The sequence below is a fragment of the Perognathus longimembris genome, chromosome 9 (genome assembly GCF_023159225.1).
Source record: "Perognathus longimembris pacificus isolate PPM17 chromosome 9, ASM2315922v1, whole genome shotgun sequence".
Classification (NCBI taxonomy): Eukaryota; Metazoa; Chordata; class Mammalia; order Rodentia; family Heteromyidae; genus Perognathus; species Perognathus longimembris.
Window position 1 is genome coordinate 19491966 of NC_063169.1, and position 72089 is coordinate 19564054.

Consider the following 72089-nt stretch of genomic DNA (forward strand, 5'->3'; position numbering starts at 1 on the left):
CTTGCTGGCTAAAAACAGCAGGCTAAATAGCTCAAAGTCAGTTTGTTGGTAGAGAAATCTAGATGATGATCATTTTCAATAGCCTCCCTTCACCTGTGCAATGTTTGCCATGGCATTTAATACCTGGAACTATGGAGGTATAAACAAAGCAACCTGGGACTGCAAAGTACAAAGTTGAAAAGATATAATCTGTGTCCACTACGATTTCACAACCTTGTTTGCAAGTAAGTGGTAAAAAGTTTCATAATAAATAAATAAGAACCAACTCTGAGTTATTGTACAAATTATTAAGGAGAGCAATGCCACCTGGTTCAAGAAGGGGCAGAGGCCAAGGCCTGCATTCAGAAAGTCCTCACACAAGAGATGGCTTGTGTTGGAGCCTTGGAGAAGGTTTTGTCATCAAGCCAACCAAAGAGAAACCGGGAGAGGGATATGCAGAGATGAAAAACATGGCTTGCCAGGAGAAAAATAAAACAATCCAATCAATTTCACTTGTGCAGAAATCAGCTCTTAGAAACTACTTACAAACTCCAGCAGAGCAGAAGGTTTCTTATCCATTCCCAGCAAGTTTGTGTCCCCACATGGGGCTCTCCTCTTTCATTTGCCCAGATGATACATTTGGGGTGGCATGGTGAAATCATCCAGCAATGATTTGAACCCCCTCAGCCTTCCTTCATTTAGTCACAGCTCCTTCATCTCATTTTGCTGCTCCTCTGCTTGGAATTCTGTTGAGCAGGGTGCTTGTGGCTTTAAAACATGCAAAATGGTTGCCAAAAGAAGTAATTTTGCCATGTAGCAAATGTTCATATTCTGCAATGCTAATTTGTGTCCTTTCTATAGTTACTCAGGTTCTGTGTAATGAATGAAGTATTAGTGAAAACTATTGGTTGATGCTATTAAGGAAAAACATTGAAAAATATTGGAAAAATAAGATATTATAATACAGGTGTTACCACTTGGAAGTGACTATTATTTTCCTTCAATATTTGAATATGTGCCAAAATGAAAGCACTTAGAAAAGCACAACTGTTTAAAACTTAATATAAATAGTTTTCTATATTTTTAAATATTGGTAATAGATACAAGGATGTGTGCTGTTTGAAACATTCACCACTTTACTATAGTTATGCATCAATTTTGTACTATATGTCAATAAAAAGTGAAGTATTTCATCATTTGCAAGGGAAAATTTAATGCTCACAACCTACTTTCCCATCCTAAAGCTAAATGAAATATCAAATGAATAGTATGAAATTCTTCACATAGAAGTAGGTTGTTTCAACTCCTTAAGAAATTCAACCAAATGTAGATATTCTGGCTACATACAGTTCTCTCTCTCTCTCTCTCTCTCTCTCTCTCTCTCTCTCTCTCTCTCTCTTTCTCTCTCTCTCTCACACACACTCACATACTCACTCACAAATCTGTGAGTAAAGTATGAAATTCTAACTTTAGCTCAAAATACAGCAACTTGTTTTTACTTTTGTGTTTTTCCCTGTGCAAGAGAACTGCAGCCCTAGGGGCTGAGAGATAGTTAATGTGGAGTTTGACTATACAGAATGAGGCTCTATCCGCCAAGAGTAGAATGAACTGACTGATTTTATGGACTACTACAGGTGGGAAAATTACCTTGGTGCTTTTTCTACTTGTGCCTATTTTTTTCTTTTCATGACACTTTTGATGTTCTGAAAGTTGCTTTGCTCACATCCTCTGCTACTGATGTCAAACCACACTCTCAATCTTCACATGCCAAAAGAGGAGGCAAACCTTATTTCAATCCCCGGAAGACTTAGCTCCTGTCAAAGATATTCATTTAACACTCACAGTTGGCCTATGGCAACTTGAAGATGTTGCCTCTAAGAGTAGGGCTGGTAGGGGGTGGGGTGGAAGGAAAAGCCTGGTTTTCTGAAGAAGTCATATATTTTCCATATTCCAAAGACAAGTAATAAATGAAGATCACAATTTCAACTACTGTTAGCAAAGCTCTAGCTCAGCTTCTGCAAGAGATCACTGGGTTGGGAAGGGAGAGTTAACCCTACTATTAACATCCACACAATTAGTGAACAAAAGAGATGCTTCCAAACAATACAAAAGTTTATTTTTAAAGCTATTGAAGATGCATGTTACCAAATGCTATTACTTTATTCTCTACCAATCACAGCTGATAGATTTAATAAAGAGAACTATAACCACCACTAACTGCAAGCATTCAGTTTTCGTAATGTGTCAACCACTCTAAAGAATGCCCAAAACATTGCCATTCCCAAATATGCAGTATTAAATACTAATTAATCTATATGAAATAGGCATATATAACTCCAAGTCACTTACAAAAAAGAAATCAAATGTTTTAGTAAAGAGTTGAAAGCTAGCTAAATTTCAGACCGATGACAAACCATCATCCTATGAACTCTGACCACACATTCATATCAATTTTCAGGCCTATTGTTTATTCTACATACCCGTCCCCACCCAAATATTCTTTGTGATGTTCTTCTTTGTGCCATTGTAAAACCCAACCCAGATTAGAGTGCACTGCACAAACTTAGTTCATTGAGTTCTGTGTTCTTTCCTTAGGCTATTTTTAAAAACTGCATATTTTACACAATAAATCCTAATTCAGCCAATACCAGTTCATTCAAATAGCATCTGAATTTTAAAATTGGCTCCTTTTCAGACAATTAGTCTGGGTGCCAATTTCCCAGTCAAATAAAATCATTTTCCCATTAACATTTTTGGTTATATAATCTGCTCTACAAATATAATACTATTAAAACTCAATGTGCAAATTAAGTCCCTAGAATATCTCAGTTGCTAATTTGGTCAGATAAACTCCAAGCATACATTTCGCTGTCATTTAAATTGGAGATTTTTCTGCTGGCTGATTGCTTTCCAAGGGTGAGAATGTGGCTGAAGAGCCTCGTGAATGTCTCTGATTTTCCACACTTCGTACACATGGAAGCTGTCTCTGGGCTGGGAGTCTCTCCTCTGTCTGTAGAGCATATTGTACTTGCAAGCCCTGCCTTTCCTCCTTGCAGGCTGCCAGACACATTTGCCCAAAAAGAGTCACTCAGTCTTTGATTTTTTTGCATGTAAGTTTGGCCTGTCTAATGTTGTTTGCACAGCCATGCCACATTGTTAGAAGTTGTGATTCAATGTGTCCTTGGAGCCTTTCTCTTGCCAACCCTGCCTACTCCTACTCACAATGCTTTCTTCAGCTCCCTGTGGAGCAGCTGACTCAGGCCCTTACAGCAAACCACCCCCCTGCAAATGTGCCCAGTTCTCAGGCTTGCTGCTGTGCTGATCTTTGCTTCACAGTTACAGGCCCAGCTGGGCACACTTTTAGTCATTCTGCCTTCTCATTTATGTCACATATGTCTTGCAGGTGATGTGGGAAGCTGTCTGCGACATCTGTGACAGATCCAGACCTCCCAACCATATGGAAGGTTGGACAGTACCAAACATTTGATTGGTTCCAGAGTTTAGTGCCACGTTTGACTGCCAACCTCCCAAAAGGCACACCGGGCCGTCTTGAGTAGGTTTCTATTTCTTTGTTTCCCAAAGCTGCAATTCAGAACAGGTTGATTTCCAGCAACATCAGTAATAGGCATTATGATCACTTACAGGCTGAGGATGAGGGTACTGGGGTCAGACCGACTGGAGTATATATCTTGGTTGATAAATTCTGGCTGTACTCCTTTGGGGCTTTGCTCACAGACAAATTAACTTCTTAAGATCCCATAATATTATGGTAATCCTTTCTACTTTATGGAAATAATAATAATACATGTAAACTAGCTAAATACATATAAAATGTACAAAGGTAATAATTCTAGCTGTTGGAATACATGTGATAAAATGAAGTTCATTGCATGTGAGTGTGGTGTACATGGTTTCTGAAAGGTCTATGCTGATTTATTTTTTTCTTTAAATTTGTCTTGGAGAATGTGAAATACCAATCTCCAAATCCTGTCTGATTTCCTAGATGGAGAAAAATATTTTAGTCCATTTCATACTTCCGCCTTCAAATACTATTAACATGAATGCTGCTTTCATTCTACATGGAATGCAGGCACCCACTCTTGAATTCCCCTATTGAGTAAGAGATCTTGAAGCTATTTGGACTTTTGCCCAGTGCTGTGTCCATCATTCTTTTGTTTAGTTCTGAATACTACAGTCTAGGATTCGTTATCTAGACTTCTTTCTGGTTTCCTATTTGACTTCTGAGACTACTTAATCCATTATCTTTCTGTTTGTTTCACAGATTGACTGGTCACTCTCTATCCTCACAACATCCTCAAATGGGTGAGATAAAGGATCCTAGCAGGAAGGTAGCTTGTCTTCTTTCTCTGAAAGGATTCCTCTTCAGACAGTTGAACATTCTACCAAAAGACTTCAGCTAAAGGAGACCTTGCCTCTTCAGCTGAGAAACTAACTCCTCCAATACTGAAAATAAGTCATTGCCTTTTATAAAAAGTGAAGCATGTTTATGAGGTAGCCTATTAGGTAGCTTATGATAAATGCATTACATTTTACATGTCTGATATTCAACTTCTTTTTAAACAACTCTATTGCTTTCCTCAGATTTTTACGTTTTCCATCATAAGTATTCGCAGTTCAGTCATTCTTCATTTCTTCTTAACACAGAGTCAGCTACCTACCTTTAAGAATGACCGTTTTCAGTTTTGACTTACTTATAAGCCATTTATAAATTATACTTTCTTTTGTAGAAAGAACTTTTTTAAAAAAAAAAAAAAGCATAGCAACGATGCAGAAGTTGGAGAATTTTTTCACTTCATTATAAAATAGTTTACCAAAGTTGGTGGACTCATTCTTCTTACTGACCTAAATTTTATTCCCAAGATCCCTTTCAGGAGACACACACACACACACACACACACACACACACACACACACACACAGAGTGAGAGAGAGAGAGTAAGAGAAAGCACTATGTTTTAGGATGCTGGCTTTCGCATTGCCTTCACAAATGTGTTATTCACACAAATTCATTTTTGCTTATGAACTCCCTATGTGGGGATGACACATGGAGTTACACACTGATAGATTCCCATCTCTCTTACTTTTCTCACTACAGCTCTTAAATGATAACTCAATACTTTTTTAATCCTCCATCATTTTTTCAACTGTATTCTTTCATAGTGTCTCTGAACATGGAATAATCCTAACGTTTCTCTGAACCTTTTGACTCTACTGACAAAAAATGTAAGGTGATTATATTTGCCTATGTATGTATGTCAGTATTTAAAATGGAAAGATAAAAATATTCTCACGAAGTTGATATCACTTTCACTGTATGCACAAGCTCTTGCACAAAACAGAAGAATTTATCACCCTACTTCCACACTTTTATGAGAGATTACGACAGTGATAACATGGCAAATGTTTTTCAGATTTCTGATGTAAAAAGCATAGTATTATTTCCATCACTGACACTATGGTTACATTGGTCTTATTACTGATAGTAAGTAAACTGAAGGTGAGTCGTCTTTTTGAAAAGACTGTCAAAACTAAATGCACGTAATTGCTTCACTTAAACATTATTCAATTTTAATGAGACCAATAGTTTTATGGACTTTTTAACAATTTAGATTTCTAAAAGTATGGTTTATTGTGGTGTATATGGATATATAAACTTGCAGATAAGGTGATTTGTGCAAATAGATGAATGTATGCGTTATATGCATATTGTGCTCATATAAATGCATGCTATATGTATATATGTGCACATATACCTATACATATCCACTTGTTTGTACATATCATTTGGTTAGAAATATTTATGAAAACTCCCTACCTGTGCTTAGAAACACCAAGTTAGCCCCATAAAGGTTGCAATGAATCTTTGCTCTGGTAAGATAAATGTGTTGGCCATTGAACTTGAAATTCAGGTAAACAATTGGTATAAGGATAATAATGACTTTTGCTGGCTTTATAGGCATTCTTCAATTCTCTGTGTTCTTCCATTAAGTAAATCACATGTCAAATATGTGTACTGGCATCTTGTCATCAATGTCCATTGCCACTGTGACAACATACGCATATTTTCAGAAGGCAGGGTACCTCAAAAATAATATCAATCAACATCCTACCAACACAACTCTACCTTTAGGTTGCTTTCATAGGATTTCGTTACAACTCTTTGTTGTCCCTAAATTTATCTATTCCAAAACGAATGAGTCATTTTAAAGCTCATAGTTCACAGTTTTCCTCCATTTGATTCTATACACCTCAGAAATAATGGAAATAAACATAGTGATTAAACTTATAAGGAAAGTAGTTCCTTGGACAATGACCTAATTTCTACTAGCAATGGTATATGGCAACTAATATTTCCAAACAAACAAACAAACAAACCCTTCTAATTCTCAGCCAGGTATACTCTCAGCTACTCTGGAGAGAGACGCAGGAGGATAGTGAGTTCAGTTCAAAGTCAAGATGGACAAAGGTAGCAGGACTGGATCACTACTCTAGCATGTATAAATCTCTAGGTTCTGTCCCTAGTACTGAAAAAATAAATAAAACTCTGATTTCCCAAGAAATATGTATGAAAACCTCCAACTACCCAAGAAATACAGATTAGGGAGAAGATGTCATCAGAAAGCAAAGGTGCAAAGTGATTTCTAAGAACAAAAATCATAGAACACAAAATCAATGATCATTTGTACACAGTAAATTCAGAATAATCAACATTCTAAAGTTATTATGTTGAACTATTACAACATTGTTCTGTGAGGTTTCCCTGTCTCCAGTTGCATGCAGTTCTTCCTTCCTGTACCACTCCTACTCAAGCATAATAAGCAGTCATATGTGTTCTCATGTACATAAAATCCAAATTTTCAAGCTGGCATTCCTGGCCCTGTACCATCCCTGTTTTCTAATGTGCCTCTAGCCCACTCATTTTCCACTGGCTTCTTGTACTCTTTCTTCAATAACTAGCCAATCTTTCTAAAATCTTAAATGGTGGCATGTCTGCCTCTTGCTAATACCTGTCCCTACCACTACTAAAATTCATCAATGTATACCTCCTCCTTTCTGAGTAAACTTTTCATAGAAGTTAAGCATATATTAAGAGAAATTCAAAAAATTATACCAATGAAACTATTTGAAAATGAATAGACCAGTGCATCCACTATAGTGATCAAGAAATAAACACTATCAGGAATTCTGAGGTGGCTTCCATTATGCTGACTTCCATCACCAAGAATCTTTCTTTAATTTTGAACTGTTTGCAAATAGATTTAGATTCTTTTTTTAGCTGTCTTATTTTCTTTAATACTATGTTTGTAGAAATTATTCATTTTTTTTTAAATTTGGAGTTTGGCACCCAGAATAGATCAATTGCAGAAAATTTACTAATATTTCCTGCATCTTACATTGCTATAGAAATTTCTTACATCTTTTATTTTTCCAAAGAAGTGTATTTAATCTCCAAACACATATCTGGAATTAACTGTTTTGCCTTATAGTATTTTGAAATTTGAATTTCCAATATTGAAGGTATATTATGTATGTCCAAATTTATAGTTTTTACATTTTTAGTCTATTTCTTAATCATCATAGAATTTCCTTTCAAGTATCATATTCTTTCCTTAATTCTCCTGCCTTTGTTTGAATGGTCACTATAGATTTTTAATATGTGTCTTTGAATTTGTGTTCACTAAGGTAGGGTGTGTCTCCAAAAATGTAATTACTTGAATTTAATCCCATCTTTACTTACATTTAACCCCATCTGACATTTATGTTTTTGTTCTTTATATTTAATGAAATGACATATATTCAAGTTTTAAATGTTTCCAATTAATTATTCTGTATTTCTATTTGTTCTTGCTGGTTTCTTCTTATATTGAACTATTTTTTCTTTCTCCATGTATTACCTGCTTAGTTATACTTTTAATTTAATTTTTATTATCTTTAAGTATTTGTACAAAAGGACTTCAGTTCACCGTGTCAGTTTATGACAAAAATGCACCTTGATTAATGTTGCCCCATCTACCATTGTCCCCACTTATATATTTTAAGCAGTTAGCAGAGACTATCCATGTATATAGCATATATATATATACACATACATGCTATAAACTTATAGTTCTCTGGTCTCTACAAATTGAAAGATTCTTACAGTAGGGTAGGTTTAGTGACCACATACCTTTGTGTGCTAAAATTATAATTTATTGTATTTTAAATATGATCAGTATTTTAAAATAATGTCATTTCACAATTGTCCTTATCTTTTAATCTTTTGTGCTTTTTTTTTTTGCTTTCCTATAAAACCATTTACTTTCTGCCTACTGAATCTTATTATTATTTTAATGTAGGTATTCTTTTCTTTTTTTTTTTGCCAGTCTTGGGGCTTCCACTCTGGGCCTGAGCACTGAAATAAATTAAATTTAGCCTCTAGACTTCCTTTTTGCTTGTTTTATTTTTTGGTGCTAGTCCTGAGGCTTGAATTCAGGGTATGGAATCTGTCCCCAAGCTTCCTTTTCTTTTCTTTTCTTTTTTTTTTTTTTTTTCCAGTCCTGGGCCTTGGACTCAGGGCCTGAGCACTGTCCCTGGCTTCTTTTTGCTCAACACTAGCACTCTGCCACTTGAACCACAGCACCACTTCTAGCTGTTTTCTGTATATGTGGTGCTGGGGAATTGAACCCAGGGCTTCATGTATATGAGGCAAGCACTCTTGCCACTAGGCCATATTCCCAACCCTGATGTAGGTATTCTTGTAACACATTTTTGCAGATTTATATTATCTAAAAATGTTTTCATCTTGACTTTTCCAATAATGTCCAACAATGTTCTTATAATAATAATATTGTGATGCAACTAGCTATGCGTTTCTTTTTGCTTCTCCTAATCTTTCTTGTTTTTCCCAAGTTTTACATCCTTGACTTATTACGTTTTTTTTTTTGGGCCAGTCCTGGGGCTTGGACTCAGGGCCTGAGCACTGTCCCTGGCTTCTTCTTGCTCAAGGCTAGCACTCTGCCACTTGAGCCACAGCGCCACTTCTGGCCATTTTCTGTATATGTGGTGCTGGGGAATCGAACCTAGGGCTTCATGTATACGAGGCAAGCACTCTAGCCACTAGGCCATATCCCCAGCCCTTATTACGTTTTAGAAAACACATGTCCTTATATTTTCAAATGCTCTTCTTTCCAAAGTATATTCTCTTTTTTACAGATCTAACTCACAAGTTGTGATGTCATTTTGTTCATATAGATCTAGAGACCTTTTTCTGAATTTTCTTTTCAGGTAGTATGGGTTTTTGTTGTTGTTGTTTAAAATTTTGGGGTACTGAGGTTTGGATTGAAGCCATTATGCTTGCTAGGCAGGCATTCTAGCCCTGTTCTGTGCTGTCTACTTTATTTTTTTTGTTGTTGTTAAAGTGATGTACAGAGCATTTACAGTTACATTCATAAGGTAATGAGTACATTTTTGTCCAACTTCCTACCTCCTCCCTTGTTTTTCTAACACCTTCCCTCCTTCCCAACCCTCCCCACTGAGTTGTGCAGTTTAATACATATTGTCTTTTTTTTGGGGGGGGGGCAATTGTAAAAAAATATTTTAATGTGCCTCAGCTGGAAATTTCTTTTTTTCTTTATTTCTTTTTTTCTTTATTTACATCTTGTCTTTTAAGTATTTCTATTGTATTGGTTCGCCTCTTACCCTTTGTGTCACCATTTCGATGTTCCCCTTCCCTTCCGTGATTCAGACAAACATATATACAATACCCAGGGTACAAAATCAAATACAGTGAAAACAGGGTATAAAGCATAAGGAAAATTAACAAAACAAAATGTTTACTTTTTGAGATATGCCTTCTAACCGAAGTGTACACCTGACTGTGATCTATCTATTTTAGTATCTGGGATGACATGCATATGCCACCATGTCCAACTTCTTCAGCCAAAATAGAATCTCTCAGTTTGTATGTAGTTTTCTACATAACTGTTGACCTTGAGTTCAAAATTTGCATCCTTCAGGATGAATTTTTTCGATATTATTGTACATTTTCTTGAATAGTACAAAAATCCTCAAGTATATCCTATTTCCTTTTTTTATTTGTTATTACTAATCATGTTTTACATATTTTAAATGATACAGTTCAATGTCATTACATTTTTTCCTTTGAAAACTAAATTCTATTTTTAAGCATTATAAAGGAAAATAACTTATTTTCATTACCTGTGCATTGGCTGTGTATCACTTCATGTAAATTCCATCTGTCAATTTGGCTCTACAGAAGAACTTCCATACCTTTTAACACAGGTCTGCTGGGATGGATTCTCTGAACTCTCATTTTCCTGAAAGAAAATTTAATTTCCTTTTACTTTTGAAATATGTTTTTATGGGCTGGGAATGTGGCCTAGTGGTAAAGTGCTGGCCTCACATACACGAAGCCCTGGGTTTGATTCCCCAGCACCACATATAAAGAAAAAGCCTGAAGTAGCACTGTGGCTCAAGTGGCAGAGTGCTATCCTGTAGCAAAAAGAAGCCAGGGACAGTGCTCAGGCCCTGAGTTCAGGCCCCAGGACTGGCAAAAAACAAAGCAAAATGAAATACGTTTTTACTAGGGACAAGTTTCAAGTTGACAAGTGTCTTTTTTGTAGGGTTTAAAAATATAATCCTACGTTTAGTTTCTTTCATTTCTGATGCAAAGTGAATGATTCATCTTGTTTTTCTTATCATTTTCTCCAGCTGCTATATCATAGGTTTTCAGCACTTTTATGGTGATTCCTTCTGGAGGTTTTCATAATGTTTGATTTGAATGGGATCTGTTGAATTTTGGAATGTGTGGATTATAGCTTTCAAAATCAAATTTAAAATATTCATAGTGATTGTTATTTTAAGGAGCTATATCCTTCATTCTAGAAATTCTTTAGTGTGTTTGGTAGAGCACTTTAAAATGACTCTCAAGTCATTGAGGCCTCAATGATTTTATTGGTATGTGTTTTATTTTGGTTACTTTCTGTTGTTATGCTATGTAATTCAGTGTTTATTTCCTCCAAACTGCAATCTGTTAGTCTGATCCCATCTCTTGAAAGTTTTAGCTCAGAATGATTTTTTTTGCATTGTCTAGTCTTTCCATTTGATTTTTGAATACCATCCATATTTCTTGGTTCCTAAAATGTCTAATATTAAATAGCATAATTAAGAGTTTCATATTACTTCATGCTGGATTTTTTATTTCCTTTACATATTTTGGACTTTGTTCTGAAGTGCACTTGAGTTACCTGTGACTCAGTGTTATCATATAGAAGCTCTATTTACTCTAAACATACCATGGTTTCAGTAACATTACACTATGTTTTTTGGTGTCTCAACAATAATTTAAAACATTGTAAGAGATGTGAGTTTTCATGGGACAAAAGATTGGCAGTAATATTTTTACCTTAGGTTTTGGTTTGTTTAACAAAGTTTCTGTGTTATATTTTTATGATAGATTCTGTTAGATTGACTGTCGTGTGAATTTATTTCTTGAATCTTCCTAATTCTTTTATATTTTGCCCTGTGAATTTTAGCAACTTCAACCTCTCAGTCCAGTAAATAACATTAAGCTTTGTTTTGTTTCCACTTCTAGGGTAGCTATATTAACTTTATGCCACAATTTAAGGTAACCTTAAAACCAATAGTAGTGGTTTCCAGAAGGTTAGTAGCCATTTTCAATATCTATTTTTCAGTATATGAAAAACAGTTCTTAACTATGTTTTTTCTCACTATCTAATTATTTCACAAATAAGTAAATAAGGGTGAAATAAAAACTTTTTAGTCTAGATATATTCATTCATCTACTAGTTCATTACATCTCTTTGCAGCTGTCTATATGTTTTTATAACAATCGACTGTTTATGTCAACTTATTTATTGATTCTAATTTACACAACTACACTTGAGATTTCATATATTTCAAAAGGTATTCAAATATATCTTAAAATTGCATGACTTTTTTTTAAGATAGAGGAAGGAGAATGCTTGAAAATGAACACAGGGACTTGTATATACTTGGTAAGCACTAGCTCCAGCTCCAAATTGTCTTCATTTCAATATTATATAACCCGTGGGCCTGGTTCTTTTAAGGGTTGCTTTTCTCCCCCTCCCTTTCAGGATTTTTTCCATTTAATCCTTTATTTTAACATGCACTGAAGTTTTTTTGAAAGTTGAAATCATGAAGACTTAAAGGCAATCAAAGATATTATAATATATTCTTCAAGAAGAAATCTGAGTGGAACAGATGACCTTTCTCTTATTAAGAATAGAAATAATTTTAACCCTGGTTTCAAATTTGTGAAAAAACTGGTCTATTTCTAATTTTCCTTTACTCATACAATATCAAGAATCTTTTTAAACAAAGTGTAAGTTTGTTCAAGTTCCCCCTCATTTACAGGTCCTGGCCTCGTACCTCCTTTCCCACCGGTCCTGGCCTCACACCTCCTTCCCCTCTCACTATATTTCTCACCAATATTTGGAAATAGGAAAAAAAATCTGTGTTCCTTGACTTGGAGTCCTCAATTTCATGAAATTAGGAATCTGCAAATGTGTCAAGGAGAAACATTACTGGAGGTGGGTTTCAACTCAATAGATTTTTCTTTTTCCTATGTCCTTCATCCTTCAAAACCTGCCTCCTTTCACTTCTCTGCAACACTGTGAAGGAGTTCATCTTAATTAAGACTCTATTGACACTCTTTGGGTAGATTTTCAGTGCACTTGATTTACAATATATATTTTATTTCTAAACACCTAACAAACTTAAACCTTATTAAAGTATCCTCAACTGTGGACTTTTGAAACAGTAGGAGTGAAATACAAGAGTGAAAAGTTAGTCCATGTATGTCTTCATTTCTTCATGTAGGTCAACATTGGGTGAAACTTTCTCAAAAAGGACTTGGCAAAAGTCTTTTAAGTCTTAAGTCTTCACTTAACATATTAAATGAAGTAAGCGAGACCCAAAGAAGTACCTTTTCTAATTCATCCAGCTTTTATTTTATTCTCCATACAAAGCTTGTTCTGACAATAGGATCCTTTATCACAAAAAAATAGAAAAAAGTAGTATAACTTTTATAGACTCTTAACATATATCATATATATGTACATATATAAAAACAGATTATAAATTTCAAATAGGTAAGGAGATTGACATCCAGTGAGCTGTTAATAAAGTTTTCTATTATATTTCTCAGTCCTACCTTCTCTCCATAAAAGTTTTCCATACTTTCACTTCAGGAATGTTTATCTTTTTATTACTACCTGCATCAATAGTATTTCTCTTTTGTTAATCCTGTTATGTTCATGATCTTCTCAAAACATAGTTTTCTCTTGCCTAAGCATGGGTGATCAAATTAGTCATTATTCCCCAGCAGATGTTATTAATGTTTTATGCAAAAATGGTTACTTTTGGCTAGAAATTATCATTTTCTCTCACCCAGATGGACTGGTAGCCCTTGCCAAAAGAAACTATATTTTCTGCTTAGCATTTATTATATCCCTACTGACCTGAGTCCAGCACCAGGTATAATTGGAGGTGTCATACATTTAGAGGTGTCAATCTACAAACCTCACAAAGAAAATTAAATTATTTCTGATAGAATGGACATAGTAGCCTTCTTAATTGGCTCTGATTTCCCAACTCTTATAATCAGAAAATGACTTCTAAATTAAATAAATACCATCTATCTCAGGATAAAAAGTTGAATATTTATCTTGCCACTGAAAAATTCATCAGGAGAAAATTTCAAACTATTCTGAAAAGATATTTTTCACTTTATTCAAGATTCAAACTGAAAATATTAGATCATAAACAAAATAGAAAAATTAATATATTTTTAGAATGCAAAAATGCAAATGCATTTAATAATATGAACTTCCTAATTATATTGCCTTGGATTTATTCTAGAAAGAAATTCAGTACTATACTAAGTAGTCATTTTTAACAGCCTTATCAATAAGGAAAGAACTTTCTCTTTGAGGAGTTTTCCATAAATTTTATCCCATAATGTAAACAAAACAGTAATATTTTATTAAGGTTCACATTTTTAGTCTATTTTTGGAACCTATATTCTCTTGTCATAATTTATTTTCCTTTAGTAGAACTGAATGGTAATATCTGAGGTGAAGGTATCATGCTTGAAAACTAAGCCTTGAAAATCACACCAAAAACCAACAGTTAACAAACAAGGAGAACATGGAGAGGAAAATAACAGCATCACACTTCCTCCTTATACAAATATTGCTTGAAGCAACTACTGCTGCTTTACTCAACATGTTGAAATGTTATGGATCAACATAATTTCCACCTTAACATACACAATACCTCAGAGACATAGGGATTTATTTTTCAATTATATCAATCTTCAGACATTTAGCAAATATACCCTTTTGGGTACCACATCTATGTAATTCAGCACTGTTTTCCTGATATCAGTCAAAGAATAATAATTTAAAATAATGTTGAGAACACCTTTGCAAAATACAATGTAGTACAGGCCAGGGAAGTAAGAGAGAAGTAAAGTAAATAGGGCACAGTCAGACAAGAAAGCTTCTTGGTAAAGAAAAGAAAAGCATATGACAGATGGAAAGTTCTCAATGGATGAATGGTACTACTACAAACAAGTTGCAGGGAGCCAGAAGGAATCAAATAATGATTACAGAAGAAAAATGAGGGTGAAGATTAACAGTTTGTTTCGACTCAAGCTAATATTCTATATTAACACAACTTCTTATTTTAAAATATATATTTACTTAAGTCTGTAAAAGGTAGAAAATACTTCATGTCAAACAGGGTGGACAGCTGACAAGGGAACCAGAATGGACAATCTAAAAAAGCTCAACATGTCCTTAGAGAGGAAGGAATGCATTCCACAATTTGTACTGGCATGGCCCCAAACCTGAACAGATTACTTTCTGACGATCAATATCTGTAACCACCAGAGGCCTGTTAGAGAGGTTTAAAAAAAAACATAAAAAAGAAAGAAAAAAAATCAGCTTCAGAGAGACTTGGTCCCTAGCTTACATTTTATTTTTGCCACTGGGTGCTGAGGTAAGAGTTTTAGACAAGGCTCATTTTTCTTTGCTTTATAAGGCTGTGTATTGAATATGAAGCACCCTAATAGTTTTAGACTGAAGCCAGTGAGATTCTAGTCTGTTTATAAGAACTATGAGGAAAACCAACCTTTCTTGGTAATTTGAAGCCTGCCTGTACACAAATACACAATGATAAATGCTGGGCTTCCAATGGTGGATGTCAGGTTTTTCTTCAATTTTGTTTTAATGTCAATTAAGCAATTTAATTAAACCATATTACAGTTCTTTGCTTGAAAACTTAGAATTTCTTCTACCTCTGTGTAATGTGTTCAAATATTATGGAGTTTGAACATATTCTTCCAAACATCTTTTTAGATATACTCCAACAATTATAAATCTACTTCTAAAAATGCAACAAAAAACAAACAACAAGACACACAATTGTTTTCTGTCTTACCACATAGACTATTCAGTAAACTCAAGGATAACTGCTTTTAAAATACACCCTGCATACTCTGTGACACAACGATTTTAATTTTATTTGCTCACTTATATTTTGGCATTCTATGCATCCATCACCTTCTTAGCAATTAATATTGCATATTATTATCAAGTAAATAGATATGAGAGGTGCCAATATACTTGCTTAACCCCAAATTATTTAAATGTATGGGATTAGAATATGTTCAAAGTCTGGACAGCTTTATGGTAGAATCTATGTAGACAGTAGTTTGCTAAAATTCTGCTATATAATTTTTTCATATTTATTATTTTATTTCCACCTTAGCTAAAATAAGTCATCCCCCCCCCCTTTTATTTAGTGGAACCAGAGTTTGACCTCAGGACTTTATACTTGCTAGGCAAGCATTCTGTCACTTTGAGCCACACCTACAGCCCTTAATAGTATTTTACACAGTTGGCTGGGAAAGTCTTAGACTTTAATCCTCCCACCAATGCCTCCGGCATAATCTGGAGTTATAGATAGTAATCATCTTGTCTGGTTTGTTCACTGAGATAAGGTCTTACTGTTTGGTTTGGTTTGGTTTTCCTAGACTAACTTTGTATTACAATCCGCCTATTTCTACCACCCAATTAGTTGTGTCTGGTTTACGGAATTTTTTTTTCCTAAGACTTGGAGACAAAAAGTTCTCCTAAGGAGGTAAACAATATAAATATATGTGTACAACATGTTTATTTTATGTGATATAGTTTTAACATGTTATCTGACCATGTCTGATAATGAATTTAATTTATCTGGCATGTTTAAAAAAAGAAATCATAAATAGACTGGAATTGGGTTTGGGTGGTCTAGAGAGAGAGAGATTCATGATTGCCTCAAAATAATGTGTATGCATTAGGATTCTCCTCTTTTAAAATACATTATACATTCAGACATGCTTTATTGTATATTTTTATTTGATTTTTAAGTAGCATGATTACAATTAATGTTGAATCAGAAAAGCCAATCCTGGTTAATTTCTGGATATTATTATCATAGTTAGTTTTAATAGTGATCATCCCTAACTTTAATAAAGAAAGGTATTGTGAAATATATTTTGGATATTAGTCTTAGTACAAAGTTCCATCAAGCAACTAAACATGAAAACTGCATGAAGCTCTTGGTTGAGATTAAATGCAAAATGAGTCTTTGACCCTCATCAGGTAGCTCCATGTTCATGCCTGCTGATTAAGGAATACCATAATATCCACAAAACCCAGTCTAATCTAGTCAAGTCATCTCCACCAGAACTAAAGTAAAAAAGTATAGTTTTCATAATTTTCTAATTATTATTATTATTTTTTTTTTTTTGTCCAGTCCTGGGGCTTGGACTCTGGGCCTGAGCACTGTCCCTGGCTTCTTTTTGCTCAAGGCTAGCACTCTGCCACTTGAGCCACAGCGCCACTTCTGGCCATTTTCTGTATATGTGGTGCTGGGGAATTGAACCCAGGGCCTCATGTATATGAGGCAGGCACTCTTGCCACTAGGCCATATCCCCAGCCCCTTTTTCTAATTTTTTAAATGAGTTTTTCTTTTCTTTTCTTTTTTCTGGTCCTGGGGCTTGTACTCAGGGTTTGAGTGCTGTCCCTGAACCTCTTTGTGCTCAAGGTTAGTCTTTTTTTTTTCTTTTATTTATTTATTATTATTTTTTTCCTTTTATTGTCAAAGTGAAGTACAGAGGGTTACAGTTTCACATGTAAGGCAGTGAGTACATTTGTTATCCAACTTGTTAGCGGTAGAGTGCTTGCCTAGCATGCGTGAGTCCTTGGGTTCGATTCCTCAGCGCCACATAAACAGAAAAAGCCAGAAGTGGTGCTGTGGCTCAGATGGTAGAGTGCTATCCTTGAGCAAAAGCAACTCAGGGACAGTGCTCAGGTTCTGAGTTCAAGCCCCAGGACTGGGAAAAAAAAAAAAAGAAAAGGTGAGTCTTCTGACACTTGAGCCACAGAGCCACTTCTGGCTGTTTTGGTTTTTTAGTAGTTTATTGGAGAAAAGAGTCTCACGAGAACTTTTCTGCCCGGCTGGCATTGAACCACAGTCCTCAGATCTCAGCCTTCTGAGTAGATAGGATTAAAAGAAGGTCAGGTACAGGTTTGTACCTGAAATTAAAACCATAGATGCTTTTTCTCCCTGAGTAATACCATCAAACCTTTATTTAAAGAACAAAAACTATCATCATCTAACAAGCACTGCAAGTACACTTTTGTTGATGTACTGTGGCATGAACTCAGGACCTTAAGCTTGTTAAGGAAGGAACATGCTATTACTTGAATCACACCACTATCATTTTTTTTCACATTGACTATTTCCAAGGTGGTGGTTTCACTTTTATGCCCTAACCCATCTCAGTTTTGATTCTCCTATCTGAAGTCACTAATGCTTTATTACCAAAACAAAGAATGTAAACTGTCCAATACATATAAATTTCCCAAGATCAGTGCTTGCCATAAAATGAAACACTAAAAATAAATTAATGAAAATTTTAAGAGGTAGCAGAAATGCATTTCTTCTTCTATTCTATTTTTTTCATTCTGTGGTGATAGAATTTATGGTCATATCAAAAATGTTGACATTTGCATGATCATTTAAATATGTTAAAATCATTGATCAATGTAATGCCCTGCATAAGTCATCTAGGATATTAAAATATCAAGAAGTAGCCTTTAAAAGTGTAGCTTCTAGGGGCTGGGAATGTGGCTTAGTGGTAGAGTGTTTGCTTACCATGTATAAAGCCATGTATTCAATTCCTTAGCACCACATAAACAGAAAAAGCCAGAAGAGGCACCATGGCTCAAGTGATAGAGTACTAGCCTTAAGCAAAAGAAGCCAGGGGACAGTGCTCAGGCCCTGAGTCCCAAGCCCAAGAACTAGAAAAAAAAAAAAAAGTATAGCTTCCTGGCTATTTATCACATTTTTTGAGAAAATACCCAAACTTTGTACTCAACACTTAGTTTTAGAATATTTTACTATTCTTCAATATATAGACCAGTCTAAAAATGTTATATCCATTATTTATATATATATATATCAATATTTATTTGTGTTAGAAATCAAGATTTGTTTTAATTTAAATTTTATTGTGAAGGTGATATATAGAGGAGTTACTGTTACTTAAGTAATGAGGACATTTCCTTTTAAAAATTATTTTACATAAGGCAGTGAGTACATTTCTTATCAAACTTGTTACCTTCTCTTTCATTTTTCTCCCACATTCTCTCCTCTCCAAACCTGCCCCCCAAGTTGTACAGTTGGTTTACAATATATTGTCTTCTGAGTACTGCTGTTTCATTAGTTTGCCTTTTACCCTTAGTCTCACCATTTTGATGTTCCCCTTCCCTTCCCTAGTTTAGATAAACATATATACAATACCCAGGGTACCAAAATCAAATATGGTGAGATCAGGGGTAAAAACACAGGGAATAAAAACAAAGAAAAAGGCATAATTTCATATAGTATGCTGAAAACAATGACAACAATGATAAGCCACTTATTTTCATAACGGTGTTCATTTCACTTGCCATCATCTTATATGATCATATGTACATAGCTATTGAGTCATTGTGATCATCTGTTAGGACTATCCTAGAAATTTCCTAATTATTGCCAGTGAGTGAAAATATAAAGTCTTTGTTTCTTTGTGTCTGGCTCACTTTACTTAGTATGATTTTTTTCCAAGTCCTACCATTTCTTTATGAATGGGTTAATGTCATTCTTTCTGATAGAAGCATAGAATTCCACTGTGTATATATAGCACAATTTCTTGATCCATTTTTAAAAGGTAATAATCCAACTTCTATTTTTTTCTGTCAAAGTGATAACCATACTACATGCCATTATAGCTGTAGGAAATTCTTCTGCACATCAGTCTGAAAATTAATGTACAAATGAAAATCTGTATATTTTTTAATTCACCTCATGGAGTCTATCAAACTGTCTTGGGTAAGCCAAAAACTTCCTGCATCACTCTTTGAGAAGTACTGCTTTGGTATGTCACTGTTTGTCATTGAATTATAAACTTTTCTACATATCCAAAGTTGTATAAACATAACATGTTATAAGAAATAGTGGAAAGCACTTTCCAAAGTAAACTATAGAACATTAATAAGCTTAATAAGGTAACTACAGGTATCTTTCAATTCGACTGGAGATAAATTCAAGCAAAATTTAAAGCCCGTCTCTGTTACAGAGCTTCCCAAGACATTTATTGTGATAATTTGCAGCACAAATATTCAAACAAGAGCTACCATAATTAATGTTCTTGAAATTAACTTCATTTGGCTGAATGTTTGCAGAACATCTCATCAGAACAGTAAGTAATTCAAGAGACAAAGAATAAAACTCTGAAATTTAGAAAATATTGGCTCTGTATTTTCTAAATATGAAGACTTTTAATTTGATTTTTTACTACTTTGTTTCCAGTATCACAAACTAAATATGGTACACATGTGCTTTTTTCATTAATTTTGCCATTACTTGTATTTTGTGTATTAATCAGCTTCCTTTCTTCAAATTCTTCCAGAAATTCCTTTCAGAATCTCTTACAATCCATCTGTTTAAGTGTCCAATGATTTCATTACTCCACACAGACCTACTAGCACTGAAATGCTACAGTTTGTGATTAAAGGGTACAGATCTCCTTTTTATCCATCACATTTGAGTCTGTTTTTGTAAAATGTTCACTTGGGGGCAGAAAGTTATTGAACATAGTGGGTTGGGCTGTATCTTTACAATAAAACAGGCTTCCTTCTCCTAGTCCTCTACAAGAGAATCTCCATTCACACTGCAGAGTCTGGATGCAAAGTGAGCAAAAGAAAAAATATCATTCTCTGACTTTTCAAGAGATTGTTTAGTCTACAGTATTAAGAAAAAAATAGTTTGGGCCAATCACAGTGGCTCACACCTGTCATCCATGCTACTTGGGAGATATGGATACAGAAGGATTTTCGAGGTTAGTTCAGGCAAAACACTATGTTAACAAGATCCTACCTGCAAAATGCAATCCAGATATGATGGATGGTAGTGTCTATAATCCCAGTTTATATGGGAGCCATAGGTAGTAGGATTATTCATTTGAAAACTACATCTTTTGTATCTCAGTCACTAGGCTAAAGTCTGGGAAGAGCATAACATGGGCAAGATTCCCTACCTCCCTTGGGTTTTAATTAAAGAGATATATCAAATAAAATAAAAATTTCAAGTGAATGAAATACCTAAATAGAAAGTAACTCATCATGAGATAACCTAAAAATGCGACATCTAAATAAGACATAATAATTAAGAAGTTAATGAAGCACAAAATATGATGAAGAGTGTTCAAAAGCCAGGAGGTCAGAGAATGCCTAGCCAGTTCAAAGACATAGGAGAAGTAGCACAGCCAAGACTGCAGAGAATGTGTAATGCCAAAGATGAAGGACTGAAAAATAGGCTTAGAGATAAGTCTCACCCTCTAGACCATGTTTGTCATGTTAGATCTTACTCTCAAAGCTACTTTTAGAATCTTAAGTTCAAAGGTAATATCACATTTTCTCTCAGAATAACCAAGACATTGGCAAGATTGGGAAAAAGAAGGTGAAGCTAAGATATAATATTGATATCCTAAACTGAGGATCACGCTATGATTTATTTAGAAATTTGAATTAATAGGAATTAGAAACAGAAGTTAAAGCCAGAGAAATAGGAAATGAGATAGATGGCAAAAAACTTGAAGGAAACATGGTACGTTGAGATTTTTGTATATAAAGCTCAAATTGACTCAGAGGAAATGCAGAAATGTTCATGGGAAATGGATATTCAGATGGAGCTAAGAAAAAGAGATCTGGAGTCAGGTGGTATATGTGTTCTTCCCTAACATTCCAATAGCAATTCAAGAAGTAGAAATACTATATTAAGAAATCAAGTACGGAGTTGGAATAGAAAAGGGCTTAGTGCAGAACCTAAGATGCACTAATACAATAACTGATTATATGATCATTCTTTTTTAAATATCAGTGTCATTTACTAACTTGAAAAGCATCCTTTATGTACAAAGTCAAAGCTTTAATTATGGCTCCATTTCTCTAGTACCCTTTCATCTGTGTAGTTTCCACCCCTGTGCATGGCAGAAAGTAATTACTACTTCAACTGAATGATTATTACAATGGAACTTATTACTAAGCATATTCCTCACATTATCTAACATTTGTATCGAGAACTATCACAGTCTTTAATTTTAAATGAAGACATTGCTATGTTGAATCATTAATTTGAACACTATCACAATACTGAAGCCATGATGTACAGAACAAAAAGAAAAGGAGAATTGGTTGGGTTTGAGAGGAGTAGTCTATCAAAGAAATACTGTTTTCAAAGAAGTTTTTAGATATCTTGATATTTTCAATGAGTTGGAGCCTATATGATTTTCACATTTACCATCTGTAATTAGCCTGTGGGCCCTAATATTAGTATCAAAAGTTACTCCTGGAAAGCATAGTTGAAACCACTCCTCAAGTTCCCAGGACCCTGGCCTATGTGGTCCTAATGTCTGCATTGCTTATTTTCAAATTTCTTCCTATAGACCCAATATTATTTGTTTTCTATTCTTTGACCCTCAGTAGTACCTCCTGTGTTATTAACAAACGCGAAAGCTATCAACAGTGAAAAGTGAAACATCAGTGAAAAATGACATATTCATATTGATTTCAGTGTACTTCCTTAGTAATGGAAGTAAACAACCTAGTATAACATTTTGAGAAAGATTTGGTTTTAGAGTTGTTTTCTCATTATGTATGTGATGAAATCAAGTGAGCAGGATATTATGATCCTTCTGCATGGGGAAGTATCCTCTTACAATCAAGTTACAAATATTTTGTCATTAATTTCAGACATAAACTGATAATTTAATGTGTATCCTTTTGTAAAAGAATCCTGAATTCTGGTTCCAACATTCTATATTCAATCAAAATGTAATTGTTACATACTAAAGAAATAAAATCCTGATTTTTAAAAAGTTTTATTGTAAAGGTGATGCAAATCCTGAAATTTTTATGCTTTTTAAGAATGCACTAACCCTATTACATAATCTAAACTTTTCAATGAATTCCAGATAATATTAGTACATAAAACTGAAACCTATGAAAATGTGAGCCAGAATGAATCTTTCCTTTCCTTAAATTGTTTTCTCAGGTATTAGTCCCAGAAAAAAATAAATTAATACACATTCATACATTCACTGCACCTTTCTCAGAATCCTAAAAGAAAAAATATCCAGAATCAATCTACTGTAAATTATGGACTTGAGGTGATAATAAGGTATCAAAATAGGTTTTGCCATTCTGATATAAGACTTCTGATGGGCAAAGTGTATGTGATTCCTTTGGAGTTATGAGGAATACTGCAGGAATATGGGACTCCCTACTTCCTGCTCAATTTAGAGAAGGATCTTGTTCTAACAAATAAGGTATGTTTAGAATAAATAGGAAATGTATGGCTTATAAGAAAACAAAAACCGTTTGGTGTAAGTGAACTGAACTCCTCAGGGGGGGAAAGGGTAAGGGGGAGGAGGGAGGGGGGTATGAGGGACAAGGTAACAAACAGTACAAGAAATGTATCCAATGCCTAACATATGAAACTGTAACCTCTCTGTACATCAGTTTTATAATAAAAACTTTAAAAAAAAGAAAAGAAAACAAAAACCACAGGAACAGTTTCATGAATATAAACTCTAGAACAGGATATAGGAAACAAGGAGTTCGATAAGACAGGTTAGAGAACACACTAAATTGATTTCATATGATAGGACAAGATTATATGAAATGTAAATGAAGGAAGAAAGTATCTAACTTGAAGAAAGTGAAACATGTAAAGCTTTTGCTTTGGAACAAAATTTTTTATTATTCTTTCCAGAAAGGTAAATCAGAGCTGTATTGATACATACAGGAAAGCAAACTCAATTGATATTTTTATGTGGCACTTAGAGTAACACTTTGTAAACAAATTCCTCTGTAAACATTTTTTGCACATGGGTATGATATAATTTAACTATTGCTCAGAGAATGACTGCTCTCTTATTCTCAGTGAAAAATATTCTTTAAAACATTTCATTTTCCTTCTACCTTTTCATATGTAAGATGGAAACATAGCTCTGTGCATCACTTTAAAGAAAAGAAAATTCTTTTAGAAAAAAACAATCAGCTATGACAAATTGTGCTGCGATGAACATTGTTGTGCTGGTGGCTTTAGTGTGATGATGTTTGTGGTCTTTTGGATAGATACCCAAAAGTGGGGCTGCTGGGTCATAGGGGAGGTTCTATGTTTAGCCTTCTGAGGAATGTCCATACTGCTTACCAGAGTGGCTGAACCAGTTTACATTCCTACCAACAATGAAGTAGGGTTCCCTTTTGGCCACATCCCCTCCAATAGTTGTTATTGTTAGTTTTCTTGATATAGGACATTCTTACTGGGGTGAGATGGAATAGATAGAATCTGGAACGAACCCAGATGTCCCTCAGTAGATGAGTGGATCAGGAAAATGTGGTACATATACACAATGGAATTTTATGCCTCTATCAGAAAGAATGACATTGCCCCATTTATAAGGAAATAGAAGGACTTGGAAAAAGTTATACAAAGTGAAGTGAGCCAGACCCAAAGAAACATGGACTATATGGTCTCCCTTATAGGGAATAATTAGCACAGGTTTAGGCAAGTCACAGCAGAGGATCACAGGAGCCCAAAAGCTATACCCTTATGAACACATAAGATAATGCTAAGTGAAATGAACTCCATGTTATAGAAACGATTGTTATATCACAGTTGTAAATACTTTCAACGTGCCATATGTAACTGTAGCCTCTATTATTGATGATATTCCTGTATCACCTTCCTGTTGTTGTACCTACACTATCTTTGTATCTTATCTGAATATATTGGAAATCGGGTATACTGGTATTAGAATCAGGAAATTGGAAGGGAACACCAAAATCGAGAGACACAGGGTAAAAAAAGACAAACAACTACAAAAGCAATACTTACAAACAGTTTGGTGAAAATGAACTGAACAACTGAACAACTCATGGGGGGGGAGGGTGAAGGGAGAGTGGGAGGGGGGAGGAGGGAATGAGGGACGAGGTAACAAACAGTACAAGAAATGTACCCAATGCCTAATGTATGAAACTGTAACCTCTTTGTAATTCAGTTTGATAATAAATATATATATATATATATATACATAAAAGAAAAAAATCAGAATGGACCATATGAAACAGACATATAAAATAAGATCATTTATAGCCTGAAAAATCCAACTAGTCTGATTACTGGGAAGTTGTTTCTCATTTCTTACCATGTGGCTAGTATACAAAATGTTTCTGGAAAGTGTCAAGTTAGTAGTTCACATTTGGAACCCTAGATATTTGTGAGGCTGAGGATGGGAAGGTCATGGTTTGAGGCAAGCCTGGGCATAGAGTTCACAAGACTTATTGTCCTGAAACAACAATGGTGTGGACCTAATAATATCCTTGTTGGATGATGGTAGGTACATACTTGGAAAGAAAAGGTGGCTCTATCTCAACCCACAAAAATCATATTTGGAGGCATGGCTTATAAGAGCACCTGCATAAGAAGCACAAAAACCTGAGTTCAATCTCCAGGATGGACAAAAATAGTTCTGAAAAGTGAAGATAACATACTCTAAATTAATTAGGTGAATTTCTCCAGAACTAAGCCAGCATAATGAGTACCATAATTATCACTCTGTCGTGGAAAGGTAGTTGTATTAGATGCTAGAGTTGATCTACTCACACAGTAGTTCTTACTTTGTCTCCATGTTTTAATGTACTCAAAGAAAACCTGCTTCACCCTGAATATATGAAAGAATCTTTGTACAGCAAAACAGGATTTCATATTTTATGTCATTTTCTGTTGTTTCAACTATACTTATTTTTTAAATTACATGTATGTTTGTAATTTTTATTCATTCAGAGGTTGGTTTATCTAGGTTTTCATTTATTTGATTTGCTTTGAGAACCTGGTCTTGTCTTGCTATGAAACTCAGGCTGGCCTTAAATTAAAAAATCTTCCTGCCTCAGACTCCAGGATGCTTACATTGCATGCTTGTACCACAATACCAGTTTACTTAGGAGTTTAGTATCTACTTTCAGGAGTAATCTATTTATGTTTTTCTTCTATTTCATTGACTTGTTTCTCCTTGGGCTTGAGATTGTTAATATTCTTTAATTATATTTTAATTACTTGTCCATTTCATTAATCTGTAAATATATTAAGGAAAACCTAAATTACTACTATTTCACATTTATCTACTTCACATCGGCAGTTATATATCACCTTTTTGTTCTTAATATTGTTGACATGTCCTGTTTGTTCTTTTTGATGAAATTTTGCTATATATTTGCATATGTTATTAATTTCCTAAATACTTGTTTTTTTCTCATAAATATTTATTTTATACAATGTTGATTTCAACATTTTAAATATTTTTAACTTCATTCCCAAATTTTTGACATGTAACAGTTTCAAAGTATTTTGGACCTAAGGGCCTAAGTACTGTGAAACATCCATTATAAATTATTTTGCAACTTTCTTTTTCCTTTCCTTTGTTTTTCTTTCTTTTTTTTTTTTTTGAGATAGAGTTTCACTGTGTAGCTCCAGTCTGGACTTAAATATGGCTCTCACCTGAGCCTTCCAAATGCTGATTATGCCAAATTCAGTATTTAAAACATTTGGTAGTTTGGTAGCTTTTGTTTGTATTGTGTTTTTTATTTTTTTTATCACTAATTCAATTGTTCTCTAATCAAAGAGTACATTTTTCCAAAATTTTTCAAGGTTAGATTTTTATGGTGTAGTAAACTTTTATAAATTTTCCCAATATTTAAAAAGAATATGTCACTATTTTAAGTGAAGTCCTTCAAGTATCTTCATTAGATTGACCTTTAGTTGATTCGTTTTAATATCCTATTGATATGTTATCTGACTGTTCTGTCATTCAGTTATCATTTTGTTTTGTAAATTACTTGATGATAGGAAGACTTTTGAATTTAACATGTAGCTCTGCCAATTTTTCCTTTAATATTTTCAGAGATTATACCATTGATTGTGTAACAATTATTAGGATTATTGTTTGCTTGTGGTTGGAAACATAATCATGGAACAATCTTGTTATGATCCATTTTGTCATTTCTATTTTGTCTGAAATTAATATTTTACATTATTTTTCTTGTAATTAGATTTTATCTGCTACATTTTTATCCTTCATTTAATTATATAGTTCAATGTCCATAAATCTTCAATGTATCTGTTGGAAGCATCCCAGATGTATGCAGCACGTAGAGCTGGATTTAACAATGTAAAAATTTGAAATCTGAGTTGGAAAGTTTAGTACGTTAACATTTTTTATATATTTTTATTTGCTGTATTCCTCTGTATTTACTCAAATGATTCTGGTTATGCTTATTTTTTCCCTTTTAATGAAACAGGACTACTATGAGTATAAGGGTGTATTTTACAAAATAATAATATTATAATGAGTACAATATTTATATACATACTTATGTATATATCACATTATTATTTACAACAATCCACCCTGAAGTATAGTTAGTGTTGCTCCTACTGTACAATTAATCATGAAGCTAGAGTTACAAATCCAATGGAAAAATATAGACTTAAATCAATTTTATAAAATTTAAAGCCAAACAACTTCATTATTATGCCATATAACTTTTATATAATGAAGGCATCACACAAAATGTTAGTAAGACCCTATTTTAACAGTAAGACAGGGTTGGGAGCATGCACCTATGATTTCAGCATCCGAGGAAGCCATATACAGGGGGATTGGGGTTGGAGAACCACCCTGACCAAAACCATAAGACCCTACCTGAAAAATAACTAAAGTAAAAAGGGGTTCAATGAATGTCTCAAGAGGAAGAGATCCTACTTGTGAGAGAGTCTGGCTCAGTTCAAAGGTAAATACTGCCCCAAAATGCAAAATTGATCTTACATAATTAACTGCTCAAGTATTATAAACTTCCTATCTTATTGCACTTTATGTTTTTGGAAGTTTGGGTTGCCATCTGTAGATTATTTCATGTATCTTTTTATACAATGTTTTGAATCTTTCATATTGCATCATGAATTTCATGGCATCAGATTAGTTGTAAGTGCCTCAAGGACAGGTTTCTTAATTTTTATACTATTTTTATACTTAGCATCTTAAAGTAAAAACTAGGGAAAGCGTTTCTGTGTTTTTCTACCATTTCTCGTAATAGTTTGCTCTGGAATATTTTGTTTAATTCTTGTAGTATTTTGAAGAATGAAAATAACAACACTATTATCCATTATATGGTGATATTTAGAAACATGACTAACCTAACAGCAGCTCTGATAGGCTTCAAAAAGATCATAAAAAAATTAGTTTGGCCCCTGTTAATTAGGGTTGCTGCAGAGAAAAAAAATAAGTTTTATGGAGAGCATAGAGTGATTTTACGCATGAATTAGATCAGGTTCTTCCATAAAAATAAAAATGGGCTCCATCTTGGTCCTAATGTCATTTTCACTATGCCTCTCCTTATCTAAGATGTGACATTAACACTACCACATGGTATGATGACACCCCCTCCACCTTCAACTCTGTGTAAGAAAAGTTTCACACAGATTCAAACAGCAAGAGTCCCAAGCACAGGGCCAGAAATACTATCTACTGACTCTACGAAAGCACAAACCAGGAGAAATATCGCTGGTGGACACAAATGGACCATGCCTATAATCCTAGCTATTCAGGAGGTTGAAATCTGAGGATCCCAGTACAAAGCCAGCCCAAGTAGAAAACTGCTTGAGATTCTTATCACCATTTAACTACCAAAAAGCAGGAAGTGGAGGTGTAGGTCAGGTGGCAAAGTGCTAGTCTTGAGTGGAAAAGCCAAGGGACACAACACAGACTCTGAATTCAAACGCCAGTTCTGGCACACATATGCAAAATAATTGCACTTAAGAACATTAATACCTCATTTTTTAAAAGTATAAAACTGTAAAAGTATTCAGACAAACAGAGTTATACTGTGAGTAACATCCGAAGTGTTTTAAACATAATACATGGAGTTCTGGATCTAATTCTGTTAAGCAGCTTTACATTTTACCATTATAACTGTATCTCCTTTCTGTTAAGGTTTAATATCCTTCCAAATACATTAATGTGTTTCGAGAATAGACGCTCACAGACCCCGCTTGCTTGAATATTTCCATTTTAATAGCAGCCATAGATCTTCACTCAAAACTTTATATGCCCTATTGTCACAGAGCCTTTGAAAGACTGAAGGAAAGACCTCTCCTTATGCATGGGTCACCCATATACAGATGTTTGCTTCAGAACTCAACCCACCAGAAAAGTAAAGGGGAACGTAATTTACATTTGTTGTTTTTTCCTCTATGTTTGTACTCATCCAGAATAACACTAAAGAACCACCTAAGTCCCTGTAGGAACAGATGAATGTTTTCCCTTTCTTTCTGAGAGTGACTGCACAGACTTCCATGCAGAAAGATCTATGATCTTGCTCTTGGGCTCCAGAAAGGCCAAAGAGAGCCAAGTGTTGTTTTGACATATATAACATGAGCTCCTGAATCAGACATTCTATTCCGTGGTACAGACACTGAAAAGTAAGAAAAGGCACTCCACCCACACAGCAGGGGAAGCAAGTTTTCTAACAGCAGTGATGGTTCTTCCGTTTTGTCTGGAAGAAAATGAAAGCATTTTATGTTTATAAAATTTCATAAATCATTCCAATAAACCCCATCATGCTTCAGAAAAAGCCCGAGAGTTTAGAGAAATAATTTTGAACTTGGGGGCAAGACATATAAGATGAAGCAAACAAGAAGAATATTTCAAATATTGTCACAGTGGTTTTTCTCTATTGTTGCTGTTTGTTCTTTTGGGCCTCTCCTGGGGCTTACTCTCAGGGCCTGGGAGCTGTCCCTGAGCTTTTTGCTCAAGGTTATTGCTCTACCAACATTTTGATTAACTGGAGATATGAGTCAAGGACTTCTTGCCCACACTGACATCAAGCCATGACCTTCAGGTCTCAGCCTCCTGAATAGCTAGGATTACAGTAGGTGTGTGTCACTGGTGCCTCACTACTGAAAGATATTTGTGAAGAAAACTTCAGACAAAATTGGAACAAGGTAGAATCACTTTGAGGAGAAAGAAGGAGGCTGCATTTGACACACTGCTAGATTACTTGTGTGTGCCTCATCTAATTAGATATCCCACTTTCAAAAATACAAGATTTACCAAAAATGTTGGCAAACTTTTTTGTCCCTTCCACTAAATCTTTGGTCTCTTAAAATCATTTACTTTATGCAACTTAATGTACACCAATAAAATATAAAAATAAAATTACGAAAACAGGTAAAGTATCCATGAAAACAGAAGTAAGCAAAATTACATGAATTCAACTATTATTATCTCAATCTGACTTCCAAGAACAGGAATGATTCTGAACTTTAAGTGAGGTTTCAGACTACACTAATATATACCATAGTTGATGTCAATGACCTAACTGAAGTCTTATATTCCCCATCACACACACACACACACACACACACACACACACACCACACACACACACACACACTTACTCCCAATGTGTTCAACTTGTTTTTCTTTAATAAGCTGAAAATAACTTTGAGGAACTATTCATTTTACTATAAAATACATTTAAATAGTATACTTTTTTTTAAAAAAATATTCAGTTTGTTTGCTTTGTACAAACAGCCCAAGCAGCAACCATATCCTGTACTCTAAATATTAATTTCAAACAGTTTGCCATTTTTATACTTATACCAGAAAATTTAACTCAATACATTGTGAGCAAAATTTAAAATGTCTATTTCTAATTCTCCTCTGATTTATGTTTTCTTATAATGCTTGTGTTAAAGTCCTTTGAGTTTCCATACTCCTACTCATTCAAACAAATCTTAGGTTGTTTTTAAATTTAAAATTATTTCTCTGTATTCTTTTATATTCTAATTCTATATTCTTCCAACTATCATCAGCAGTGTCTTCAAAGACACAAGAAAGTCTAATGAAGAAATAAAAACATCAAGATGTTCACTTTTTAAAAATAATCATTTATTTCTACTTTTGTATATATTTATTTATGTGTATATTATGTCCAATAGTATGTGACATATGTATACATGTATGTATATATATGCATTTATGTATGAACCGTATACAGAGAAAATTTTCCTCCTAAAGACAATCAGCCTACAGTCCACTGACCATAGAGTAAACCCTCTTTCATTCTCATTTAGATTTTTACGGTAGTCTCTGATTGGTCTTTCAACTCTAAGTGAATTAAACAGGGCTGTATTGATTAGACAACTGGTACACTGGCACCAGCCCTTTCCTCTCACCATTTCCTACCCAAAATATACTCATTACATTGACACCTGTCTCATTTTACATCATCTTTGTGACTGCTCAAATGACCCATTGTTAATCCACATCTTGAAGTCAATAATTCTTCATAGTCAATAATTATTGTTCTTAAAACGTTATTTTCATAGTCAATAATTATCATTTATAAATGTATTTTCTCAAGTAATTAATCAGATGCTCCTTAGGGAGAAAATCCTTATTTATGTACTTCCAAATTGTTGACACAACCAAAAAAAGGAGTTACACATAGTAGGTGTTCATAAATAACTACTTAATTAAGGCAGCAATTAAAATTATAAATAGCAATATTCCTAACTTCCTGCAAGTTACATTGCAATTTGTGTTTTCTTAAGACTACTTCTATTTTTAACTACAGAATATACTTGGTAAAGGATTTTACAACTCTCTAAATTAGCCTATGGTGATTACCCCTACTGTGCAATTTACCACTATTTTATTAAAGCAAGATTAAAGATAATACTTCATTGGAAGAAGTAACAGCAGTATTAACCTCTATTTACCTTGACATAATAAAGCTTTAATAAAACATGGGCAAATTGCATTGAGGGGGATAATTATTCTAACATAAAATTTAAAGGGAACTTAATTTCTTATTCTGCATGTTTAGTGTTTTACGATTAGTGTCATTAATGTCCCTTTTCTCATTTATATAAGATATATAAAAATATTTAGCCCTCTCCAATGTGCTTATTAAATAATGCTGAATTTATATTCAAGTTCACAAATGTAAGAGGACACTTTGAAAATGTAACCAATTTCTAGAAATAAATATCTTTTTGCAATACTAGAGTGGAGAGCATATTATAAAAAAGTTATTTTTCTGTTTTTTTTTATGCCAAGCCCCTGAAATAAATAAATAAAACCTCATCTTTGTATAAATTTTTGAGCATTGAATCAAGAAGATTCGTGTTTGTTTTATATCCTCTGGCTTTATTACATCAGACAAGCTTCAAAGGTGCAGAGCACAGAGAATGGAAAAATAACACAGCTGCATTTTGCAATGGAGTGTTCTGCCTTGGCCTGTGTTTTGTTGTTCAAGTAATACTTTTCAATAAACAAAGATGTCAATCACCTCTCTTTGCAGCACATCACATCCCAGATTTAAACCACTTCAGACACATCTCGGCCCCAAGCTCACACATTTAACAGATAAAAATTCTGCTTTCTGTCAAGCAGAATGCCGTATTGATTGTACGCAGTATTTAGGCAGGAGTGTAGCAAAGCAGTATTACCTTCATGGTCACCTATAGTCCACAATAAAAGCACAACAGAAATTGCATTGTGCAGCTCATAATTTTTTTCTAGTGATCAGCACTGATGAATAACCATTTCTAATCACATGCTTAAGAAAGGCTTCTAGAAGCAGCCAATTGTCAGGGTGGCACAGGGGGGGTTAGGAAGACATGATAGCAATCATGAAAACTTTGATCACTTGATTTGATTCTAGTGCTTTGTAAATTAACATAATTATTCAAACATGCTTCATTAAAAATCATGACTGTACAAGTCCTTCAGTTTAATGATCCAAGTATACATCACATGAGCTAAGCTTTAAATAAGAATACCAACGTGGCACCAGGAGGCTATAAGAGAATACATTGTTTTAAAACCAAGGGAAAGTGAAAAAGAAATGCAACCTATAAACTCTCAGAGATACAAATATGAAAGACAGATCAGCAACTTATGTATCTTTTTGTGTGTTTCTTTACATCTATCTGATGTCTCATGGGACCACTAAAGGTTAGATAACACGTCACTTCTAAGCTATCAGAAGATTGGCATGCAATCCCTATAAATCTCAAACTAATTACATTTAAATTCTGGGTGTCACAGCTAGCTTTGACCTTTGAAGGTTGGCTGAAGAAAAGTTTGACAGTTCTTGATGTGTTCTCAAGTATGAAAAAAGATTGTTTCAAATTAATGAAAAAAAGAAAGAAAAACTAAATGAGGTCAATGGTATCGATAAAATTACTGTTATTGGTACACCTTTAATTGTGCATCTGATCTCATCTAATAATGAGGTTATTTTCACTTGTAATTCAGACTAATGAAAATAAAGTATACAGAACACTTCATTATTTAGGTTGCTTTGCTAATATAAAATACTAATTAAAGCACCAGTAAAGTTTGGCCATGAATCAAAATATAGGACATAAGAGGGATGTTTTAAGTTAAATTAACTTGATCCTAAATCACTCAGATTCTCAAGCATCATAGATAAATATCAAAACTCCCTGAATTTATGTATTGCTTATGATCCCTGTTGGTTTAAGAATAAGTTATCATTTCCTAGAAAACATATTTAGTTTAGTTTGTTTTTGCTTTTAGTAGTTTACATTGTAAAATCAGAAAGTCATTTTAATACACCTTTCAAATTACCTGAAATGCTTTCATCTCAAAATATGAAGGTTTCCAAGTAATGGTGTCTCATGCCTGTAATCCTTGCTGAGGTCTGAGGATCAAAGTTCAAAGCCAACCTGGGGAGAAGAGTTCATGAGACTCTTATCTCTAATTAGCCACGAGAAAACTAGAAGTGGAGCTGTGGCTCAAAGTCTTAGAGCACTAGTCTTGAGCAGAAAAGCTCAAGAACAGTGCCCAGGCCTTGAGTTCAAGCCCCATAACTAGAAAAAGAAAAAAAAAAAGGTAAATCTCCAGTGTCACAACCTCAAACAGTTAATCTATAAGATAGAAACTATAGCTTCTACAAAATACGCCTGAGAAAATGATGTCCCAAATTGATAGTATTTAAATAATAATGAACAAATACAATGAATAGTAGTGGACATTGAAATCAGAGATCATCTTTCACTTTGTATACTCTTTGTATATTTTCATATTCTAAATCCTATTGGTCAGCTTTATATTTCTAATTATATATTTCTAATAGTTTTTTAAAATATGAGAATAATTGAAATGCACATATAAAATACTTAGTTGTATTAATTGAAAAGTATCTGCAGATTCACAAAGCAAATGTGCTTATTTCATCCTCATTGTGCTGGTTGTCTTGAAAGACTAGAACGACTCCATCTTGAAACTGCAACCAACTTGTTGTTTGTGTTAAGCTAAGAATAACCTAACACATACATAAAACCCAGAAAATGGCTTGTTTATGGTGAAACTAACTAGACATTGTACAGATTCTAGGAACAAAGTTGTTTGTGCCGAAACCAACTGGCCATAAAAACCCATTTCCCGGATGGCCCAACCAGTTCAGGAACATTCCAGATACATTGACCACCCTGGAATGTCCTCAGACCAATTTTAGAGAACCCCTAGCCCCAAGCCAATCAGATTTGTCCTCGCACCCCAAACCTGCTTGCACCTGGTTTATGTAACTTTGTGATTTTTTTCCTTTAAATACCCATGTGAAACTCTGCTCATGGCCTTCCTCCTAACCTCTGCTGTGTTGGTGGGTAGGATGAGGCCCGACCTGCAGCTCGCCTTTTGCATCTCGGAACATCTGGCTCTTGGTGGTCTTCTTGGTGGTCTCATCGCGACATGGGCAGAGCAGTCTGATGATTCTATGTTAACACCTAATGATTCTAAGTTAAACAAAAAGGAGTCTAGCTACCAAATTTGAGTAATATGAATAACATCTGCGGACAAATTATTTTCTCTGTCTTTTTATGTTATATCAACGTACTCCTACTTTGTACTATAAACAGCAAACTATTTTGAAGGAGTTTAAATTGGAGAGTGACATGATACATACTATCCTTGGGAAATAGCATGGGTGATGAGTACATGTAGGAAGAAATTAAGCAGAGCAAGGCTCAACGTATTAGAAAATTGTAATATTATTTAGGAAATGTAGTTATCTAAAACAAGTTAAAAGGCTTGGACTGGGGCTTATGGGTATAGTGCTTGCCTAGCCTGCACAAAGCTCTGAGTTCAATTCCTCATCACCACATACACAGAAAGAGCCAGAAGTGGCACTGTGGGTCAAGAGGTAGAGTGCTAGTCTTGAGCAAAAAGAAGCTAGCAACAGTGCTCAGACCCTGAGTTCAAGGCCCAGGACTGGCAAATAAATAAATAAAAAGTATAAAACAAAGTATCAAGAGTTGAGGAGATTAAATAATGAAGGAGAGGTTGGTTAGGAATAGTCAATGTATGTTAATTAATATAAATAATAAAGAATATTTATGGAGCACTTCTTTGAGGCTAAGCACCATTCTGAACATCTAACCTAATTATTCTACCCAACTACAATTTTATGGGGGTGAATTACAATTATGTCTGTTTAGTTCTGAAGATCTTCTAAGCAATTTATAAGAAGACATGTGCTTTGTAATTGGCAGCTATAGTGTTCTAATAGAGGACTCTTGCCTTCAAAGCATTCCTCCTAATGATTGTTTAGAACTTATGGATTTTCAGCTTGTGTGAAATGACAGATATGCATCCTATTTGCCCAACACAATGACAATATGTGAAACAGTCATAAGCATGATTTCTCAACCATGGAACTATTAACAATTGGTGTTATTGACTTACTTTTAATTAATTTTTTATTTATTTTGCTAGTCCTGGGGCTTGAACTCAGAGCCTGGGCACTGGTCCTGAACTTTTGAACTCACGGATAGCACTCTACCAACTTAAGCCACAGCTCCACTTCCAGCTGCCTCCTCCCCCTCCTCCCTCTCCCTTTCCCCTCCCCCTCCTCCTTCTCTCCCTCCCCCTCTCCCCTCTCCCACTCCCCCTCTCCCTCCTCCCTTTCCCCCTCCTTCCTCTCCCCCTCTCCTCCCTCCTCCTCCCTCTCTCCCTCCTCCTCCTCCTTCTTGTTTTGTAGTTTATGTTTTGTAGTTTATAGAAGATAGAGTCTTACAGACTTTCCTGTCCAGGCTGGCTTCAAATCATTATCCTCAGATCTCAGCCACTTGAGTAGCTGAGATTATAGGTGTGAGCCATCAGCACCCAGTTGTGTTATTGATTTTTAGTTCCAGAAACTGTCCTGTGCAATATGTATTAGATGCTGGAAGCACATAGCCCCATCCTCAGTCAAACCATCTCTTATTTGGAAATGGTTTATATGAAAAGATTGCAAATTCTCTGGAAAAGCAGTTTAGGGCTGGTCATTGTGACTCATAAACTGCTTTTGCGGCTCTGAACCAAATCATTCCCATTGGCCAACTCTGTTCGACAGGGATCTATGTCTAACCCGAATGCCACCGAAATTTGATGAGCTACATCAAATAGTAATACCTTGGATGATCACATCCTCTTTGAATAGGAAGTTTGCAGATGAAATACAAAGACAAGAGAAAAAAAATGAAGGAATGAGAGAGAAGTATTGGACACGTTTTGAGAGAAGGATCTTAATGTTGTTAATCATCAAGGAAATTCAAATTGCAATCACTGTAAGGTGTCTCACATGCATAAGTTTGGCTATATCTAACAGGTAAGTCAAGAGATAAAAATGCTGGTGAGTGTATAAAGAAAAGGGACCCCTAGTACACCATTGGTGGGAATGTAGATCAACAAAGCCACTATAAAAATAACTACAGAAAGTCCTTCAGGAAATTAAGACTACTATAAGAAGGATTGTCATATAATCCCGCTTCTGGAACATATATCTAATGTGATGTTCATTACAATATTATTAACAATAATCAAGAATACAGAATAACAAAATGCCCATTGACATATGACTTGATAAAGAAAATATGATATACTTGCATACACAAACACATATATTCGTATAATATTCATACACATACATACAATCTATCAGTCTGTCTGGGATGTGTATATAGATTCCATCCTTTAAAAAGAATGGCATGCCAGGCACCAGTGGCTCATACCTGTAAACCTAGCTACTCAAGAGGCTGAAATATGAGGATTTCAGTTCAAAGCCAGCCCAGGCAGGAAAGTCTGTGAGACTCCTCCCATAAACCACCAGAAAACCAGAAGTGGTGCTGTAGCTCAAGTTCTAGAGTGCTAGCCTTGAGCTGAAGAGTTCAGGGACAGCGCCCAGGCCCACAGTTCAAGCCCCACAGCCAACAAAAACAATAAGGGCAGACTGTTTTTTGGTGTTCTTTTTTTTTCACATAGCATACCTTGGAGAACATTATACTGAGTAAATGGGCTAGACACCAAAAGGAAAGTATTGCATGCTCTAACTTATGTGTGAGATAGATAGATAAATAGATGAGGGGTGCGCGCGCGAGAGAGAGAGAGAGAGAGAGAGAGAGAGAAAGAGGGAGAAAATGAGAGAGACTTGGAGAGACAGAGTATAGACAAACAGTAGTTACCATACTTACTGAGAGAGTGGAAAGGAGATGGGGAAATGTAGATCAAAGAATTGAAAGGACAGAAATCTGTACCTATGTAGAATAAAAAATCTTAGACGTCTAATGTACATTAAGAAGAGTAACATAAATACATCTGTATAGTACTACAGCTGTTTTAAGTGAATAAGTTTCATCATCTCTTGTCATACAAAGTACCTAGGTGTGGTGATATGTTTTCAGCTTCACTATTACACTGTGTTATGATCTATATGTTTACTAAAATGGCAGGAAAGATTTAAAACAAAGATCGCATCCTAATTCAGGATCCTTTGAATGAGAAAGATTGTAAAAGATAATGCAGAGTACCACTGAGACACACTCAGGTGACAGCTTTCTATTAAAAGGAAAATGTGCCAAGGAGTTGCATATAATTCAGTAGAATATAATAATTAACTGTATTTTCTTTTTAATTTACTTTAATTACAAAATTAATTAACTTATACAGTATCCTAAATAGTAACATACCTACCAACAGTATACTCTTATACTCTTTTTAGAGTAAGGGAAACTCATATTTTTGCCTCAATATGCAGGATATCAGATACTAAGATAAGCTCTCATATTGATTTTGACAGATGGACAATACCTAGGTTTGAACTCGTAGACTCAACAGGTACTCTATAATTGAGCCATATCTCCAGTCCATTTTTTCACTGGTAATTTTTGGCTAGGGGCACACTTCCCACTTATTCCATTTGAGGGGCTTTCTCTTGTACACCTAGAATGTCTGGTGCATGCCACCCATCAAGCTTCTTTTGTTTAAATGGAATCTTGTAGAAATTTCTGCACAGTTCATTCTGGCCAAGGGCCACAATCCTCCCAATCTTCGTCTCCCATAGCTAGGATGGTAAATATGCAGCATTCCTTCTCCCTGGATTGAGAAGGAATCTTTTGAACGTCTCTGCACGGGCTGGCCTCCGACTGTGATCTTGCCGTTCTCAGCCTCCCAAGTAGCTAGAATTATAGGTGTGAGTCACTGAAACTTGGCTATATTTTTCTAGTTCATACCAATTACTATCACCAGTATACCACATTCTGGGCAAGAAAAGAATATTGTCTAGTTTTTATTAACTTTCACCAATATGCATTTGGCTTTTTGTGCTTTGGTGATTTGGTGATTGTACATATACTATCACACATTTTTATGCAAATCTGCAAATCTGTACAGTTAACCTTGGGAAGTAAGAAGAGATGCTGTTGCTCAAAATCCATATCTTATAGCTACAAAAAATATTTAATTTTAAAAGTTTCATTTTAAAACTCTCAATTTTGGATGTCCAATTTTAAAACTCTCAAAGATGAATGTCCAAAATATAAACTGCAGTAAAAATAAATTTTAAAAAAGTACTCTGACAAATATAAGGTAAGAAATTACAACTTTTATCTTGGTTGAAGAAATTAATGAAGATTCCACTATATTAATTCAAAGTATGAAAACTTGGAATTAGAAAAGAAATTTAGAAATACTTATTCCTTCCAATTCAATACAGTATTTTATATTTTTAGGAAGATGGGTTCTGCAAATCAAGGAAGGAGAAACAGAGGCTTAGTATATGTATACAGATAAGTTGCCTTCATTCTCTTATTTCAGCCATAGTCCATTTGTACATTTTCAATACTATCAACAATTTCTTCTGATAATGTATTCACTCAGATATTTTACAAAGAAGATATCACACACAAAACTCTGAAAATGAGACTAATATCACTTCTTTTTTGCTTTTATTCGTAAAGTTTAAAGAACTCAGAGTCACTTGTGAGATGGAAACGAATGGCTTTAAATTGTGATGCCCTCTTAAAGGAATTCAAAGAAGATGGTGGGATTTAAAGCCTCCCTTTGAAGTAAGAAGATTGGTTTTTGTCTTGCATTAGTGATCTTTCTTAAAAGTCACTAATGTCTAATTCTCTTTTCCTCCTAGCACATAACTGTGTACTGAATACAGTTCAGAATTGTGTCATGTACAAATCTTGCAAAGACTACCAAATGCTATCATGTACGTTTTGGTGAAGAAAACACATCATAAATAAAACAATGAAACTGATGGTAATACCAAAAGTAGGACTCTTTTAAAGTTAATCTGGTAGGGACTGGGAATATGGCCTAGTGGCAAGAGTGCTTGCCTCGTATACATGAGGCCCTGGGTTCGATTCCTCAGCACCACATATACAGAAAATGGCCAGAAGTGGCGCTGTGGCTCAAGTGGCAGAGTGCTAGCCTTGAGCAAAAACGAAGCCAGGGACAGTGCTCAGGCCCTGAGTTCACGGCCCAGGACTGGCCCCCCAAAAAAAAACTAAAGTTAATCTGCTAGGCACATTGATGAAGTGTTGCTTTGGTGAGAATCGGGATTCCTACTCTACATTAATCTGCTGGCAACTTCAAATTTAATTTTATATTCACTATATATAGTATATTAGTATATTAGTATACTGCTAAGCTCCTCAATATGATATGGAAAGCTCATTTTATTCCCACCCCTAGTAAGTGAAAGTAAATTTAATCTGACCTCCTGAGAGGTTAATCAGTTGTATATTGGAACCTTACTCAAAGATTCCTAATTAATGTTTTCTTTTTCCCAAGAACTTAATAACAATCTGACCCAGCATCAACCTGTATGTCCCTCACTTCCTCATGTGCCTCCTTTCCCCAAGTGGAGGCCGTAATTCCTTTTGCATTTTCTTTTCTTTAAGTTAATTTAATTTTATTGTAAAGGTGATGTACAGAAGGGTTACAGTCACATATGTAAGGTACTGAGTACATTTCTTGTGGGCCTTTGTTGCCCCTCCCGCATTTTCTCCCACTTTCCCTCCCCCAAGCTGTAAAGTTCATTTCCAACTTAGAGTCTTTTGAGTACTGCTGTTGCATTGGTTCACCCTTTGTACTTTTTGTCTCACCATTTTGTTATTCACCTTCCCTTCCCTAAATCAGATAAAAGTATATATGAGAAACTGGGAACTAAAATAAAAAATGTCAACGGGATAAATAAAGCAAAGGAAAGAAAAATGAAAGAAAAAACAAATGTTTTTCAAAATACATGAAAAGCAAAAGAACCCCAAACCCTCTTGTTTCCGTATCTTGGAGTTTGTTTCAATTCACATCATTTTCTGTGGTCCTATGTACATAGCTATTGAGCTGTTAGGATCCTCTGCTAGGACTACCTTTCACAGTTTCTGAGATACAGGTATTATGGACATCCATGTCTCCTGGGATGCACTCTCAGTGCCTATCCTCACACTGCCTCAATGGGCAATGCTAACTTTTACCTCTCACAAGTTGCTCTACTATGTGCCTTCAAAGTACTTGAGCATATCTACCAATTCACTACTATAAGCTAATGTGTATTGTTTTCTACTTGCCAGCTGCTATGCCAAACAATGTGTGCATATATCAAATTTAATTGTCTAAGCAATAATAAGAGATTGAAGCCATTATATGTACCACAAGTATTAAGTATCAGACTGTTCAAACCTCAAGTCTGATTTATTCTAGATCCTTTGTTCTTAACAAATATATTATTTATAAGTGCCATAACATGTGTGTTACTGACATTGCCATTGTCTCGAACATGATCATTCAAGATAGATTCATTAAGATAAATTACTTATTGTATATGGATAATATTTTTCAATTCTGCTGGAAAAAAATGCCTTATTCCCAATTTGACCCACTACTAAAATGGTTTAATATATGGATGCTTCTCAGTTTGCAATGGGGGTGAATGAAAAATTACCATATGCTGAAAAATGTTCCAAATTAAAAATCCATTATACATATGCATATATGTATACATACATATATATATATATAACCTAGTGAATATCACAGTTTACTAACACGATACACTGCAACTAGTAACTGTTTGCCCTCATTTCTGCTGCCAAGGACTGTAGAAAATAGTGTACCACAAATATTACTGGCCTGGGGAAAGATTATCATACAAAATATGGCATATTTAGGAATTGTTAACCATCTTAATAATAATAAAGCAAAATAAGTTCCCAGATACCATCTTCACTGTTTGCAAGCTGCAGTTTCTACATTTCACCTTATCTCCTTCCTAATGCTCTTCGGTAGCTGGTTTATTCTTCTTTCCCTGCCTTTTCATCCACCTCTCCATCCTCTCTCCTCTCTCACCCTTTCTCTCATCCTCTCTCTCTCTCTCTCCCTCCCATTCTCCTTCTCTTTTGTCTTTCTCCTATCCCGTGCTGATTTTTATATCCCCTAATAGCTAACCCATTGTTAATAACGATGTCTGTGATCTTACTCTTACATATTTGCATACTAGTTTGAAATGTGACTCTCATTTAAGAGTATGAATTCACACATTCTGTGTGTGCTCTTGCATCTTTGTCCCAGCATTAAGTTTCATTTCCTCCTCCCTGTCAGTTCTGTCCATACCATTTGCATACCACCTTCCTGGATGGAGAAAACAGCAATGGCTTCAACCTGCTGTTTTCTCTCAGCTGGTAACATTTGTCCAGCTTCCTCAGGAGAAAGCCTAACTTTTTTTTTTATTTGAGGCTACTTCAAATAAATAAAAAGACCATTTTAGTAGTAATTAGTATTTGTCAGGCTTCTCACCAGTGTGTGTGTTTGGAGCATTTTTATACCATTGCTTCAGTTCCTAACATTAGTTCATTCACAAGACCCACTATCTCTCACCTATCTTGTTAGAAACACAAGAAAGGTCACTGACTTTTCAGCCATATTTTATCTATGTAGACTTTGTCCTAGAAGCACCAAAGGCAATATGCCTATAAATGCATTTTATTATTGATTTTCATGCCTTAGACGTGATTCTTGGATTCCTATTTCATACCAGAATGTATTTACCAACATAAACATGCACATTTCAAAGTCCTTCCTTTATCAAGGAAAAAAAAAGAACAACAGACAAATCTATACAGTTCCTATTGGTCTTAAAATCAGAACACATCAGGAGTGCCTTGTTAGATGAATCTAACAGCAGGGAAGCCTGCAGCTCATCAGCTTTCTGTGCCTCCAAAGTAGGTACTTACTCCAGTCAAGAGGAATTATTCCTGAGGATTTCTGGTCATGGGGATATTCTCATTACTTAAAAAGCCAATGTCAGAATAAGACAAGAGAAAAGTTATCTTATTTGTTTTCCTTTACAATATGTTTGTAACTGATTTTGATGGACTCTCAGGTTATTTTAATTAGCAAGTGGAAATTATATACACCAACGAAGGGAAAGTCATTTTAATGGAATATGGTAAAGATTTTGGATGACAATCTGGAAAGACAGGTATTACCTTCCAGAAAGTGTCCAAGCAGATTCATAGCAGTCTACAATGGGAAAGAGGAGGGAATGAACAATTATCAGATAGCAAATTGTTTGAGATCACAGTGAACACTTCACAAATGCAATTTCACTTAATCTTCACGTTTTTATGTCTACACTCTTCCCCATCTGTAGATGAGGGTAAGTATCACAACAAAAATGACCGTTCCTCTCTTGTTAATGACAAGAGACACTCAAAATGTGCCTAATTCCCCAATGTTTGCATCTTTTTTTTAATTTTATGCCGCCTTTCAGGGGACCATTTGAACTAGGACATAGTTGGGAAATTTTTAAAGATACACCTCACAATATTTTCCAAATGAAGAGAATGGAAGATGTACAAATATGGGAAACAGCAGAATAAAAGGAAATATTTGTAAAATATAATGGAAGTAAAAAAGAACTCTGAAGCTGAGGTTAATTAATGAACTTAAATAATTTATGCATCAAGATCTTAATGAGTAACATTTATTATAAGCATTAACTAAGATAGGAAACATCATCCTATGTTGTATACCTATCCATAAGCCTCCTTACTATTACAAACTTTGAAGGTATATCTGCTATCCTAATATTTCTAAAGATCAAAATACAGCAAATAATGACATTCTGTGGTCTGGGTATTTTCTAAAATCTGAATATACATTAACTTCTTTATAGATGGCTCTCCTATTCCCATTTTAAAGATAAGAAAAGACTGGGAATGTAACTCAGTGATAAAGTGCTTACCTAGCATTCCCAAGACCCTGATCCAAACCTCTGCACCTCAGAAAAGAAAAGAAGATGAGAAAATTGATATATAGAAAATAGGCTCACTCCAAGTCCTAAAAGTAGGGGGTGATGAAGCTTCAACAATCTGCTTTTATCCACGGCAAGTACAGCTTCCTCCACTGTGGTCACAAATAGCTGCATCTTAAAGTTCAAATGGTTATTCATATGAAAGAAGAAATAAAATGGAACTACACATCAGATTTGGAATGCCGTATAGATGTCAGAATGACTCGGCTTTACCATCTCTCATTTCATCAGCCATGAGGGATTATTCAAACTAGATGCTGCCAAGCAGAAGCTACTCTTCTCTCACTGCTTCGTTTTGTTTTCTCTCCCTGGGGCTTTGTTTTATAAAATGACTTTCCAAGATTAAAATGCCTACTAGTGCCCCCTCTCAATGAGATAAAAATATTTAACATGTAAGGACAATCATAAACATAATCATCTGACACATAAATTAAATATAATCACATGACAAATCAGACAATATTATAATTTGTCTCTTCATGGTATTTTCTCTCTCTCTCTCTTATTCTAGCAAGATTGAAATGATCTGAGGGTTTCCTTACTTTATGTACTAGCAAGTTTCTAAACTTCTTCAAATGAAAAATAAAACTGAGAGGAGGAGTTACAACAAACAAAATGGAGAAAAATGAACCAACGAAATACTCTATGATGTGAAAGTGAACAAAGCAGATGGGCTGTAAAGGGAAGTTGGATGTGGATGATGCCACATGAATGGATTGCCTTGCATTTAGTGGCTTGCCTAGTGGGCAATCACAGCCACACTGCTTTAAGGGAAGGCTAAATTCTAATAGAAATAGGCCATTCCCACATAGGGGAAGCTGAGGAAGGAGTGTGGGGAGACTCTAAGCACCAGAGAGTGAGGGAGGAACCCAAGAGCCAGTGACCAAAGCTTCTACCCACCACAAGGAGGACAAAGGTAGAAGTTTGAATCTAATCAAGTTGATGGCTTTCAGAACAAAACAAGAGCACTCTTTGAAGATTACAACAGAATCATGACTTGCCCAGTATTCAGAACATTTTATGTAATTATTCTATAGTCAAAAGCCTCGGAAAACTATGACACATTCTCATGCATATATTTCCAGGCCTAAGAAACTCTGAGACCCTGCAAAGGATTAAACTTTATTGAGACAAATAATGTTAAATTCTTGAAGATAAAGGAAATACCTTGAAAGCAGCAATGTGAAAATGACACGAGGCATAAAGAACACTAATTCAATGACTACTGAGTTCTCATTAGTATACATAAAACCTTGAAGAGAGTGAACTACAAAAAATGTTTTATAAAAGGGTTTGAAAAGGCATTTCTCAGCGGATAATTTTTCATCTAGTAAAAACATTTCAAAAGTATAAAAGCTAAATGAAGATATTATTAGATGAGAAAATTCAAGAGAGCACGTTGATCCCAGAACTACAGTGAGAAAAGTTGAAGAAGTTGCCTTCTCTATTTCTCTCTCAGTTTTTATTGGGGTGTCATATTTGTCAGGCCAGTGGTTTATCATTTTAGTCAAAACTTATTTTTGCTCAGGGTCATCTGAAACCATGATCCTTCTACCTATGCCCTCGGGATTACAGTAGTGAGCCTCTGAGACTTGCCTTTGAAGAGTTTCTTAAGGTTGAAAGGAAATAATACCAAGGGCAAAGAATTCATCTATAGGAATGAAGAACCGCTCCAACTGTAACTGATAAAATACATACGATTATTTTTCTATCACTGTTTAAATATACAAGCCCGAACAGAATTGGGCAATTTAGGGGCTGGGGATATGGCCTAGTGGCAAGAGTGCTTGCCTCCCATACATGAAGCCCTAGGTTCAATTCCCCAGCACCACGTATACAGGAAATGGCCAGAAGTGGCGCTGTGGCTCAAGTGGCAGAGTGTTAGCCTTGAGCAAAAAGAAGCCAGGGACAGTGCTCAGGCCCTGAGTCCAAGGCCCAGGACCGGCCAAAAAAAACACAAAAAAAATGAATTGGGCAACTTACACCAGCTGACTATGAGCCTCCCTGTTTTGCTATGTGGTATTAACAAAAGAATAGATAGAAATTCTATCAAAAGTAACAGAAATTATCAAAATATAGTCTAGAATTGAATCAAAATTACCTTTTTAAATTGTAATGAAATGTCAATTCACTTTACTTATATAGGATATAAATAATAATGGTAGTAATAATGATAATACCTCAGCAGAGTGCAGGTTTAAACACTATGAAGAATTTTTAAAGCTATAAAGCAATATCTTTTCCTCAGTAATTTTTAGAGCATATAAATATGTTCATAAAGGTACATTGTTTGGGTTAATATGTATTCAATTGATTTATATTGATTTTGGATTTAAACTGGCAAGTACAAAGTTTCTACATGTTAGTGGGATTTTTTTTTTTCCTATCTTTCCTTTCGACAGTACTGAAGATTCAACCTAAGATATCTCACTAACTAAACGGATTTCTCCCACTTAAGTCTCACCTTTTTTGCATTGGTTATATTCAAGGTAAGGTCCGGTCTTGACCCCAGATATCATGCTTCCCCTATAGCTGTCAAGTGTGTGCTATCACGCCCAGCCATGGAGTGAAATGGAATCCTTGGACCTTTCATTCTTAAGCTAGTCTTGAACTATTAATTTCCGAATCTTTACCTCCCAAGTAATTAGATTACAGGCTTGAGCAACACACCAGTCTCAGTATTAATTTTAATACAGTTAATAGTGGTTTATATAAGCTATACAAACAACAAATAAAAGTGTTTATAGCCCTTAGTATTTTTAAAGAGCATAGACCCTCTAGACAAATATATTAATAACCATTGATTTAAATATCTGAAGGATTTTCCACAAAATTGTTGATAATATTCAGTGAAAAAAGAAAGTCTTTTTAGTAAAAAAAAATTGTTCAAGAAACCAAGAAATATTGGATAGACAAATGGAAACACTCATTCTTATCTCTTTCCATAAAAAGTAATATTAATGAAACTAAATGAATCTTAGGCTTGAATATAAGGAGCATCAATTCCAAAGCAACAAGAAGCAAGTATTTAAAAAATGTGTGATAGCACAAAAAGCCAAGATTTCTTAGGGCACATAAAGCAAACATCATCAAAGAGAACAAATGATAAACTATCAAAATTATCTTTTGCTCTTTTGGAGCTACTTCTACAAAAATAAAAGATCTCTGAATGTGAGACAATTTTGCAAAGTGTATATTTGACCAAAAATGCAATGTAGATAATTAAAAGAACATTTACAAATCAGTAATAATATTACAACCAGTAATAATTAGCAAAATATTGGCTAGCATTTAACAAATGAAAATGTATTAGCTGGGTGCTGGTTGCTCATGCCTGAAATCCAAGCCAGCTAGGACACAGAGATGCAGAGGAGCACAGTTTGAATTCATCCCAGGAAGCAAAGTCTGTGAGCATCCATCTCCAGAATAACCAGCACAAAAGAGTGAGAGACATAAGTGAGCAAGCTGAATAAGCATGAGATCCAGAACTTAAGCCTCAGTACTGACTATATACACAAACTGATATTACATATGCATGAACTGATATTATAATATTTGTATTATGAGTTTATATTATTATATTATGTTATTTAATTACATACATTATTTGTAGAAAATACATAAGGACAAGAGAATATTCTCCTCACCATAACATGTCATCACAGAAAGGTAAGCTGAAGCCATAACAAGATAAAACTATATACCTATTGCAATGGCCAATTTCAAAAAGGCTTAGAATACCAAGTGTTGGTAAGGTTCGGCAGCAACTGAGATATATACAAGACACTCTGCTCGTGAGATTTCAACAATGAACCACATTGAAAAGAGTCAAATACATACTCAATGAACCATTCCACTCAGCAATTGTAACCAAGAAATCAATATATTGGTGCAAAGTCTTGTGCACAAATACTAACACCAGCTTTCTTCATGAAATTCAAAATCTACAATAACACAAATGCAATTAATATCTGAAAGATCATGAAAATACGATCCTTCCATACTAGGGAATATTATTCAGAAATGAAAAGGACTACTGATAAACAAAACAGCAGTAATCAAAACAAGTCATGTCACATTTAGAGTCAAAAAAATCTGCTTTTATACAATGGTTTCAATGTTATTTTACAGTGTTAAAACATTAATTCTTGCTTGCAGAGGCAGTGGAAAGAATAGACTTCATTGAAACAATGAAATACAAAAACTCACTTCGATATGATGGCAATGTTCTAAGTTTATGGAGGTGATGTCATGAACATATACCACCATCAAATGGATTAGATTGGATGCAGTGTAAGGGATGTAAGGTTGACTTGGGTGAAAACAAGTTAACATGGGTGGAATGCAGACATAGCTCATTGGTAGTTTTCTTGTCCTAAATTCAATCCCAGCACAACACAATAATAAAGAAGATAGCCTTTAAATGTGACATCTACATAAATTTTCATCCAACGTTTATTTGCACAATGCATCAGTGGGAACTACATTTCTGTGCCATAGCTGAAAGTACTCATTCAAGAAATTAGTCTTGTTTGGTGACACATATTGAAAGAGAAACAATATCTTCATTATTTATAAACTGAAACTGTGAAGAATGACACAACCAGACAAAATGAGACCTTATTAAAAGTAGCATGCTGAGAGAGGGCAGCTTATCTTTTCAATTCCTGTCCCACATCAGAAGTGTGATAACAATTATTTACCATTCTATACCCAGATCAGAGACCATACTTCTTTCTTAAAAGAGTTAACTATCCTTAATAGATTATATTAACTCAAAACAATATAATGCAAGTATAAAGTTACCTTGGGTACTAAACTAAATATTGTATCAAGAATATGCACACTTAGCAAAATTATTACACATAGAGCATATCTCTAAGATGAACAAATTATCATGGAAAAAAGATTTGTTATAACTTTTAATGGTTAATTCATTTTTCAAAAGTTTGTGTCCTTTTCTTCTATTGTTTATTATTCTTTACTTTTTACCTTGTCTTGCTCAGTGGATGAACAACTCACTAAAGGGAATGTCAGAGGTGCAAACAATATTTACCCAAAACAACATAGGCAGGTCAGAAAATCTTAAGAGTATTATATTGGTCAGGTGGATAGGAAGCCCACAGTGACAGTAAATAGATGTATTCTCATAGTTGGACCTGTGTATTGAGTGATAAATGGGAGAACACAATCAATTCAGAATCTACCCTTTGGAGTACAATTATTCAGGCTTCTTTGGCATATAGAGACCCAAAAGTTCAAAGCTGAAGAGGAATGTACTATAATACTTGAGAGACTAATTTTCCTTTAGATGTACACATAGTTTTTCTGTTCCTATTAGGAATCTCTTAGATGCGTGACTTCATATAGTTAGTCACATTTGTATAAATTGCACAGCTTTAAAAATTGAGCTTATAATTGCTTAAAGTTCCATTCACTGTTGCTGTTGTTTTTATCCACCTCTTGAATCTACTCAATTTTCCAGTTTAGCAGAGAGATCAGGAGAGCCAGTTTATTTTTGTCACTTTCAGAAAATCTGAATTTTGCAGAACTGAAGGGAAGAAATGCTACTGAGAACTGTGCACGCCTCCATAGTCAGGGGTATTCTCAAGAAATCAAGAGTGGAGTGAAGAAGGTTTCCCAAAATCCAGGGGGAAAAAAGCACACTTAAGCCATCACAATATGAGAGCCTACAAGCATATGGGAGCCATTGGATGGAATGCAAGAGATTGGGCAATGTGTCTTTTGAGCACAGTCCTAGATTAGTATGTAAAACTGGACCTGTCATCTCCTTTACAGTGTGATAAGGTATATTAAGGACAAGGAAAAGGCAGGCATCAGAAATTGCTACTCTGTTGAAAATTACAGAAATCTCTTTCCATGCTAACTGATAATGTACTGCTCACTGCTAGATATAACTGCTTTCTCTTTGCCCTTTATATACCTGCCCTGGACATCACTGCTTTGTGCTTTTGGTGTGGGAGATGAGAGGAATAGAGATTACTCCTCTTTTGCTCAAAAAGAACAATCTCCACATCCAGAATTACCTGTAAATGCATCTCCCATGGTACAGGCACAATTATCTTCCTAACTCTGTGCTGCCATATCAAACATCCCATACAGCTACAGATTTATGAGTGTTAACATCATCATAATATCCGTCATTGCTCCTTTAAAAGTCCTAGAAAATTATTCTCAAAATACAAATTTACTCAAGTTTAAAAACCATGATTTTTTTATATTTAAGTTACAGCTGTTAGTATGATCTTTCAGTATGAGGAGTAAAAGCTAGTTACAGAATTTCTTTTCATTCTACAGCAAAAAATTATTTCATGTATTCTACTTCAAAAAGAAAAAGAGAAGCAATAATGAAATAATAGTTTGATCAAAGGAAGAGATAAGTTCCCCTCCCTGATTGGTTAACAGGAGACAAGAAACAAATGACATAGCTTCTTTCTGTATCCTTATCTGAACAGGAGGTAATAACATTCAGAATAATTAACGTAGAAGTTAATATAGCCCCCAAAATGAAAGTATTACAAAATAAAACTTAAAACTATAAAGACTTGGTAAGCTTAACAGGGTTCATTCACCCTACATAAAACATCAGTAGCTAAAATATGAATATTGGTTATATTCAGCTTGTTCTATATTACTTACGACAGAGAATCTTAATTCTTCTTATTGTTGGCTTTACTCTATAATGCATAACTGTTCATCCCAAATGTGACTATTCTTTACATAAAGAAGAAAATAATAAACATTTAGCTTTCTTTCTATTAGAAAACTGTATCAAAAAGTCATACTATGATTTATTAAAAAATCAAGATAGATTTAAATATAGAGTTTGAATATGAGAGTTACAGTTGATGCTATTTTTCTATTATTTCTGTCATATAATGAGCCAGTCCTATAAAAAATCATGTCTGTTTTTGCTTTAGTTTGTTTTATTTTGCAGTTCTGGGGTTTATAATCAGGTTCTTCTCTTTGCTAGATAGGAGCTCTACTTCCTAAAGTCATATCCCATCCCCCCCCTTTTTTTTTGCTTTAGTTATATTTTTAGATAAGGACACACACTTTTTGCCCAAAGTGAACCACAATCCTCCTACCTATTTGCCCTGTGTAGCTTGGGTCACAGACATTAATGACTCTTATTTGTTGAGCAAAGGGTCAGACTAACATTTTGCCTCAGCTGGTGCCTGAAAGATGAGGCCATTTTCGTTCATCATCTTAGAGGATTGTGACAGAGGGAAAGATTTAAATCAATATAATTACAGAAGGAGGGTTGAGTAATTATGCTTGGTGCCTCTCTGAGCATATATGAGAAGCAGACAAGTGTGGTCAGCCTCGCATTCTGGCTAGACTTTAAATGACCCTATAGCAATTGTCTTTGATTTGTATTTTCTTTGACTGATTTAAAGAAAGGGGAGAGGGAGGATACTTTTATTCTTATCAACAGCTTAAGATGAATTTAGTGGTAAATAATCCTATGTGATCAATTTTATTCCACATATGACTAGCTTTCTTGTTATTGCGAACCTTTGAATTAAAAACAGATTGGGAAATCTCACTATACCACAGACAAGGCCCTCATATCGAAAATATACCTAGAGCAAAAATATAACTCCTCTCCCCAATAATAAATCCTCAGAGAAATAACTACCCCATTAATCAGTGGGCTAAAGAATTAAAAAGAGGCTTCTCTGGAGAGGAAATAAGAATAGCCAATAGACACATGAAATGTTCAACATCTCTGGCCATAAAAGAAATGCAAATCAAAACTCCATTGAGATTCCACTTCATCCCAGTTAGAATGGCCATTATCAAGAAAACAACTAACAACAGATGCTGGCAGGGATTTGGTCAAAAGGGAACCCTACTACATTGTTGGTGAGAATGTAAACTGGTTCATCCACTCTGGAAAGCAGTATGAAAGTTCCTCAAAAGACTAAACGTAGAGCTCCCCTGTGATCCATCAATCCCAGTCCTAGGCATTCACCCAAACAATCACAAACAAGGCCACACTATAGGTACCAGCAGAACTATATTCATTGCAGCCTTATTTACCATAGCTAAGATATGAAACCAACCCAGAATCCCCTCAGTAGATGAATGGATCAATAAAATTTGGTATATATACAAATGGAATTCTATACTTCCATCAGAAAGAATGGCATCACCCCATTCACAACGAAATGGAAAGAAGTGGAAAAGGTCATATTGAGTAAAGTAAGCAAGACCCAAAGAAACATAGGCTCCATGGTTTCCCTGATTTGTAATAATTAGTATATATCCAGGATAGTACTAGAAAAGGATCACAATAGCTCAATGAACATGTGACCATATAAAATGAGGCTAACTGAAATGAACTCCAAGATAAGGAAACAAGGATTTTTTTTAATATACTGTATGAAGTTATTATTTTTTCTTTCATGTTTTCCCCTTTGTTTTATTCCATTGTCACTGTTTTTGATTTTCGTACCCTGTGTCTTGTATGTACATTTATCTGATTTGGGGAAGGAAAGGGAAATAACAAAATGGTGAGCCAAAGGGTGAACCAATGCAACAGTGATACTCACAAGACCCTATGTTGGAAATGAACTTTACAATTTGGGGGTGAGGGGAGTCTAGGAGGATGGAAAGTGGAAGAAAATGAGGGAAGGGGTAACAACGTTTGACAAGAAATGTATTACTTTACTTATGTAACTGTAAACCCTGTGTACATCACATTTACAACAAAATAAAGTTAATTTATAAGAAGAGCCACTTAAACTTTTATCCTATGTTTTTCTGCCTTCTACTATCTTCTTTTGCAATTTTGGTGATAGTATCATGAGATGAGATTGATATTGGATAGCACTTAAATTGATGCTAACATCACTTTATAGGAATGAAAAGCTTGTGTCTTTTTAAGTAGGAATTGCACATATCTGATCAATAATTATCAAGAGACTGAGATTCAAGTTATATATCAACATGTATATACCTTATTAGAAAGTATTATATATAATAAAATGTATATAAAGTATAAGGCATTATACTTTATAAGTATATATAATAAATTTTAGTCAACAAATTGCTAAACCTAGCATACCATATATTTTAGAATATTCCAAGATACTGTTTGCTCACTGATTAGTAATTTCTAAAATTTATCTTAACAAGGCATTTGTGAAATATTGTATAATCTTCTGATATTCCACTCAAAGCAGAGATTTAAATCTCTTAAAGCAGGACTTTTTAGGGTATGAAGGCCCTTCCTGTGGCTTACTGACAATGTATAGGGTTTTTCTGTAGGTTAAACATGGCAGTCATCCTTGTAGCTGCAAAAGTACACTATTGCATATCACAGTGAAATTCTCTAGCTGCAATGCCCCTGTCTCCTGGCTGCCTTTGTCCTGCTTTCCATTTAGTTATCACTGGATTTCTAGAGCTCTTGAACTTGAAAAAGGTTAGGCAGCACACCGCTGGAGCAGTTTGTGAGCATCAGCAGATTTAGTTTGTAATTTCATTGATCTATCTGGGCTCACTGTTTGCAAACCAGCTGCGGCACTGTTTCCCCACAGCTCCTGATCTCAGTAGCATTGATTTTTCTCCCTTACATTAACATAGCATTACTCCTTTAATGGGCAATAAATGACTGGATGTAAATACAATCAGGGCTGCAACAACAAAAGAAAAACGTCAGGCTCATTTTTGTTTAAGGGATTCTTTCCATTAATATTTGCCATAAAAATTATAACACAAATTATTGACCAAAAAGTAATGCGATTTTGATTTGAGTGCATTTTGTTCGTTTGTAGATATGTGGTGTCTGCCAAGTAGTCTTCTATTCCAAATGCATTAAGAAAAGCAATACAATAACAGCAGCTTATGAATACCGTAAAGTTCCACTATTACCTTACTATAACTAAATTCTATTCATAATGCAAAGTAGAAGGATCCATACTTAACTATACCTCCGCTGAAAATGAAGGCATTTCAGGTTGTATGTATCATCTGACTACAAAATACTTTTTAAGGTACTGGTGCTTTCCATAAAAGTTTAAACAAATCTTTCTTTAGGTCCTAGGATATACCAACATGAAGAATATAACCTTTGCACATAGTTTAAAGTGAATAGATCTGTGTATATGCTGGGTAAACACTGGAAATTATATTTGAGCTCTTTCCTGGAGTCAATCTTTAAAAGAAGATAAAAAGCATGCATACACTTTTTATTTATTGGCTTATTTTAGTAATATTAGGGATTGAATTTAGTGCCTCATGCTTACTAGGTATGCACTCTACCATTTGTGCCATGACCCCAGCTTTTTGTTGTGTTTCTTTGGCTTCTTTGTTTTATTTTTTAGGTAGAATCTTACTCTCATTGCAAATGTTGGCCAAGACCCTTCATTTCTATCTCATATGTAACTGATATTACATGCATGTATTTCCATGCCTAGCCAAACACATGCATTACACAAAGACATGTTTTAAGTTGGAAAAAGAATTTGACTTTTACTTGTGGATATTGGTTTAGCTAAAAGAAGCATATCAACAATTAAAGCCAAGCAATAATGTCAATTTGGAGTATTGCAAAGCCACTAATAAACATTATTTCATAAATTTTAATTCTTAGATGATTTCTGCTTGTATTCCCAAGATATAACATATATGTCATATCTAACACAATCCATATTAGCAAACCCAGTGTTTCCATTGTTTTTTGAGATAGGAAGAATTGACAAAAAAAAAAAATCACTCTACTTTTATCCAGGCCTGTCACATCTCTACTTGGTTATCAATGTTTTTCATCAGTTTTCATAATCTCCTTGAGACAGGTACCAGTATAGACCTCAAAGACATAAAAGTAAACCTTTATTTTCAATAATTGTGGCTGATATGCTATACATCAATCTCATCCTTTTAAAATTCTGTGTAAAGTTATGAGTATGAATTTGACTGAGCTACTCAGGAGGCTGAGATCCAAAGACTGAGGTTTGAAGCCAGCCCAAGCAGACAAATCTGACAGATGCTTATCTCCAATTGACTAGCAAAAATAAAAGCAGAAGTGTAGCTATGGTTCAAGTGGTAGTATACCATTAAAAAAAAAAAAGCTAAGTGAGAGCATGAGGCCCAGGAGTTCAAGACCCAGTATGACAAAATTCTTAACTGAACTTAACCAGAATCAATGTGGAGATGATGGCAAAAAAAAAAAATCTACAATAGGTACAATACATTCTGCATAATTCTTATATTTTAACTCGTGTTGCTTCTTATTATTTAATAGGTATTACTGTTATTCACAAAACATTTCTCATTTCAGTTACTCTAGTGTCCTCCCAGATTATGTCTCTGTGTTTCCTGTTTTCAATGTTCTGATCCCTCTCAAATGCTGGCAAGTGACTTGGGTGTGAGAGCACTTTATCCATATGGGATTTTCCAAACACTTACCAGGGACAAAGAACTGTTCCAAGTCCCACTGTGTGGGTGTCAGATACTTGTAACATATCCTTCCTTCCGATACTTCTATGTTCTGTGGCCTTCTGGGTGCCAATGAATTTTTAAGAATTGATTTAACCTATTTAGAAATTAATCATATTTTCCTCATTTCCCTCTTGATCACCAGAAGAGTGGGACTTCCTCCCTTTCATGTCTACAATTCCAGATTTAGGAAAGAAATATTTAGTAAAATGCTATCAATTTTAGAAAATTTGTGGAAGCAAAATTTTTATATAAATATCTTATATCAAGTTTTCAACATTTTATATTGCACAATTTGGTTTTGTTATTCTGTGTGTGCAACTTCTTTATTTCCATGTGTTATTCACAATGCAACACAAATAACTTACTCCAAGTTATTCACTTCTTCCCTCTCAGTGCTAATGTTCTAGTGGTAAAATGTACAAGTTGAAAGACAACCACTAACTGCTAGGATTCAACCATTAAGTATCTTAGTGATTCCTAGAAATCACAGTGTAGCTTTGGAATTGGAAGTCAGGATCCTAACTAATTCTGGAACCCTGATTCTGTCTTGTGTATCACTGGCTGTGTCTTGTGCCTCATAGTCCTCGTTAGAGTGGAAATAACAGTATATTAATACATATATTCTTGTGTGCCACACAGGAATCTTGTGAGAATTAACACTCAGAAAAGACTTCAGAGCTTAGTAAGAAAAGGCAGTTTAGAATATAAACACCATGCAATTATTCTTAATACTGTGTGCTAGAAAAATGCTAGCAAGAAATGGAATGATTATTGGGGAATGCATTAAGCCAAATAAGAAAGCAGGCTAGTGGGGAATGCCATCGAAGATAAAAATTACTTTGACCAATTCTTCTTTCCCTCCAGCCACTGAAAGAAATTATTTTTATAGCCATGTTAAGTGGCACCCTAACTTCCTTTCATTTTTCTTAAAATTTGTGATACAGGAATTGTGTTTAAATGAAATTTCCATCAGCTTTTACATATAAAAAAGCAAGTGCATTTTAATGCACAGATTGAACATTAAATCATTTTTGCTGCAGGTTATTGCAAATAAATAGTAATTGTAAATAGATTCTTTTGATGAAATAAAATAAAAATAGACTAAAAATGTTCACTTCAGATTTTTCTCATCCTTCCATTAATAGTTCAACTAGGAAAGGTATTTTTGTTACACTGATGGTCAGTAAGATTGTACTCATCCATATGTACCCATATGCTTATGTTTGGACAATGACTCTGGTACTTTAAGAGAATAGAAGTATATGAAATATTTATGTCCTGTAACATAAGAAGGATAATATTTGCTCAACAACTGAGTGGTCTCTTTCCTCAAATACCAAATTCTTTAAGAAACATAGTCAAATTTACATAAAAAATAAGTTTGCCTTTCCAGTGACTTTTTTATTTTTTGCAATGAGAATTTGACAAGCAAAAGTTAGAGTACCTGATTGGATTACTAATGGAATAACCACAAACTCTAGTTCTACTTTTTTGTCCACTGCAAATTCAAGTACGCTACATCCTCATTTACTCATTGTATATTTATAAAATATTTTCCTTTAAATCCAGCTCTTTTACATTTCTACATATGGATTGCCCCCAAACCTAAAATAAAATAATTATGCACTTTCAAACATTTCAAAACTGTAAAGATTCAGACTATTTTAAAGAAGAATAAGGAAACAGCAATACTTTAAAAAGGACTGCTTCAGCTGGTGCTGACAGAGCAGAGAGCCTACTGCTGAGCTTGCATTGCCCCCTATGGTTGCTCTCTGACAGTTCCCAGTGAAAAGAAGCAGCATGCTGCCTCCTTGGGTGTACAGTGGCTCCTGGGTATTATGCTTTTAGTTTAAGCTCAGTTCCGAATCAACATTATACTACAGGACATCATCATTTCAAGTCCTCAGTTTGGGAAATGTACAAACTTCCTTTCAGTTCTCAAGCTATCAATTTATCACCTACCAACTTCATCTTTTTAGTATATGTTATCAGCTTTTACAAATTCTCAAATTGTAGTAGTGAAGATTGCCTTAAATAATCAGTAGCTTGATAGACCTAAGTATGGTGATCTGTGAAGAAAGCACTTCCTTTTCCCCCATCCCAGGTTTACTTATGATCAGTTTGGTACTGCCAAGCACTGAGACATGAGTTTAAGTTGTACACACACCTGTGTGTTTTTTCCATTTCTGGAGGATGAGTTTGATAGCAGCAAAGGCTCTTCTCTGTCAATATTCACCTATTCAGTATGGGTAGAGAGCAGAGATCAGCGATGCCTCTGGCTTAGCCTATGCTTTTGGATACATCCCCTTGAATTTACTTCACTCATGATTTTCTGTCAGTTAGACAGAAGCAGAGTCTGAGGAAGCAAGTTGGATGCATAGATGTATTCCTGGGGCATGGTCTCCAGGCAAAGCCTGTGAAGTGGGGGTGGGGGGGAGACTCAGAATAGGAAACAACTTTACACACAAGCAAGGTCTTAAGTAAAATCTACCCTTGGCCTCATCCTCAATGTGGGTGAGATCTAAAGCACAGACTGCTCTACAAAAAAGCCCCTCCTAAAGCATGAAGGTCAGACTATTTTAGTCCTATGACCTTGGTTACCCTTTTAGAACTTTGGCTATCCCTGGATGGTGGTGGTATGCTATAATTCCTTGCTAAGTTTCTAATATATATATACAGAGAGAGAGAGACAGAGAGAGAGAGAGAGAGAGAGAGAGAGAGAGAGAGAGATTATAGCTATCCAAAACAGCAATTGCTTACCCACCCAAGTCCCTAAAAAGCAGGATGTTGTATCCATATCTAGAGACTTCCCATGGGTTAACTCTCTCAACTACCATTCCCACTCAGCTGCTCATTACAGTAAATATCTCTAACAAATTTCTAGCAGTTAAATACCATAACATCGTGACATCTACTCTACCAGGATGATCATTCCTATTGATCACGAAGGAGTCAATTTTTCCTAAACCTGGTCTGACAGAAAAATATAATCACTGAGCTTCTAAATGCTGATGCTCTCTTCATAAATTGTTTGTCTCTAAATTGTTTGTCTCTATGTTCTTCTAAGAAGCAAAATCAGAAAGTGAATTTTCAGGATTATATAGTAAATACTTGCTAAAATGATCACTTTTTTGATCCTTTGATCACTTTGCCAGTACGCAACTGACAAATCTCACATAGCTACGACATTAAATACAATGACTTTAAATGTAATGACATTTAAGTACATTCATTTGAAAGCTTCTAAGAAGCTTCCAACCATATAGCAGAACCATTTCTAATGTGCTAGTTCTATATCACAAGGAGATTTCCCATATTGACTCAGTGACCCTTTTGGAGCTCTGGCTGTCTCTTGGTGCTGGTGGTACATTATAACTCCTTGCCAAATTTCTAGCATGCATAAACATAATACAAAGGATACTCAATATGTGGAATAGGGATATCTGCGTATGTATATATAAACATATATAGATACATATACATACACACATATACATATAAACATATATACACAATGAGATAACAACAGTTTAGCCACTATCTCCATATTTGCAGGTAACAGCTTTATATTTCTCTCCACTTGACAAGGATATTTTCCTAGTCACTTCCATACTTACTATCTTTTCATGCCAGTTGTTGGTCATACAATCTCTTCACTCTTTTGGTACATTCAACAGTTTTCCAAATGTACTATATTGAGAGACAATTCTGGTTGGTGTTTATGCAGCCACCAGGAAAAAGGAGATATATTTTAAAGATTTAGTGTTATCTTATAACACACCTGCTACATCATTCAGGGTTTTCCCCTCATCTTCAAGAAAGATACAAAGGAGTCACAATCTTTCAACAAAGACTCTTGCATTGTACAATCCAGAAGTTTCAGGGGAATCTGGAAACTGAAGGTTTTCCAGAGTACACATACCCATATAAAGCTATTTCAAGTTCTAGTATCTCTTTCTTTACCTTTCACTGTTTTGACTTCACTGTGTAAGGCTTGCCAAAACTGAGGATTGAGCTTTCTCTTGAGACTGTGACTTTTATAATTAAGACTTTTGCCTGGTTTCTCTGCCTCAACTATGAAAGAAGGTTTCTTCATGTTTGGAAGAAAAACCCTCTTGACTTTAAACTGGTTATTTCCCTGAGCCAGTTATTTCATGTCTTTGGATTATTAATTGCATTGAGAAAAAGTATCTCAATCACACAATCTATGTAAATTATATTTCTGTAATGCCTCTGAAATGCAAGAGACTAAGCACCATATCACATATCTCCTTCTACTCATATCCCATTCAAGTTGACCTCAGTCACAAACTTTGCATTCACACTGTGGCAACATGCCAAAGGCTAGGCAAAGTTCCTAAGATTACTCTTAATGCCCTTTTAGGTCAGTTTCCTTAGAAACAGAGCTCAATACAGGGTCCTTAATGCTCTATTGATTAAGATACCTTTATGAATAGCTATAAGGTTAAGAATAAAGAAAGATAGAAAGGAAAAATGAATGTATGAAGAATGTAATCTCAAATCAAGCCTAGCCTTAACTGGATACATTTGAATCTCAGGCAATCTGAAATATAAAACTCAAGAGCATTGTCCAGTCTTAAGTCAAGGAAGCTAAACTTCTGTTTTTCTGTGTCTCCCAAACATTGTCTACATGGAATTGCTGAAGCCTGCCTCCCTGAGCCAAGGTCAGCTATTAGGGTGATGAGCAGATAGAGGATGAATGGTATTTGTTCAGACAACACTGACAGCAGATGAGCAAGGAGTATAACATCTGAGAAGCAGGAACTCAGGCCAGTCTCTTTTCTACTTGGCAGTTTCTACTAAACTAAATTACTTTATGATCTTGGCATCAGGAGAACATTTTATGGTCATATATATGTTTTTTAATTTATTTGAACATAGAGAAAAATAATTTATATACAACTTGTCATGATCAAATATCTCTGGAGATTTGCATAAGATCACCTGAAGAAATAAAAAAAAATCATAGAATGATATCAACAGGGAAGCAGAAGCTGGAAAGGGCATGTCAAAATCATTCATTTTGTGTACAGCACTGCACTCTTCTTCTTCTCTCCATGGCTGGCTATTCAAAGTCTGTCCAAGTGCAGGTGGGAACTCATAAGGTACACAAGTCAGAAAGTCAAGGTTTTAAGTTCCAATATTTGTTTCATTGTGGAAGATATTTAAAAACAAGATTTTTAAGGCCAACACTAAATCTCTAATATCTAAGAAAGTTAAAGACCTATTGATAACATCATATTATTCTGCACAGACTAATTCATTACTCAATCTGTTCTATACAAAATTTAAAATTTTTAAATGTGCTCCAAATATAATGTACTCATTTATTTTCTTTGTGTAGTATTCTATTCCTGACACAACACAAGCCTGTGGTATTCCTGAGGACTGATCAAACAGTCTTACTGCTGGCAACAGCTTTCCAACAAGCCAGCCCATCCCTACCAAACACAAAGATATTTTCATCCTTCTTCTTCATTAAACCCCAAAGGGGTGATATTCTATTTCAATCGTGATGTAAGTCTACCTGTTCCGTATACAATATTTCTAACAAGATGGAGAAAAGGGGGAAACATTTTTTGAAAAAAATCAAAACAACTTAGCTTCCTAAACCTTGGATACTATCAACAGTCAAGAAACTTTCTCACCCCATTCCCTAGGAAGCTGTGAAGGGGATGAGACCCAAAGGAAATGTTCATTGGTCCTTATTAGCCTATTAATTGAGCATTGGGAAAAGGGAAAAACTCAACTGAGTGGTTAAGTTTTCCCCAAAGAACTATGGAAATTCCCTGAGGTCCACACAGCACAATGGGACGCCAAGACTGCGCCGGCACAAGTCTGTCTCCCAGAAGGGCTGACTTTTGTTTATCTAACTTCATCTGGAGCACAGTCTGTACTCAGTGAAGTTTGTATTTTTAATCACAGTGTTCTTCAATAGGGGATTTTAGGTGAGTAAGAAAGAGGGGAGGGGCTTTTAGGTCTTGTCTAGTTGTAGACTACGTCTTTAAATCTAAAAGGAAGAACACAAAACAATGGCAAAAACAACACCATATAGAACTATGGATTCCTTTCATACACTAACCCTCATTTTCTCCCTTTGTATGGGCAACTGAACCTTTGAACTGTTGCAGGTGTTAGGAAGCTTTCATCAGTAGGAATGAGGAAAAGGAGGTAGTGAGGCTTTCTCTGTGAGGGTCCAATGGCAGGAAGCTCTACTCTAACCCCTCAGCTTCTCCTGAGATTCAGTAGTAGCAGCTTCATCAAAGGATTCTTGAGCTAGCTATGGATAAATCTGGACATTTACCTTTGTAAATTCTCCCTCAAAATTCTTGCATTCCACCAGGGCAGAGTCCACATGGACTACAGCACAATAAAATAGACACCACATAAAGATCAATACATAATTGCTCAAATGAGACTACCAAACAGTTATTAGATGAATTAATCCAAATTACATAAGATGGAAAAGTCAAGGTATATTGGAAGAAGGGTAAGAGTATTTACACGAAGGTTACATTTCTATTTGAAAATCTTAAATGTGTTCAAATAAATATAACACACATATAATAAATCACATAAACATATAATTCAGTATAGAACAATGTCTAAAATATATATAACAGAATGGTCATATATGAGTAGTGAGGTTATAGGCAGTGTTTTTGTTCTTTATATTCTTCTCTAGTGTATAAATATTTACATGTGGGAAGGAGTGGAGGGGGCTCTAGGACTTAAACTCCAGGCCTGGGCACTGCCCCTGATCTTTTCTACTCAAGGTTAGTTCTCTACCACTTGTGCCACAGCTCAAGCTTCTGGTGTGTGTGTGTGTGTGTGTGTGTGTGTGTGTGTGTGTGTGTGTGTGTGTGTGTGTTTAATTAGAGATAAGCCCTCACAGACTTTACTGCTCATTCTGACTTTGAACTGCAATTTTCAGATCTCAGCCTCCTAAGTAGCTGGGATTACAGGCATGAGCCTGCCACTCCCAGCTTAAATATTTACTTCTTTCATCAGAAAAAATCAATATAAATGTTTCCATTTCTGGTGGCAGTCTACCATATGGAAATGATAAAAATAAATTGTTGCTGTTCCCTGGCCATGCATGTGGACTCTCTCTTCAATGTGTTCTTTTTCTGTCAGCTTAAGACAATACATCAAATTCGGCATTCTAACAGATAGACACAATGGCCATTAGGTGATATCAAATATTGCTTCTCCCTTTAAAAATGAATGGTTTCCCATTTGGACTGTATGTTGGTATATAGAGTGGCAGAAGTAAAAACCAGGACAACTTCAGTGTGATAGTCCTACTTGCTTTATGTGACTGTCTTACAGCAATTTACATTTTTGAAGTTTGGTTACTTGCTTATTTACATAGCATAAAACTTCAAACTTCTATTTCTGGTAATGGTAGATTAAATAATTCCTACCAACACTCCTGCTAAAGACACTAAAGAAACAAGATAAATATTCAAATGCTTGCATGCATTGGAGAGCTCTGAAGGCCAAGATCTGAGAGAAACTGAAACCCAGACAAGTAATCCTGGCAACAGAGCCTACTTTTTCCCTAGGGACATCTGTAGTTCCTGAAAAGTTGGCACTGGGTTTAAGGAGATGAGTAGCTCTTTTGATAGGAGTCAGGGTGAATTACAAGTAGTTCTCACTCTCAGGGACTGATGCCCAGCTTTGAATCATCTTGATCATTGAATCTGGGCTAAGGTGATCCTAGATCTCTAATTTTTCTGGCTAACAGAAGCAAAATGAAATAATCTCCACAGAAAGAGTGTCTGTCCTCTGCTTTAGAGAACTTTCCAGTTTTTCATCTGTGATAACTTCTTTTGATTTTACTAGAGTGTGAATCTGCTAATGATGGTCTTCAATTTTTCCACATTTGAAAATAACTTCAATTTCACTTTATTTCCTGAAAGTTACTTCACTGTAATAAAATTATAGACCATTAGTAAATTGCCTTCAGAATCTTGAGGATTTAATTCCATTGTCTTCTGGTTTCTACTGTCTACCCATCACCATTGTTCAAATTTGTAAGTATCACCTAAACTCTTGATTCTACCTAGTAGTGTCTGTATGTGAATAGTAAGTATATTAACAATCATCAATCTTTAGTCTTCTACTATAGTGTGACTTCTATCCTTAAATTTTTAGAATTTTTCTCACTAAGAACAGAAAGACATTCATTAATGATTCAAAGAATATGAAGTAATGTTACTTCAGGTTTCTGTAAGGCACTCTTTCTCCTGAAAGAGCTAGCTACTCTTCCTGAGTATCTAGAATTACAGAGGAGCCAGCTCATTCTGCCTATTTAATAGGATGGCTTGTTGTTGGGTAATATAGTTATTTATTAGCATATTCAATTACCTCCTTTACGCTTTAAGCACTATAAATAAAAATCTATGTGTGATTCATCTTTAACGATTTCCATATAATCATATAAAATATTATTTTATGAAATGAACACTAAGAAAAGGAAACAAGAGATTATTTTAGTTGCTGTTTTTCTTTTGTCTTATTAGTCTCATTGTTCTTAGAAGGGTAAGCAGGGCACAGAAAAGGTGGAACAAAGGGTGAACAAATATAACAGTGGTACATTCCAGGTAATATGTGGAAAATGAACTGTACATCTTGTGGGTGGAGATGGGAGGGAAAAATTGGGAGAGACTGGGGTGACATGGTTCAAAAAGAATTGTATTTATTACCTGATTCATGTAACTATATCTCCTCTGCCTATTACCTCTACAATAACAATAAAAATTAAAATTAAAAAATTAATATCTCCTGTTCATATAGCATAGACTCTACAAAAACATTGGTAGATCCACTTTGTAATTATTTGTTGAGTGTATCACTTGCCACACACATTTTGTTCATGAGTAAATACCCATTGTCTATGAATCTATAATTATTCATATTGTCATAGGTCATTTGAATTATAATAGATTCAGAAAAAAATTCTAACAGATGAAAAAATAAACGAAACTTAATTTTTGTTAAGTTATTAGTGGTCAATCCTTTTGTTCTTGTCATATCAAAGGAATTATGAATAGCCTGTACTAGTTAGTAATCTAGTGTTGTTGAGAAATGAGCATTGGGTATGGTTGATTTCCCATCTCAAGGAAGTGAAGACAACTCGAGGCAGTAACAAAACCTGGTCAGGCTGTGGGAATATTCAGTGACTACCCTGTTCATATCCAGCACTGTGTCGGGAGCTTTGTCTCCATTGCCACGTTTAACCCTTAAAGGAACCAGGGGAGATGGTCATCATTATACCATCTTCACAGGCTTTCTTATGTTTTTCTGAGATTTTCAGTAACCTTCTAATCATTCCAATGTTAAAGATGGCACAGTCTGAACTCATAGACCCAGGATGGGGATTCAAAAGAATCTCAGGGTAAACAGGCAGTTTTATGGTAAGAAAGAGATCCCCTATCCAGCTAGGAATCACAGCAAAGGTATAATCAGATATTAAAAATTGTTTTTGAAGTTGAGTGCCATTGGTTTCTGCATACAATCCTCGCTAATCAGGAGGCTGATTCAGAGAATCCAGGCTCAAAGACAACTCTGGCAGAAAAGTCTGTCAGACGCCATCTCTAAGATACCCAGACAAAAAGTAAGGCTGGAGGTATGACTCAAGTGGTAGCACCCAGCCAAGCAAATCAAACAAGTGACAGGCCCTGGATTCAAACCCTAGAATCAGAAAATAAAAATTAATTTATAATTTAAGGTATGTTATTATTAAACAGTGACATTAGCACACATAAACAATATTATGTTCATACTTAAGAACTTCTGATTCTCCTGGCATTTGCTGTAAATTACGTAGTAAATTATGGCAAACAAAATGAGTTTTAACTCTATTGAACAACAGTTTTAATTATCTTCATAAAAATTCTCTGAAATTTCAATAAACATTGGCAGCTTCATAATTCCCAGATTTTATACTGGTGTTTTTCTTTTGTGGTTGCTATATCTGCAGTACATCTTAGAAAATTCAAAGACTTTCATTATTTACATTTTCCTTAAAATGTTTTGCTATTTTTGAGTGTTTTGCTTTTCTTAATTAGTACTTTGTTATCTTCTCATATTTATTTTTCCTTCTTCTTCTACAAAGAGACCCTCCAAGTGCAAACAAGCATGTGTGCAGTGTTGTAGCTGTGTCTATAAAGAACTGAGCAAGCCCTACACCACACACTTTTTTTCTTTTTCTTCCCACTAGGGGGCGTGCAGAGGAGAGGTAGTGATTGAGCTATTTGGAAGGGGTGGCAAGTGTGTATAAGAAGCCTGGGTTGTCCCTCATGCCTTGTCAAGGCAACAAACAGTACAAGAAATGTATCCAATGCCCAACGTATGATACTGTAACCTCTCTGTACATCAGTTTGATAATAAAAATTTGAGAAAAATAAAATAAAATAAAATCTGCACCAATAAAAAAAAAAAAAAAGAAGCCTGAGTTGGGGAGAGGGGATAGGGGAATGAGGGAGGAGGTAACAAACAGTACAAGAAATGTATCCAATGCCTAACTTATGAAACTGTAACCTCTCTGTACATCAGTTTGACAATAAAAAAAATAATCCCGGGTTCTTAGTATTATGATACCTCATGCTTCCTTGGAGAAAATCTTTTCAGGTGAAAGAAGACAAATTCAAGACACTGTACTGAAAGTTTCTTCTTATAATAATATCTTACTCTATTTGACTTTAAAATTATTGATAAAGAAGCCATGTGTATGGTGGTACGCACACCTGGAGTCCCAGAAGGAACGGGACAGAAGCTGGAAGATGATAAGTTTTAAGCCAGCCTAGGTTATATAAAGAGTTCAAGGTAAGTTACATAAGATCATATTGTGTGTGTGTGTGTGTGTGTGTGTGTGTGTGTGTGTGTGTGTGAGAGAGAGAGAGAGAGAGAGAGAGAGAGAGAAACTGATTTCTAAGTGAAAGAATTAGTTATAAGAAGACATGTTTGTAGCCACTAGTCAGTAAACGTATCTTTTGATCTCAGAGTAGAAAAAAAAAAAAGAAAAAAAAAAACTTCCTCGTGAAAATCTGAGCACTGGGCTCACACCTGTAATCGTAGCTATCCAAGAGGCTATAATCTGAGGATATGGGTCAAATAAAATGCCAGCAGAAAAGTGTATGAATTAAACAATTAACTAATAAGAAGCTAGAAATCATTCTGTGGCTCAAGTAGTTGAGTACCGTCCTCTATCACAAAAACCAAGCAAGTGCATAAGGCCCTGAGTTCAAGCCCTGGTGCCATATATTGTGTTATTAAAACACAGAATAAGTCCATTCTAGTGCATGAAAAATGTCTTGTCTTATATAGTTTCCTAAGGAAATTTTGGACCATGAGAAAGACTTAGTCAACAAACTCTGACTGAGAAGTACAAGCAGAGAGCATTCATGGGTGAAATCGAGGCAATTTACATTCCTGTGGAGTTCTGTTTGACCTATATACTGTATCTAGAACTAAACTAAGTAGACTAGAAAGAACTAGAGTCAAGGGAGAAAGAATACTCAATCAATTGCCATGTGAGTGCTTCTGATTTAAACACTAAAAGTTGTATCTGTACACTTATAAGTCCATAACTGATGCATTAAGTAAGAACACAGCTGAATAATCTCCACTGCATTGACAGAGTAAATGACAGACTGGGCGAGTGTGGATGGGGGGAAAGCATTGCCAAACCTCACCATCCTGATTGGTGGTTGAAGACTGTATGAAAAATAAAGATGAAAATAGGCGAGCATTTCAGGCAACCTAGTTGTGAATAAAACAAAGATACACCAATGATTCCTTGGTAACTGAGAAAGACCAATGAAAAGTGGCAGTTGGCATAAGTTCTCATATTTCCCAGTTATTGCAACATGGCCCACATGCTTCACTCAGTCTTTCACTGTAGTAAATTTGGTATTAAAACTACAGGATATACTGCAACACAAATTAGGTATGCACTGTAAATATGTTTTTGAAAGAACATATATATATATGTATATATATATATATATATATATATGGTGAATCTTTTTGTACAGTTTTGTCTCGTGGCTTGCCTTGATGCAAAAAGGACCCTCTTCTACCCTGGTTGGAATGTCCAGAATGGGGTCAAGAACAGTAATAATCCAGATGAAGAGTGGCATTAATGTGGTCCAGTGTGACTTTTCATATTTGACTGGTCTTAAATGGGGATATTACTCAACACAGCACTTAAATATTTTAAAGATAATGAAATCTGATTGTCTCCTTCCTATTCTCATCTTACCTCTCACCCCTACTGCTGTCAAAACACTAGAGCCAGCAAGTCAAATTGGCCTATGGCCTGTTTTGGTTTGGTCCTAATTTTTACATTTTTAAAGAACTGAAGAAAACAAAAGGAACATGTCCCATTTTTGTCATTCCGCAACTTTTGAGATACATACTATGTGCTATTTTGATTGTTGTTTTACAGAAAATGATTATGTCCCACCCTGGTATGCAGTTATCCTGTTACTTCTTTCTACATTTTCCTTTCACAATTGCTTTTCTGTGCTGGGCTTTTGAGAGAATCTATTACTTAATCGTCTTTAAGACTTATTTCCATGTTTAATCCCTGTCACTTTATTGACTGCCTCCTCCTCAATTCTTCTTGTCTTTCTGTATCATTGCCTTCAATCTCCTTTTTATCTCCTGTGATTCTTTCCCTTAACATTTTATTGTGAATATAAAACAGTGTTCCCAGTGAGGTGACTAAGTATATCCCACCTTACACAAAATCTTGAAGTTCATCTCCTTATTTTCACTATTTCTTCAGCTCAGAAAACTCACAAAACAATCTTAGGCCTTTCTTCCATATTTAGCTAAAATCCATCACTCTTCTTTTTATTTTTCACTTTTTTTCCTTTTAACTTGCATGATCCCAATTAACTCTAGTCCCCTCACTTGTTACTGATTATATCACATCTAAGTAATTGAAGCATCCCCTTTTCTTTTTCTATATGAGATTGTCTGAAGTGTCAAATTTAGACATAGCCATCTCTTCAAGTTTTCTAAATTATGTTTTAAGTTTTTAAAAAAATATGTTGAAAAGACAGAAAATTGGACTAGATATCTTCCCACATAAGAATTTAGCTCACTTAAATGGAAGGTTGCTGCCCAAGACCACTATGAAGAAAGAGCTGTCGCCAGTGTCCTGCTTTTCACCTGATTATGCCCATTAAAATGATGAAATGCTCTTAACCTTTTGCTCATTTCACAACAACGGACCAGGATCCCTCACAGACCTATGAAAAGCTAAATACGAATATAACAGGGTTTCCAAGTCATGTACACATTTTCCTTTTAAAGTCAGAGGCATTTATATCAACTTTTTTCAGACATTTTACACTCAAAAACTGTGTGTGCAGACAGGTGATGGTGGCTCATGCCAGTAATCCTAGCTAATTAGAAGGTTGAGATGTGAGGACTGGGTCAAAGGCAGCCAGGGCAGACAGATCTGCCAGATTCTTACCTCCAGTTAACCAGCACAAAGCCACACATGGAGTTGTGGCTCGAGTGGTAAAAGTGCCACCCTTGAGGAAGGAATTTAAGGCCCTGAGTTCAAGCCACAATATCACCACACATCACGCATCACACACACACACACACACACACACACACACACACACACACAGATTCCTATGTTTGCTGTCCAGAGACTTTTTCATGTCACTGTCATAGTCTAAACCACTAAAATGCCTGACACAATACAGGATATAAAAGGTATGCTTGTAGTACTCTAATGTCCACATAACCCATACAGACAGACAAGACTTATTTCATTATTGAAGCAATATAGACTATATTCTGAGTTACTCAAGAACCAAAACTTCAAGTCTGAATGGCAACAACATTTCTATTTAATGAGTCTATTTAGTCTTTTTTTTAAACTGGTGTCTTTTATAGAGTAAACCCTACGGATATAATCAAATTAAAAGCATTAGAGCTCATTAATAAACTGAAAATAATATTTTAGCAAAAATTTGTCGCCTCTCTCTTTGCAATACCAATAGATAAAAACAGGCAGTGCATAAAAGTGTCTATGCATTAAAACATGACAAAAATATTATTTCTTAACATTGCCAAAACACCATCTATTTCTGTAGATCATACCACTTCCCAATGCATAGGCCAGTAAGGGTCATTAAACACCAATGGGTCTCAGAGTCCTTCTTCAGAGTCAATGATATTGTAGACTTCACTCGAGATCTCATTTTCTTCCACACAAGGTCTTCAGGGCAAAGGAGGCAAATGAACTATGAAAAACATAATCACTGCTTTTACTGTTGCTTTTTTGTCATAAAAATTCCATTTATTTAAATTCCATTAAAAAGCACATTTGGCTGCCAAGAGCATAAATACACGCTTTTATTATATTTAGCATTTTTCATTTTCAAAAAAAATCTGACATTCATTTAGATAAAAACATTAAAATAGTTTCAAAGTACCTGTTTTAGCTAACCTTCTTGTGTGTGTTGTATACAATAGACATGTTGGAGAAACAGTTGACTGGGATTTGGAATGCAATGGCAAACTCTGTGTGTGGCACCATTAGAAGGGTTCACCTCACACCAATTGTCATCCTTAATATGTCATGTGCTGGGGACCGAGGACTTTCCAACAGACATCTCATAGAAGAGTGACTTAAATTACCCAACCGATACTGGAAAACATTTTATTTTAAAATCACACTTTTTCTAATTGTTCTCATGTATTTAATAAATCATTCACCAAGCAAGTGACAATACTCAAAATTCCAGATGGTTATTAAATACAATGCTTTCCTAAAGACAAGGCAATAACTCAGACACTCACAACTGCTTCTGCATTCGGAGGAAATAAACAAGCAATGACATTAAATAAGCAAGTAATGACATTAAAGTATGTCTCTTAGAAATATATGTAAACTTGGTAATATGACAGATGAGATTAATGCTATCAAATATGAATGGAATTCTTATCTATGAGTCTCCACCAAATTTATAAACTGCTAGGTACCAATGGGTTCACATCTTCTAGCTACTTAGTCTATTGAGATTCGAAGATTACTATTTGAACATAGCCCAGGCAAGAAAGTCCACGACACACATATTTCCAATTAAGTAGCAAAAACCCAAAGTGGAGATGTGGCTCAAGTGGTAGTAGATCTGCAACCTTGAGGGCTTGAGTTTAAGCCCCAATGCAGGCACACAAAACATTATAATAAGTATGTAAAGCATAGGAATTATACCTAATTTTGACATAACCCAGACCTCTACACATGGGGCTTGGGGGACTTATATGGCACTTTAGTTACAGAATATCTAAGAGCCACAGGCAAGTAACTGCATTTACAGTCTAAGTTCATTACAATATCACTTACAGAAAATATTAAATTGTCCCAAACAATTTCCTAAATTGTTTTAAGTGAAAGCTATTTAGTGTTTGTATCAAAACATACTGGAGAAGGAACAGTTTTACAGAAGGGTACAGATAAGTTCAACTACATGCCAATGTGTGTGCTTTATATGTATACTTGCAAACACACATAATGGCCAAACACACATAAACAAAATCAATGTGGACTAATTATGTAAATGAGCCGTGCAGTGCATGGATTGTTCCTATATTGTTTATTTCTTCACAGCTAATGGCTGGGAACCACTCACTCCAAAGCCTACTTGTGACAAAGCCCAACTTTTACAAATCCATTTGTTTTAAATGGAGTTCAAACAAGCAGATGAGTAACCACCTAGAGCCTACCTGACCTGCGCACCCTACAAACCTGCATCCGTCACCTACTATTCATAGATGAGATAAATCCTAGGGTTATAAATAAAACCCCATGCTGCTATGGCCTTTCAAAGTTTTCTGACTCAGAGACTCACTCTGTTCAAGCCTCCTCCTCTCTGATCCTCTTCTTTTCCAAATGTTCTCTCTCCTCCTCTCCTGGGTTGTGAACCTACAACATATTGCCCTCAAGGAGTGTCCTAATATAAGGGATTTTTCTCCACATGCAAGCCACCAAAGAATTCATGTATGCCATTGCTACCTCATGCTTCCCAGAACTCCCAATCTCAATAAACCAATGAAAGAAATGGGAAAGTCCGAGTTTCTGAAAACCTAAATTCTAGATTCGCCTATCTGCTTTAGGTTTTAAAGTGGTCAGAAGGGTTCCAGTGAAGTGAATCTAACAAAATATCTCAACTTTTTTGAAAGAAAAGGAACACTTTTTATCAGATCGGAAATTATATTAGATGTGAGTTTCTAGAAATCTATCAGAATGATACTTTTAGAGGGTCAGATGGCACATGGCCCACTAAGATTATAGTGTGGAGGTCTGCTGGATATCCATGGCATCCAACTCTCCTCACATGGTGAAGGCCTCCCCACCTACACAACTGCGAGCACCACAGCTGTTGTCAGTAGCACAGGAATAGGGTTTGAAATGGACATAGGAAAAGTTTAAGTAGAAGAGGAAAAACAAACTTTGTTAAAAGGTAACAATTTAATTTTAAAATAATAAAACAATAGGAATACACGTGAAAAACCACGAAGTAGTAAAGCTTTGACAATGAATAAAATTTATTATTAATGTAAAGAATGAAAAAGATACCTGGCTAGGAAATATACCTATTGTGATTGCATTCTTGGTAACATTCATCTAATCATGACCTTTTGGGGGGGAATTTGAAAGCAAATACAAAAGCAGAATGGGAACCAGGAATAATTCCTAAGGGCCCTCTGTAGTATTCAATTATTTTTGCCAACAGCATGAACAACTTTTTTTAAAGAAGAAAGAATTACTGAGATCTTGCTAGCTTTTTCAATATAATTTAGGAACCGTGGAGTTTTTAAGATAGAAGTACCACTTTGTTTAAAAAACAAAACTAATAATATTCAATCGAATGTCAGTCAGCTCTATTTATCTCAGTGTCACACATTTTGACCCACACTGTATAGCCTCAGAGTCTTTCCTCATGTCTTAGGGATCTTCTGAGTTAGTAAGTAATAGAGGATTAATTCTCAAGATTTTATGTAGGTGAACATTAAAACACCCAGAACCTAAAATGCCCCTGGCGTTGTTAAACTTATAATAAAGTGAGTGATTCTTTCCACTGGATTTCCATATAATTATTTATATCTTCATTTTTTCCGTTATTGAGAATATCTAAATGTTTTAATGATCAGATATAGCATACTTGTTCTTCCCACTTTCGTTCTTCCCTA